The sequence below is a fragment of the Spinacia oleracea genome, chromosome 4 (genome assembly GCF_020520425.1).
Source record: "Spinacia oleracea cultivar Varoflay chromosome 4, BTI_SOV_V1, whole genome shotgun sequence".
Lineage (NCBI taxonomy): Eukaryota > Viridiplantae > Streptophyta > Magnoliopsida > Caryophyllales > Amaranthaceae > Spinacia > Spinacia oleracea.
In genome coordinates, this window is record NC_079490.1 from 85,607,800 (window position 1) to 85,679,888 (window position 72,089).

Here is a 72,089-nt window from a genome sequence, read left to right on the forward strand (position 1 = left end):
ATGGGTTGGAGACCATGAGTTATTGCGTGGGAAATTAAAATATTGATTTCTATGTTCCAAAGATACAGCTGGAAAGTCTTCCACATATCTGTGAACTGCTTGGATAAGTAAATCCAAACAAAGCATCACTAGCAACCTAAACAGTTGAAGTAAAAGTACTTATTGCCTAAGAAGCAATAAAATAGAGTTGTTTATATTAATGAGTTCTTCATTGAACTTGGGAAGATCACATGTCTGTTGACTTAATGGTTCTTCATTGCAAAATGCGTAGAACCACTAATGTAGCAAGAAAGACTAGATCACAAAATAAACATACTCAAAAGATCTTATCATCATATCTCGAAGAACATTCGATGAAAAGGATATTAAGATTGGCAAAGCATGATAACTAAACCTATGCAACAAGTGAGAAGCAACACTCACGTTGTAGCACTGGAAATCAAGCATAGCTTTGAATTCCATGAACTGTTTTAAAGATGGGTTTGAAGCCCATGGTTGTAAAACAATGGGGTTGAACATTTATCATATATGAAATTTATTTTCATATTCCATTTAATCTTGGTTTAGTATTAAATGATGAGTCCCTTCAATTTGACGATATATTCAAGATAGACGGTCAGGACCAGTCCTGTGACTAAGAAATGTCTATCAAGTGAACTTGAATGTCAAAAGTTGAAAATGGTCCCTGGTCGGAGTTTTCTATAAAGATGGACGCATAGAAAACATTAGACGACTAGAATGCAAGATGACTAGTAGTTCTGTTTCTTAAACTATGTGGACATGGCAATGTTGTAATCATTTGCATAGATACTTACTTTGGGAAGACTAGTATCGGACAGACCTATGAAACTTTACTGTAAGAGATGAAAATCTGTCATAAGTGAATTTCATTAAAATTATTAGACACTAAATCCTCAATACCTCAGTGATTTGGGATTACTTGTTTGAGAACTGGTTACTTTGACGTTGACCAACCGTCGCACCGTAAAAGGAGGCTATAAAGGCAACACTCAGGTAATCACCTATCAAACGAAGTCTAATCTCAAGATCGCAAGATTGGGGTTATCCTCCCATAAATCGGGATGAGATGCTTAAAAGTTGTATAAGGCCACTCGGAGAGCTAGAAACTGTAAAATGCATGGCCGTGCTTGGATGAATCATAGGCTATGATTATCTGTTTATTTGATCAGTTGAACTCTGAAACCGAGAAACACCTCTGGACATAATAAGGATGACAACTCTTACCTTATGTTCAAGAGCAAGCATCGAGCGACAAAGGAATTAGGTAATGCACAACTTGTCCCTAAGGACAAGTGGGAGACTGAAGGAAATAGTTCCCTTGGTCCAAGTATGCATATAATATTAAGTCTAATAAATGCGGTTCAGTATTAATTAACAAGTTAATAATTCAGTGAGATCAAGTGAGCTGAATGTCTAGCTAGAGGCCGCTTCAGTTCAAGTGGAATTAGTTATATTAATCCACAGCTTACTCTTGACTGAACCTGTAGGGTCACACAAATAGTACGTAAACGGATCAAGTATTTAATGGCATTAAATACTCCATCTATGGATATTCGGAATCGATGGATCTTGGTTTCAGTGGGAGCTGAGATCGTCACAAGCAAGAAATGAATACTCCGGAATCGATGATATTGCCGGAAACGGAAATATGGATCTTATCGGAAATATAAATATTATCCAAGTCTTAGATGTTGCCGGAAACGGAAACATGGTACGTATTGGAAAATATTATTGGAAATGGAAATATTGCCGGAACCGGAAATATTGCCGGAAACGGAAATATTGTCTGAATCGGAAATATTATCGGAATCGGAAAATAATTCCGGAAACGGAAATATTAAATATTTGTTCGAAACGGAAATTAATTACGGAATCGGAAATGTTAAATATTGGTTGTATCGGAAATGAAATCCGGAATCGGGAAATTAATCGGAAGCGCGTCGTACGAATTAGCATCGGACGAGCTTGCTAGACGAAGGCCCAGCACGAAGCCAGGCCCACGTCCAGCAAGAGACACGCGCGCCACAACGCACCAGCCAAGGCTGCGCCAGGCCCACCGCAAGGCAGGCCCAGCGCGCGCCAAGGCTGCGGCAGCGTGTGGGCTTCGTGGCAGTGGGTTGCGAGTGCTCGTGGGCTGCGCGCGCGCGCGCATGGCGCCCCTCGTGGGCTGCTGTGCGTGCGTGTGTGTTTGTGTTCACATACGAAACCTAAAGCGTATAGGATTTGTTTAAATGATTAAATTCCTAATCCTAAAAGATAAATTAATTAAATAAGAATTCTACTAGGATTCTAATTTAATTAATTCGTATCCTAGTAAGATTCCAATTTTCTTTCCATACCCCTATAAATATGTGGCCTGGGTTCACAATTTATAACGAGTTTTGAAGTATTCAAAGTGATTTTGAGAGCAAAAATTCAGTCACATTCTTGCCCATAATTGCCGAAAATTATAGTACCTTAAGGGCGATTCTAGTTGGTCAATCTTAAGGCGGATCCGGACTTGCTGTGGACTATCTACGGAGGGACGACACTTGGAGTCCTAAAGACTTGTTCTTGTTCGGTTCGGGCGCAGCTAGGGAGGGCACGCTACAAAGTGTATGCATCTGAATTATGCTAAATGATTATGTGTAAATAATATGTTTCCTGGCTTTATGGTTTTTCCGCATGATTTATGTTTATTCATATGTATCATAACCTAACACTTAGTAATGTCATGTCCAACCAATATTAAAGTTAGCATTTTTATTTTATTCAGGAGAAGGGATATGGCTAACCAAGAGATTTCTGAAGTGGTTAGACAACTAGCCGAGGTAGTTCGAGACCTAGCTCAAACTAGAGCCAACCCAGTGCATGATCCAGCTGGGGAAATGTTTAAGAAAATAGCTCAAAGCAAGCCCCCACTGTATAGCGGAGAGATTGAACCAAGTGTGCTTGAAAACTGGTTGAGAGAGTTTGATAAGCTTATTGTAGTTGTGAATTGACCCGAAAACCTTAGGGTAAAAGTGTTGTGTACTACCTGAGAGGTGAAGCTGATTTATGGTGGCAACGATGTGAGAATACCCTTAGAGCCACACCTAACTTTGGGTGGGAAGCATTGAAAACTTCACTAAGGAACAAGTTTCACCCACGTTATCTGAAGAAGCAAAAGGCGCAGGAGTTCATTGAACTCAAACTGGAGGGTCTGTCTGTGACAGAATACTATTCTAAGTTTATAGAGCTGTCTAGGTTTGCACCTGAAGTGGTGGCAACGGAAGAGCTTAGGGCTCAAAGATTTGAGAATGGTTTGACCATGGACTTACAATTGTTGTTGTCTGGAGAGACCTTTACCTCATTAGACATCCTGTACGGAAAAGCTGCTCACCTGTATGGGTTACAACAAAGGAAGAATGGAGGTACTGAAAAGAGAAAGGATGGTGGAAACTCGAATCAAGGGAATAACCATCAGAATAAGGGGAATTTTATGAAGCAAAAAGGGAATGGGAACTTCCAGTTTAGGGCTAACAATGGTGGTAACCGCAACAACCAAGGTGGTGGAAGTCAGTCTGGAAGGAATGGAGTACGGACCTACGACTGTAGGCGCTGTAACATGAATCACCCTGGAAAGGATTGTGATGGAAACTTAGTGACTTGTAGATTCTGTCAGAAGTTAGGCCACAGGGAGTATGAATGCTATTCTAAGAATGGAAAGCCTAACCAAGGTAAACACCAAGGCAATAATCGGAATAATCAGAACCGGAATGGGGGAAATGGAGGTGGAAACCAAAGGAGTTACCAAGGGGGTAACAATGGCAATAGCAATGGCAATCACCATAACCATGGGAAGCCTGGAGGAAACCAACAGCAGAATGGGAACCGAAACAGCAATGGGAACACCAATGGAGGTGGCTATAACAAAGGAGTTGCCTAAGGAAAGTTGAATGTGATATCTAGGCAAGAAGCGGAAACTTCCTCCGACGTCATAGCGGGTACTTTTTCTATTAATTCCGTTTTAGTTAAAGTTCTATTTGATTCTCGTGCGACTTATTCTTTTATATCAGTAGATGCTTTGGGGAAACTAGGGTTGCAAGAGCCTAAAACAATTGAAGTACCTATAGTCATACCTACTGGTAGTATAGTGAAGTGTACCAAAATCCATAGAAATGTGCCTTTGACCATAGCCAAGACCGTGTTCATATCTAACCTAATTGAGTTTCAGTTAGGAGAGCTAGATGTAATTCTAGGAATGGACTGGTTGGCCATGTTCAAAGCCAAAATTGATTGTGAGAAGCAGAAGGTTCACTTGAGGTCTAGCCTAGGCAAAGTAGTGTCATATCGTCGTTTTGGTAAGCCTAAGAACATAGGGATTATCACGGCAATGGAACTCGTGAAGCTAGTCGGTAAAGGGAACCCAGTCTTCTTATGCAATGTGAGAAACCTAGAGAATGTGATCAAAGATCAACCTGAGGATATTGCAGTAGTAAATGAATTCCTCGATGTGTTTCCGGAAGAGATCCCGGGGATGCCTCCCAATCGACCTATTGACTTTACCATAGATTTAGTGCCTGGAACCGCGCCTATTTCAAAAGCACCTTATCGAATGGCTCCAGCAGAAATGAATGAGTTAAAAGGCCAATTGGAGGATTTATTGGAGAAAGGTTAAATTAGGCCAAGTGCATCGCGTTGGGGAGCACTAGTGTTGTTTGTAAAGAAAAAGGATGGAAGTATGAGGCTTTGTATAGACTACAGGGAGCTCAATAAGGTCACAATCAAGAATAAGTATCCTTTACCTAGGATAGAAGACCTATTTGACCAACTGAAAGGAGCAGGAATCTTTTCAAAGATCGATTTGCGTTCGGGTTATCATCAATTGAGAATCGCTAATCAAGACATACAAAAAACCGCATTCAGGACTAGATACAGACATTATGAGTTCACTGTTATGCCTTTTGGGTTAACCAATACACCTGCAATATTCATGGACTTAATGAATTGTGTATTCCATGCCTATTTGGACAAATTTGTAGTGGTTTTCATAGATGACATCCTAGTGTATTCAAAAAGTGAAAAGGATCACGCTGAACACTTGAGATCTGTGTTGAGTACTTTGAGAGATAACCAGTTGTATTCCAAGTTCTAAAAGTGTGAGTTTTGGTTGGAAAGAGTTGCATTTTGGGACATTTTGTATCTAAAGAAGGAGTGGTAGTTGACCCTGCTAAGATCAAAGCTGTTAGTGAATGGCCTACACCCAAGAGTGTGACTGACATTAGAAGTTTTCTGGGATTAGCTGGCTACTATAGACGCTTTATGCAAGACTTCTCTAGGATAGCTAAGCCCATGACTACCTTGATGAAGAAGGAAGCAAAGTTTGAATGTAGTAACCAGTGTGAGGAAGCATTCTAAGCCTTGAAGACGCGATTGACAACCACGCCGGTGTTAACCTTGCCAGATGAGAGTGGTACATACGATGTGTATAGTGATGCCTCTAAGAATGGTTTAGGGTGTGTATTGATGCAGAACGGGAAGGTTATTGCGTATGCGTCAAGGCAGTTGAAGCCATATGAATCCAATTACCCTACCCATGATTTAGAGCTAGCTTCTATAGTGTTTGCATTGAAGATATGGAGACACTATTTGTATGGTGTGAAGTGTAGGATATTTACGGATCATAAGTACATCTTCACACAGAAGGATCTGAATATGCGCCAACGAAGGTTGTTGGAGTTAATTAAGGACTATGATTTGGATATCCAGTACCATGAAGTAAAAGCCAATGTAGTTGCGGATGCCTTGAGTAGGAAATCAAGTTATAGTGTTAATGCGTTAGTAGTTGCTAACGAGCTGTGTAAGGACATGTAGCGTTTGAACCTTGAAATAGTGAGTGGTGAAAGCCTTGAGGGAATGATGAATGCCTTAACCATACAACCGCCAATATTTGATGAGATTAGAGAGAATCAAGCTGGTGATGTAAAGTTGGAGCGAACCAAGGAAAAGATTTCGCAAGGTAAGGAGTTAGAATTCCGAATCCATGATGATGGAAGTTTGAGGTACAAAGGCAGGTGGTGCGTGCCTGAAAAGTGTGGAGAATTAAAGGAGAAATTGATGAAAGAAGGGCATAATACGCCATATTCTGTGCACCCAGGTGGTGACAAGTTGTATAAAGACTTGAAAAAGGTCTATTGGTGGCCAAGGATGAAGAACGAAGTGGCTGAATTTGTGGCTAGATGCCTGACTTGTCAGAAAGTTAAAATAGAGCACAGGAGACCTCAAGGAAAGGTCCAACCTTTAGAGATTCCAACCTGGGAATGGGACTGTATTGCTATGGACTTCGTCACTTGTTTGCCTAAGTCAAAGACCGGAAATGATACATTTTGGGTGGTGGTAGATAGGTTGACCAAGTCAGCACTGTTTATACCAATGAAGGAGACCTGGAAAATGGAACAACTTTCTAAAGCTTACATTAAGAATGTTGTGAGGTTATATGGAGTTCCTAAGGATATCGTATCAGATAGGGATTCAAGGTTTCTTTCGAATTTCTAGAAAAGTGTGTAGACGAGCTTTGGTGCGACATTGAAAATGAGTACAGCCTTCCACTCAGCCACAAATGGACAAGCTGAGAGAACTATCCAAACCCTTGAGGACATGCTTCGGGCATGCATTATTGATTTCCATGGAAGTTGGGAAGATAGCCTGGATTTGATTGAGTTTTCCTATAACAATAGCTATCATGCTAGTATTGGAATGGCACCATTTGAGGCTTTGTATGGACGAAAGTGAAGAAGTCCACTTTGCTGGAATGACATTAGTGAAACCGTAGTGTTGGGACCTCAAATGATAGAGGACACCATGAACCAAATCCGAACCATCCAATCCAAGATTCAAGCGGCGCAGGATTGCCAAAAGAGTTATGCAGACTTGAAATGTAGGGATGAAGAGTTCAATATAGGTGATAAGGTGTTGCTCAAAGTGTCACCAATGAAAGGTGTTATGAGATTTGGAAAGAAAGGGAAGTTAAGCCCCAAGTACATAGGTCCATATGAAATCTTAAAAAGAATTGGAAAGGTAGCTTATAGACTAGCCTTGCTTATGGACTTGCATAGAGTGCATAATGTGTTCCACATATCTCATTTAAGGAAATATATCCCAGATAAATCGCATGTGTTGCAACCGGAGACCATAGAGTTAGACCAAAGTTTAACCTTTGAGGAAAGACCTGTCAAAATCCTTGATAGCAAAGTGCGTAGTACGCGTACTAAAGATGTGAAAATTGTCAAAGTGTTGTGGTCTAATCAAGAATCTGAGGAAGCAACTTGGGAAGCGGAGGACGAAATGAGAAAGAAATATCCCGAGCTTTTTCCTAAGGTTAGTTGAGTTACGGGGTCGTAACTCGTGTCTTTTAAGGGGGGTAGAGTGCGGTAGAATTTCGCGCTTTTACCTTGTTTTCCCCTATTTTATGCTCAATTTAGTGCTTTCGATTGAATTTGCGCTTATTATTGTCCTGTTTAATCATGTAAAGAGTACAGCAACTTAAATTTTTGCAAGTGAATGCATTAAAAGTCTCAAAAAAAAAAGTCTCAAGTTTTGAGTTAAATTTTGATTTCCGAACCCAAGTTTCCGGACGAAACTTCTTTTAAGGAGGGTAGACTGTAATACCTCGTATTTTTATAATATTTATAAGTATATTTTATTATATTTATTTAGCATTTTACAATTTTTGGAATTTAATTCCCATTTAAATATTATTTAAATGTATTTTATTTAATTAGAATATTTATTATTTTAATTAATTACGAAACGAATTTATTTCTTGAGTCGGGAAATTAAATGGGTTGCAAGTAATTTTAACGGTTTCGAATTTTAAATGAAAAGTCCAATTCTTTTTATTAAACGAGTCCAATCAAAAGAATTTAATTCAAGTCATAAGCTAGCCCAATCATTTAATTCCCTAAGCCCAATTCTATTTTCCTAAGCCTAGCCCATTGAAAATAGGGAGCCTATAAATAGGACTCCTCATCATTAAATGAACCCCTAAAATTTCATAAGGCCTCTTTTGCTTTGCTTGCCCCTCACTCCAACTCCCTCTCTCTTTGCTCGACACCCGCACGCCCACGGCCTCGTGCCCTCGTGCCCTCGTGCTCGCCCACACTCTCGCCCACACTCCCTCGCCTCTCCTCTCTTTCCCGCAGCCCGCAGCGAGCACTCGTGCCCTGCGCTGCTGATGTGCCCTGCTGTTGCTTCGTGTGCTCTCGCACACCCTTGCCTCGTCTCCCTTGCTCGGGTGCTCAGCGCACACCCCTGCTCGTCCCTCTCTCTCGCACCCTGCGCCCAGCCCCGCGCGCGCTGCCCTCTCGCTGTCTCTTGTTCGTCGCCCTTGCTGTGCGCGCACACACACGGACGTGTGTGTGTGTGTTGTTCGTGTTCGTTATTCAATTCTTTTTTCACCCAATCACCCTAATTTGTGATTGTTTCGTGCTATCAGCCGGATTGGTATAATTCTCTTCTTCCTTACCTATTCTATTTCAATTTCGTATTTAAATTATAATATTATTATAGTTTTGAGTAATTAAAATGCTGGGAATCGGTTATGAATACCGTGCTTTGAGGATTTTCGTGTTGCGATTCATTAGGGTTGTTTTAATTATTAAAGGATGAATTTTCAGATTTTTTTATTTAATAAAGGATTGATTTTTATGATGTTAAATTGGTTTTATTGGGATTTTCAAGTTAGGGTTTTAATCTAGACCTAATGAGTCAATTGATTAGCATAATTAGGTGATGATTTTAATTATGATAATCAATTATATTTTCAGATTTGAATAAAGGCTTAAAGTGTTGATTTTTATTGATTTTAAAGGCGGAAAAAGTATGTTTTTGTACTAGGGATTGGTTTTACAAATTGATGGGGAGTAGAATAATATAGTAGGTTGGTAGATCGAAATCATGTGGCTTGGGATGATCGAGAGAGTTGCATGCTTTCGTATTTTGAACTATTTAATTATGTTTTAATTATGTTTGAAATTGTTGGACTTTTTATACTTCGGTTTTTGGGTCGTCATGGTTCCAAATTGTAAGAGGCCTCGATATTTATTAATTATGTTTTTAAAAGTCAGTTGACTTTAAATTCCGCTGCATAATTCTGGTACTAGCCTTAACCGTTATCACGGTGGCGGTAATACTTTAGTAATTCCTTTATTTTAAGTTGGAAAATGGTTTTATAAAAGCAAGGAATTATTAGGGTGTTGCATCGTTGCCCCCGGGGCTAGCCCGAATGTAGAACACATCCGTTTGGGCAAAAATAGACTAAGTCCCAACACGAAAAGTTGAGCAAAAGTGGGCAACAAGTCACTGTGAGCCACTGTTCTGGATGCAGGCAGTGGCGTTGGGCGCAGGGGCTGCGCCTGGCGCCAGTGCTGGCATCCAGTACTTAAGAAGATCAGTGGCTTGCTGCTCGAAATCTGCTCGCATTTTCGAAATTGAAATTAGTAAAATCCCCAGTGGAGTCGCCAGAATTGTAGGGGGTTTTTTTTTTTTGTATATGCCACTTGTTTCCCGTTCTACAAGAGGGGCGGTTCTTTAGAAAACCATTGTATTTTTGTACCTCGAAGGAGTGACCACCAAACATTGTTTAAAGTCTCGTTTGGAAAGACCGCAAGTGACTCTTTTTTGGATAAGGCTTTGAATCCTCGAAACGGATGGGTGAGATACGGGCATGGGAACGAAATGCTTATTCAGCGAGTTTTAAAAATATTCAAGTACGTTGGCACAACATTTTCAAAAATATACCCTAGATTAGACTATGTGGGTTTGAATTTAGAGCAAATAGAATCTCTAATTGTATGGTCGTCACTTTGCTTTAAAGATTAATTTAAAGGAACCTAAGGCCGGTTTGTCCAAGAAATTATCTTTGTTAAGCGTGGTGTAACCTTGTGTAGACACCTACTTTTGTCCCCATTCCCGAAAGGGAAGGTTCGATGATGAGAACATAAATCTCCACTTGACAACGCATCTCCTATAAAGTAACGAATCTCAATCCCCTTTTCATTTCACCCGAAACCTGCTATTTATGGAAACCTGCTAAAAATAGTGACTGCCGTAATGGGTAGTTGTTAAAAGTGGCAAGTCATAAAAGATAGAAACCTGTCAGAATTAGGTGTTGCACTCCAACATAAATCCTAAATGAGATAGAAATTGCGAGAGAATCCTATTCCTAATACGATTCTAAAATAAGAGTTACGTATTAATTAAAATCCTAACGAGCCTAGAGTTCGTAACGGGCCCAGACGCATTCCGTCATAAAATTAATACGCACTAAAAGACTCGATTAAGTCTCATATACTCCAGATTCTAAGAGTCCGAATCTGACAAAGAAACGGCCCAAACATCAATTTCAACGCCCAGCCTTGGGCGCTGAAATTGCCTGGATCCTATTTTCAACGCCCAGAGCTGGGCGCCGAAATCTTCAGCGCCCAGCCCTGGGCGCTGATATTACCTGGGACGTGTTCTTTCCTAATTCCTCGTGGATTAGAGTTCTACAATTCTATCTTTCCACGAACTCTTTTCTATAAATAGGGCCCTAAGTTCGACGTGAAAAGAACACAACACACAATTATTATTCCTAGTATTGACTCTAAACCCCTAAGCCTAAGCCTCACGCTGCAAAACTGATCACGCGTTCTGTCGTAATCGATCCAAACATCGAACATAACGTATCCTGTCCTATAATTTGAGATTCGTTAAATAAAAGGAGAAATAGCAAAGTCAAAGTGGTTAGTTTTCTGAGAACCGTGACGCACCTCTCAAGGGTGCGTCGTAATGTGTCCCTCTTCCATGGTTTAATTGCTTTCCTTGCCCTTTTATGAACTGTTAAACTAATTAAATCTGATTGTTCTATCACGCCTAATAAAGATAATATGTTGGGAAATTGGATTATCATGCTAGGTCCCTTAAAACAATCTAAATCAGATAATCGAGTTCGATCTAGTACTATATGTTGCATATTGTTAAAATCAACTCAGATTAGTTTAATAGTTAACGCATGTCCCTTCAATTATTTATGCTGAGCTAGTAAGGATATCCTGCCTCTGGAGTTATCGAAGAGCGAGTACTCCTCTCGGTAGTTACAGTCCCCCGAACCCTCAATCTCTACCTTGCGGGTGTATGTTGAGAGATCCCCACACCAGGGATCACAAGGGAACCTACGGCCGTCGTGGTCAAACATAATTGCACTCCCTTTATGTCACGATAACCGGGTTTTGTCAGTTTTTCTCATTGTCGTTAAAAACTGAATGGCGACTCCTATATTACTAGTCAATTGGGTGTAAACTCACAGGAAATCCAATTACACTTGATTTGACAAAAAGAAACGTCACACCCACGAGGGACAAGGTCACGCATTAGCCTCGTGCTTTTTCGACCCCCTCACAGTCGCGACCAGCCAGGGGCGCTGAAAATGCTGCCTGGCCATTTGGTCAGGCACAGCAGCCTCAGTGCCCGCGCATAAAAAATACGTAGCAAAAAAAAACTTTTCGAAAAAAATTGCTGTGAGGGCGTATGAAAAGGCACTCGATTCTAAAAGCGACTTGTAAAAAATAAAATAACTCTTTGTGTCGTTGTTAGGCCTCCTATGACGACAATGTTCGGCTCCAAAACCGAGCACGCTAATTGAAATAACCTTGAATGTCACATGGGCAAAGTATTCAAAAAATAATGTTCAAATGAAGTTTTCAAGAAAAATAATGTTCGAATAAAAATAAATAAATCCGAGTCTAGACTAGGCTGTGCCAAAGTACAATCTAAATCCTAAGTCTTAGTTGTCTTATCCATAGAATCGGCCCTAATGCTTGGTGTCGTTCTGCAAGTTAAAAGGTTAAACCATATTGAGTCTCCCTTCCTAACATTTAAATCAATAACCACCCATATGTAATTGTCATCCCTTGCTAAGAGTCTACGGCCTCAATATTCTCTCTCACCAATAAAAAGAATATATTATAGTACTTGCAAAATGGAAGCAGTCACATTCTGAAAATCATTCCCCCATAGTCGCACAACCCCCAAAGTGAACCTAAGGTGTCAATACCATTAGCAAAAATTAATGGCCTCAAGGCTTATGATCACATTGGGTCACGACTATCATAGTCCTCTCGAGCCACTCGTTCCTTTAAATACTCCTAAGTACGGACTAAAATTTTTTCCATGAATGCAATATGACCAACCATGAAAATACCCAAATCGGCATACCATAAGGCTACCATTGGGGTAAAGCACTACACACTAAGAGGGAAGCCGCACTAATGATTCTAGTCTTGCAAAAAAAATTTCGATCTCCCCAACTAACTACCTTGCCAACATTAAGCAAAATGGCGCTTGACAAACGAACACCCAAGGGTTAAAATCTAAAGTGTCAACCAAACGAAAGTTATGGTTCAATAAGTCTAAACCTGAAAGCTGCTTGGTCAAGTATTATAGGCTTACGCCACGTCATTATTTTGAGTCTAGGCCACCTCCTTGTATTCATACACGGGTTATAATCAGAAAGATTAATGAAAGTTCGAGTCTAAATCACAACTTCCAGTTAAATCCCAGAAACTGGAGTCTAAAAAGAAACAAAAAAATTTTTTTTTCGATGTAATTCTTTCGTTAAATTTCAATAAGGTAAAAATAACATTTTGAATCTACGCTATTTGCACATTTTAAGAAACGACTAAATACGCTTGCAAAGTAAGACAATTTAAAGGTCCACCCTAGGCCTACTAAAATTAAAGGTCCACCCTAGGCCCACTAAAGTTAAAGGTCCACTATAGGCCTACCAAACGAGGCTCACTCAGTCTCGCCTCGTGACTCAAAGACCACAACCATCTACCTTTTAGCCCAAATAAAAATTTTATGTTGGGGAGAAATCCCAAGAAAAAAGAGAAAATAGAAAGAGAAAAGGGAGAGCGAAGAGAGCAACCATGAAATACTTAGCCCGTACCTCCGAAATTGCGAAATTTACCCAAGTAAACGAAGGAAAAGAATTGAGTCAACCAATCCAAATCATGTCAAAAAAACTACATAAAGTTCTACGATGTCTACCCTTTCCAATCCTTATGTTCTTAGACGCCTTCGCTCTGGGGCCCCTGTTCAGCTCATTTAACCCATCCATGTTCTCACCGCCATAACCCAAGAAACCATTAACTCGACTCTTGTTCTTGAACTTGTTATCAACTGCAAACCACGTACGGCCATTGACACGTGCGTCATACCCATTATTTCCAAAACCTGCTCTTACACCACCATTAGCGTAATGACCATATAACTTGTTTGGATACATCCTGTTGATATACCCTTGACCCGTCCCCATGCTACTCATTGGCCTTGGTTGATGTAAAATCATGACACTAGCACGAGGCTGCAAATCGTGAGACCTAGCAGATGTAATCCTCATGCTTGACTAATACCTATACAAATTATCCTATCTCATTCGACCCGTCTTTCAAACCGTCTTGAGTCACGAATAAAAAAGAAGACAAATAAAAAGTACATTCTACACTCAACGTAAGAAAAAAAATAAAAAATAAAATAAAAAAGGAACTTTGCAAAGCGCCTCTAAAGTTAGTCTAAAAAGAAAAAGAAGCATTTAGCGCACCAAAAAAGATCCGCAGAGAAATAATTTTCAGCGCCCACAGCTGGGCGCCGAAATCTTTAACGCCCCAGCCTGGGCGCCGAATCTCTCTGCTCGCAAAATTTTGTCCAGAAGTGCTCGTCATTTTATCCGCACATACACGGAAAAATAACGAACACTTGGAGAGGTACATCACGTATTCAGATATACGTACCACCAAAAAATACATGTACTCGAAAAAAATAAAACAAATTTTTGGCTTACGGCAAAGCGGAAGATTAAAATAAAAATAAACTTCACTTATCTCATCCTATTTCAAACATTACGATTCCACCTCAGAACGTACTTATTTAAAAATCAGCATTCTAAGAAACCATTTTCTAGGCTAAGAACTACGCAAGACCTGATTCCAAATTAAATCTATTTAAGGCGGATACGTAGGCAATCTATGATTCGGTCCAACCAATTTGCAAAAATATTAAAGCCTATAGAATAACAAGCATAAAGAATAGAGTCCTTTATTGAAATTTAATTACTTGCAATCCAAGTCGAAAGAAAAATTTAAGTCAAAGGAAGAATCCAAGTCATCAAGATGCCAAAATTAATGAGCACACATCGAAAAATAATAAAGGGCACGTACCCTTGCTAGAAGGAGCACTCACACTCCTAGGCACTTAGCCAAGACTCAAAAGATCGCTTTGCCTCAATTGAATGGGGGCTAGAGCAAGCGTCCATGACCTCTAAAGTACTCGACTTGACCTTCCCTAAAGCGAACTAACTCACTTAAAGACCTTCTTTCACCACTAGACATAGTCGTTAACTTAAAGACCTTCTTTCACCACTAGACACAGTCATAATCGCCAACAAGTAGTAAAGGCAGTAAGCTTGAAATAAAGAGGATTGTCCTACGGCATCGCCCCATCGTTCCTTCGAACTCAGGGCACCCGTTAATGGTAATTCAAATGCTTGCGAATCCCCTTTGAAAAAAAAATCAGACATTGTCAATAGGACTTGGCACTTAACCAAGGCTCACCCTACTCAGACATATGACACGGGCATCTAAAATCGAAACCTGAAAGCATCATTAATGAGAAGACATAATAGCAATTGGGAGCTAAAAGTTGAAATGAAAGAGCTAGGGAAAGAACTAAGTATACCTTGACCTTTTGTACAGACATACACCAAGTAAATCTAAGTCAATTTGAAAGCGGTTTATATTGCCGCAATTCTGGAAATGATGGCCCTAAAAAACCTAAAGCATGTGCCACACGGGCACAAGTAATATCTTGACGCCTGCACCCTGGCTTCCAGCAAATCCTTAGACAGCATTCCAAAAATCGTAACAGTATTTTGATTCACTCATGTAATCCTGTACGAACCCTTCTATAAGTCAACTTACTTAGGACACCTCGGATTGTACACAGTAGGACTCGGATTTCAAATAATTTTCAAAGACTTCTTCGAACATAATAAAGTGTCATTGGTTTGAGCTAAGTATGTGTTTATCTCGATATTGCAAGTGAGTCAAAAAGAATTTTAAATATGATTATGGGTAAAGAAAGGCACCTAGCTTTTGGTCAAGGCACACTTCAACATGTGACTACCTTGACCATGGCAATGTCGCACAATACGACATTTACAAGAGAAGTAGCAAATCACTACTCGAACGTACCTCGGACTAAACGAGTCTGGTTCAAACTATTCATGATCCGTGTCACCATGAATGCATAAAAACGTATGCCAAGAATTATAGCACCAAGCCAATCCCGTAGCTACAATTGGGGGCTTGAGAAAAACACTCTAAAAATGCTCGAGATCATGATTTTATTGCAAATTCTCGACGCTAATGCTATACACACGTCATAGGGGCATAATTCTAAGCTTTAATCGTGTAAAACGAACCATAGAATGGCTACAACCCCTCCCAAATCCTAAGCACTACTTAGAGTATATAAAGTCACCCCACTAACAAGGGTAACTGAAAATCGCGAGTCACCAAAACTCCGATCAAACTACTGCACATAACGCTCGCCCTACAAGCGCCCGTTACATAGTCTACCTCGTTCCAAAGCAAAAGCGAAAGCCAAAATCAAGGATAAGAACTGTCAAAATATACCCAGAAATCATTTTCCACGCCCAGAGCTGGGCGCCTATATCTTTAACGCCCCAGCCTGGGCGCTGAATCTTTCTGCTAGCCAAGTTTTGCCCAGATATAAAAATAAGAAAGAAACACATATGAATCCTCGCATCGAACGAAGTAATAAGCCGTGCAAACCCACGCAGAAGGTGCTACACTTGTTCAAGCACCTGAACGAGACGTGATGAAGTACTCCAATGCAAAAAATAATAATGATATCCCAACACGTGGAGGAATGTTCTAAGACAGGCTGTTAGGCCACACAAGCCTACGTCGCACCATAAGTTCAACCATCCCACGGTACAAGTCTAAAAAAAAGAGTAAGGCATATTGCACTAATGCGGACACGACTAAGAGTAAGAGGCAAAGACTACTTATCGCCCAAATTCAAAATGCAAGCCCCACGACTTCTACATTAAGGATTAAAGGTAGCAAAACATTACCGATAGCTCGCACCTACACGAGCGGAACCCCAAGGCATATTTCTCGAAAGAACCTACAAAAATCGTACGCCAAAAGGAAGCATCCCAACATGCATACTTGGGGGCTCCAAGCTACGAAACAACCATAGCAAAATAAAAAAAAAATCTCGAAGCAAATGTTTGAACAATCGAAAGGGCACGATGTTTGAGCCCACCTCGTGAATGGGCCTGAACCCTATCAAGCTTCTAAGCAAACTATTCAAAATCAGTCATTGCTCAAAAAAAAAATGATTCAAACAAACTGATTAATGGACCGCACACAACGGCCATTCTATGAATGCTCGTTCGCACATACATATCATCTTTTCTAAGTATCGAACATTTACGGACGCGTTCAAAAGAAAAAAAAAGAAAACGAACGAACAAGAGGCCAACTGTGTCATCAAGAAACCTCGCCAGAAATTATTATCAGCTCCCAGCGCTGGGCGCCGAAACCTTTAACGCCCAGGCATGGGCGCCGAAAATGATCCCAGACCCAAAAAAAAAACGGCTCTGACTTCTATAGGGCCCTGCCATGTTCATTCGACTTGAAAATTGCCGATTTCTTTACTAAAAGTCGCACCTCACGGCTTTGTTAAGAGTAGCACACCACTACAAAGATCGCTCGCACTTACGAGCACAATCCCAAACACGATCAAGGACATTACAGAATGCATATCCCCAAGGAACCTCTTCAACAAGAAATGACCGTCAAGCACGAATGCTTGGGGGCTCGAAAGAAAATATATACTTCAAAAGAGAATATGCAAAGTTAAAAATAATAATCCCAGACTACGCTGTACGAAATCCCATGTTTGGATAATCTCAAAAGATAAAACCAGATTACGACCTCAAGACAAAGGTCGCCGTTGATACTTATACATAGTCCCCTAATCAAGGACCCAGGTAGTGGCAAAATTGAGCCGTAAAGACTAGCTCAAAACCATGAAAAGATGATGACCACAAGACAAATTTCCCGTCTAAGCACGTTGTCGACTCACATTCAAGTTGCAACTAAATCCGAGCATCCCTCGAAAGAATTCGCTCCTACAAGAATGAATAAAAAGAAATTCTCAAGAGAAATCACAAGAAAAAAATGAAATAGAGACTTGTCCACCTCAATCAGGCAAGACCGCGGCACGCGAATCCCAAATCAAAAAGACGAATTCAGGTTCGCTCACCTCCAGCGAGCGGGGCGTCCACCCTTAGCGGACAGGGCTCGCCCACCTTCAGCGGGTGGGGTCTGCGTCACTAACCGCGCAGGTCCTTAGTTTTCGAAAAATAAAATCTTCAAATTCAAAACGGCTCGCCATCTTTAGCCGGCGGGATCTACGTCACAAACCGCGTAGGTCCTTATTTTCAAAAAAAAAAAACACCAACAAACAAAATTCAAAATAGGTTCGTCCACTTCTATCGGACGGGGTGTCCACCCATAGCGGACAGGTTCACCATCTTCAGCCGGCGGGGTCTACTTCACAAATCGCGTAGGTCCTTATTTTCAAATTTCAAAACAGATTCGTCCACTTCTATCGGACGGGGTATCCACCCTTAGCGGACAGGCTCGCCATCTTTAGTCGGCGGGGTCTGCGCCACTAACCGCGCAGGTCCTTAGTCGCTGCAGCGATAACTTTTTCTGGTTTTCCCTTTTTCAAAAAATTAAAGGACTGTTTTTCCCTTTTTCCGAAAATTAAAGGATTGGTTTTCCGTTTTTCCAAAAAAGAGCGATGTGCTGGATTTTCCTTCGTTTTACGTCCTATAAAAACAAAGGGGTTTTCTCGTTTAGCTAGCCCTGAAAATGAGAATCTTTAAAAACAATTTTACCTCGTGGTTGGGCTTGGCCAGGCCCAATTACACTTTATAGGTTTGATTTCGAAAACATCTGTAGCTACTCCGAATGACAAAATGAGGGAGTTTCTACGCATCTTTAGATACTTCCAATGACAAGGTGAGGGAGTTTCTATACTATCCGTTGACAAATCCCAATGACACGTGAGGGATATGTCGACACTTCAAGTGATGACCCTTAAGTCAAATGTTATCACTCGGGGGCTCGTGAGACCCTCGCAAAAGTAGGTCACCATGACTTGTGTGACGCACTCCGTCTAGTACTTTGACCATCGTCTTACTCCAAGACTCAGTCAAAGTGGGGGCTGACTGTAGACACCTACTTTTGTCCCCATTCCCGAAAGGGAAGGTTCGATGATGAGAACATAAATCTCCACTTGACAACGCATCTCCTATAAAGTAACGAATCTCAATCCCCTTTTCATTTCACCCGAAATATGCTATTTATGGAAACCTGCTAAAAATAGTGACTGCCGTAATGGGTAGTTGTTAAAAGTGGCAAGTCATAAAAGATAGAAACCTGTCAGAATTAGGTGTTGCACTCCAACATAAATCCTAAATGAGATAGAAATGGCGAGAGAATCCTATTCCTAATACGATTCGAAAATAAGAGTTACATATTAATTAAAATCCTAACGAGCCTAGAGTTCGTAACGGGCCCAGACGCATTCCGTCATAAAATTAATACGCACTAAAAGACTCGATTAAGTCTCATATACTCCGGATTCTAAGAGTCCGAATCTGACAAAGAAACGGCCCAAACATCAATTTCAACGCCCAGCCTTGGGCACTGAAATTGCCTGGATCCTATTTTCAACGCCCAGCCCTGGGCGCTGATATTACCTGGGACGTGTTCTTTCCTAATTCCTCGTGGATTAGAGTTCTACAATTCTATCTTTCCACGAACTCTTTTCTATAAATAGGGCCCTAAGTTCGACGTGAAAAGAACACAACACACAATTATTATTCCTAGTATTGACTCTAAACCCCTAAGCCTAAGCCTCACGCTGCAAAACTGATCACGCGTTCTGTCGTAATCGATCCAAACATCGAACATAACGTATCCTGTCCTATAATTTGAGATTCGTTAAATAAAAGGAGAAATAGCAAAGTCAAAGTGGTTAGTTTTCTGAGAACCGTGACGCACCTCTCAAGGGTGCGTCGTAATGTGTCCCTCTTCCATGGTTTAATTGCTTTCCTCGCCCTTTTATGAACTGTTAAACTAATTAAATCTGATTGTTCTATCACGCCTAATAAAGATAATATGTTGGGAAATTGGATTATCATGCTAGGTCCCTTAAAACAATCTAAATCAGATAATCGAGTTCGATCTAGTACTATATGTTGCATATTGTTAAAATCAACTCAGATTAGTTTAATAGTTAACGCATGTCCCTTCAATTATTTATGCTGAGCTAGTAAGGATATCCTGCCTCTGGAGTTATCGAAGAGCGAGTACTCCTCTCAGTAGTTACAGTCCCCCGAACCCTCAATCTCTACCTTGTGGGTGTATGTTGAGAGATCCCCACACCAGGGATCACAAGGGAACCTACGGCCGTCGTGGTCAAACATAATTGCACTCCCTTTATGTCACGATAACCGGGTTTTGTCAGTTTTTCTCATTGTCGTTAAAAACTGAATGGCGACTCCTATATTACTAGTCAATTAAGTGTAAACTCACAGGAAATCCAATTACACTTGATTTGACAAAAAGAAACGTCACACCCACGAGGGACAAGGTCACGCATTAGCCTCGTGCTTTTTCGACCCCCTCACAGTCGCGACCAGCCAGGGGCGCTGAAAATGCTGCCTGGCCATTTGGTCAGGCACAACAGCCTCGGTGCCCGCGCATAAAAAATACGTAGCAAAAAAAAACTTTTCGAAAAAAATTGCTGTGAGGGCGTATGAAAAGGCACTCGATTCTAAAAGCGACTTGTAAAAAATAAAATAACTCTTTGTGTCGTTGTTAGGCCTCCTACGACGACAATGTTCGGCTCCAAAACCGAGCACGCTAATTGAAATAACCTTGAATGTCACATGGGCAAAGTATTCAAAAAATAATGTTCAAATGAAGTTTTCAAGAAAAATAATGTTCGAATAAAAATAAATAAATCCGAGTCTAGACTAGGCTGTGCCAAAGTACAATCTAAATCCTAAGTCTTAGTTGTCTTATCCATAGAATCGACCCTAATGCTTGGTGTCGTTCTGCAAGTTAAAAGGTTAAACCATATTGAGTCTCCCTTCCTAACATTTAAATCAATAAGCACCCATATGTAATTGTCATCCCTTGCTAAGAGTCTACGGCCTCAATATTCTCTCTCACCAATAAAAAGAATATATTATAGTACTTGCAAAATGGAAGCAGTCACATTCTGAAAATCATTCCCCCATAGTCGCACAACCCCCAAAGTGAACCTAAGGTGTCAATACCATTAGCAAAAATTAATGGCCTCAAGGCTTATGATCACATTGGGTCACGACTATCATAGTCCTCTCGAGCCACTCGTTCCTTTAAATACTCCTAAGTACGGACTAAAAAATTTTCCATGAATGCAATATGACCAACCATGAAAATACCCAAATCGGCATACCATAAGGCTACCATTGGGGTAAAGCACTACACACTAAGAGGGAAGCCGCACTAATGATTCTAGTCTTGCAAAAAAAATTTCGATCTCCCCAACTAACTACCTTTCCAACATTAAGCAAAATGGCGCTTGACAAACGAACACCCAAGGGTTAAAATCTAAAGTGTCAACCAAACGAAAGTTATGGTTCAATAAGTCTAAACCTGAAAGCTGCTTGGTCAAGTATTATAGGCTTACGCCACGTCATTATTTTGAGTCTAGGCCACCTCCTTGTATTCATACACGGGTTATAATCAGAAAGATTAATGAAAGTTTGAGTCTAAATCACAACTTCCAGTTAAATCCCAGAAACTGGAGTCTAAAAAGAAACAAAAAAATTTATTTTCGATGTAATTCTTTCGTTAAATTTCAATAAGGTAAAAATAACATTTTGAATCTACGCTATTTGCACATTTTAAGAAACGACTAAATACGCTTGCAAAGTAAGACAATTTAAAGGTCCACCCTAGGCCTACTAAAATTAAAGGTCCACCCTAGGCCCACTAAAGTTAAAGGTCCACTATAGGCCTACCAAACGAGGCTCACTCAGTCTCGCCTCGTGACTCAAAGACCACAACCATCTACCTTTTAGCCCAAATAAAAATTTTATGTTGGGGAGAAATCCCAAGCAAAAAGAGAAAATAGAAAGAGAAAAGGGAGAGCGAAGAGAGCAAGCCATGAAATACTTAGCCCGTACCTCCCAAAGTGCGAAATTTACCCAAGTAAACGAAGGAAAAGAATTGAGTCAACCAATCCAAATCATGTCAAAAAAACTACATAAAGTTCTACGATGTCTACCCTTTCCAATCCTTATGTTCTTAGACACCTTCGCTCTGGGGCCCCTGTTCAGCTCATTTAACCCATCCATGTTCTCACCGCCATAACCCAAGAAACCATTAACTCGACTCTTGTTCTTGAACTTGTTATCAACTGCAAACCACGTACGGCCATTGACACGTGCGTCATACCCATTATTTCCAAAACCTGCTCTTACACCACCATTAGCGTAATGACCATATAACTTGTTTGGATACATCCTGTTGATATACCCTTGACCCGTCCCCATGCTACTCATTGGCCTTGGTTGATGTAAAATCATGACACTAGCACGAGGCTGCAAATCGTGAGACCTAGCAGATGTAATCCTCATGCTTGACTAATACCTATACAAATTATCCTATCTCATTCGACCCGTCTTTCAAACCGTCTTGAGTCACGAATAAAAAAGAAGACAAATAAAAAGTACATTCTACACTCAACGTAAGAAAAAAAATAAAAAATAAAATAAAAAAGGAACTTTGCAAAGCGCCTCTAAAGTTAGTCTAAAAAGAAAAAGAAGCATTTAGCGCACCAAAAAAGATCCGCAGAGAAATAATTTTCAGCGCCCACAGCTGGGCGCCGAAATCTTTAACGCCCCAGCCTGGGCGCCGAATCTCTCTGCTCGCAAAATTTTGTCCAGAAGTGCTCGTCATTTTATCCGCACATACACGGAAAAATAACGAACACTTGGAGAGGTACATCACGTATTCAGATATACGTACCACCAAAAAATACATGTACTCGAAAAAAATAAAACAAATTTTTGGCTTACGGCAAAGCGGAAGATTAAAATAAAAATAAACTTCACTTATCTCATCCTATTTCAAACATTACGATTCCACCTCAGAACGTACTTATTTAAAAATCAGCATTCTAAGAAACCATTTTCTAGGCTAAGAACTACGCAAGACCTGATTCCAAATTAAATCTATTTAAGGCGGATACGTAGGCAATCTATGATTCGGTCCAACCAATTTGCAAAAATATTAAAGCCTATAGAATAACAAGCATAAAGAATAGAGTCCTTTATTGAAATTTAATTACTTGCAATCCAAGTCGAAAGAAAAATTTAAGTCAAAGGAAGAATCCAAGTCATCAAGATGCCAAAATTAATGAGCACACATCGAAAAATAATAAAGGGCACGTACCCTTGCTAGAAGGAGCACTCACACTCCTAGGCACTTAGCCAAGACTCAAAAGATCGCTTTGCCTCAATTGAATGGGGGCTAGAGCAAGCGTCCATGACCTCTAAAGTACTCGACTTGACCTTCCCTAAAGCGAACTAACTCACTTAAAGACCTTCTTTCACCACTAGACATAGTCGTTAACTTAAAGACCTTCTTTCACCACTAGACACAGTCATAATCGCCAACAAGTAGTAAAGGCAGTAAGCTTGCAATAAAGAGGATTGTCCTACGGCATCGCCCCATCGTTCCTTCGAACTCAGGACACCCGTTAATGGTAATTCAAATGCTTGCGAATCCCCTTTGAAAAAAAAAATCAGACATTGTCAATAGGACTTGGCACTTAACCAAGGCTCACCCTACTCAGACATATGACACGGGCATCTAAAATCGAAATCTGAAAGCATCATTAATGAGAAGACATAATAGCAATTGGGAGCTAAAAGTTGAAATGAAAGAGCTAGGGAAAGAACTAAGTATACCTTGACCTTTTGTACAGACATACACCAAGTAAATCTAAGTCAATTTGAAAGCGGTTTATATTTCCGCAATTCTGGAAATGATGGCCCTAAAAAACCTAAAGCATGTGCCACACGGGCACAAGTAATATATTGACGCCTGCACCCTGGCTTCCAGCAAATCCTTAGACAGCATTCCAAAAATCGTAACAGTATTTTGATTCACTCATGTAATCCTGTACGAACCCTTCTATAAGTCAACTTACTTAGGACACCTCGGATTGTACACAGTAGGACTCGGATTTCAAATAATTTTCAAAGACTTCTTCGAACATAATAAAGTGTCATTGGTTTGAGCTAAGTATGTGTTTATCTCGATATTGCAAGTGAGTCAAAAAGACTTTTAAATATGATTATGGGTAAAGAAAGGCACCTAGCTTTTGGTCAAGGCACACTTCAACATGTGACTACCTTGACCATGGCAATGTCGCACAATACGACATTTACAAGAGAAGTAGCAAATCACTACTTGAACGTACCTCGCACTAAACGAGTCTGGTTCAAACTATTCATGATCCGTGTCACCATGAATGCATAAAACGTATGCCAAGCATTATAGCACCAAGCCAATCCCGTAGCTACAATTGGGGGCTTGAGAAAAACACTCTAAAAATGCTCGAGATGATGATTTTATCGCAAATTCTCGATGCTAATGCTATACACACGTCATAGGGGCATAATCCTAAGCTTTAATTGTGTAAAACGAACCTTAGAATGGCTACAACCCCTCCCAAATCCTAAGCACTACTTAGAGTATATAAAGTCACCCCACTAACAAGGGTAACTGAAAAGCGCGAGTCACCAAAACTCCGATCAAACTACTGCACTTAACGCTCGCCCTACAAGCGCCCGTTACACAGTCTACCTCGTTCCAAAGCAAAAGCGAAAGACAAAATCAAGGATAAAAACTGTCAAAATATACCCAGAAATCATTTTCCACGCCCAGAGCTGGGCGCCTATATCTTTAACGCCCCAGCCTGGGCGCTGAATCTTTCTGCTAGCCAAGTTTTTCCCAGATATAAAAATAAGAAAGAAACACTTATGAATCCTCGCATCGAACGAAGTAATAAGCCGTGCAAACCCACGTAGAAGGTGCTACACTTGTCCAAGCACCTGAACGAGACGTGATGAAGTACTCCAATGCAAAAAATAATAATGATATCCCAACACCTGGAGGAATGTTCTAAGACACGCTGTTAGGCCACACAAGCCTACGTCGCACCATAAGTTCAACCATCCCACGGTACAAGTCTAAAAAAAAGAGTAAGGCATATTGCACTAATGCGGACACGACTAAGAGTAAGAGGCAAAGACTACTTATCGCCCAAATTCAAAATGCAAGCCCCACGACTTCTACATTAAGGATTAAAGGTAGCAAAACATTACCGATAGCTCGCACCTACACGAGCGGAACCCCAAGGCATATTTCTCGAAAGAACCTACAAAAATCGTATGCCAAAAGGAAGCATCCCAACATGCATACTTGGGGGCTCCAAGCTACGAAACAACCATAGCAAAATAAAAAAAAAAATCTCGAAGCAAATGTTTGAACAATCGAAAGGGCACGATGTTTGAGCCCACCTCGTGAATGGGCCTGAACCCTATCAAGCTTCTAAGTAAACTATTCAAAATAAGTCATTGCTCAAAAAAAAAAAAATGATTCAAACAAACTGATTAATGGACCGCACACAACGGCCATTCTATGAACGCTCGTTCGCACATACATATCATCTTTTCTAAGTATCGAACATTTACGAACGCGTTCAAAAGAAAAAAAAAAAGAAAACGAACGAACAAGAGGCCAACTGTGTCATCAAGAAACCTCGCCAGAAATTATTATCAGCTCCCAACGCTGGGCGCCGAAACCTTTAACGCCCAGGCATGGGCGCCGAAAATGATCCCAGACCCAAAAAAAAGGCTCTGACTTCTATAGGGCCCTGCCATGTTCATTCGACTTGAAAATTGTCGATTTCTTTACTGAAAGTCGCACCTCACGGCTTTGTTAAGAGTAGCACACCACTACAAAGATCGCTCGCACTTACGAGCACAATCCCAAACACGATCAAGGACATTACAGAATGCATATCCCCAAGGAACCTCTTCAACAAGAAATGACCGTCAAGCACGAATGCTTGGGGGCTCGAAAGAAAATATATACTTCACAAGAGAATATGCAAAGTTAAAAATAATATTCCCAGACTACGCTGTACGAAATCCCGTGTTTGGATAATCTCAAAAGATAAAACCAGATTACGACCTCAAGACAAAGGTCGCCGTTGATACTTATACATAGTCCCCTAATCAAGGACCCAGGTAGTGGAAAAATTGAGCCGTAAAGACTAGCTCAAAAACCATGAAAAGATGATGACCACAAGACAAATGGCGGGGTCTGCGTCACTAACCGCGCAGGTCCTCAGTTTTCGAAAAATAAAATCTTCAAATTCAAAACAGGCTCGCCATCTTTAGCCGGCGGGGTCTACGTCACAAACCGCGTAGGTCCTTATTTTCAAAAAAAAAAAAAACACCAACAAACAAAATTCAAAATAGGTTCGTCCACTTCTATCGGACGGGGTGTCCACCCATAGCGGACAGGTTCGCCATCTTCAGCCGGCGGGGTCTACGTCACAAATCGCTTAGGTCCTTATTTTCAAATTTCAAAACAGATTCGTCCACTTCTATCGGACGGGGTGTCCACCCTTAGCGGACAGGCTAGCCATCTTTAGCCGGCGGGGTCTGCGCCACTAACCGCGCAGGTCCTTAGTTGCTGCAGTGATAACTTTTTCTGGTTTTCCCTTTTTCCAAAAATTAAAGGACTGGTTTTCCCTTTTTCCAAAAATTAAAGGACTAGTTTTCCCTTTTTCCGAAAATTAAAGGATTGGTTTTCCGTTTTTCCAAAAAAGAGCGATGTGCTGGATTTTACTTCGTTTTACGTCCTATAAAAACAAGGGGGTTTTCTCGTTTAGCTAGCCCCGAAAATGAGAATCTTTAAAAACATTTAGCTTGGCCAGGCCCAATTACACTTTATAGCTTTGATTTCTAAAACATCTGTAGCTACTCCCAATGACAAAGTGAGGGAGTTTCTGCGCACCTTTACATCCTTCCAATGACAAAGTGAGGAAGTTTCTATACTATCCGTTGACAAATCCCAATGACACGTGAGGGATATGTCGACACTTCAAGTGATGACCCTTAAGTCAAATGTTATCACTCGGGGGCTCGTGAGACCCTCGCCAAAATAGGTCACCATGGCTTGTGCGACGCACTCCGTCTAATACTTTGACCATCGTCTTACTCCAAGACTCAGTCAAAGTGGGGGCTAACTGTAGACACCTACTTTTGTCCCCATTCCCGAAAGGGAAGGTTCGATGATGAGAACATAAATCTCCACTTGACAATGCATCTCCTATAAAGTAACGAATCTCAATCCCCTTTTCATTTCACCCGAAACATGCTATTTATGGAAACCTGCTAAAAATAGTGACTGCCGTAATGGGTAGTTGTTAAAAGTGGCAAGTCATAAAAGATAGAAACCTGTCAGAATTAGGTGTTACACTCCAACATAAATCCTAAATGAGATAGAAATTGCGAGAGAATCCTATTCCTAATACGATTCGAAAATAAGCGTTACGTATTAATTAAAATCCTAACGAGCCTAGAGTTCGTAACGGGCCCAGACGCATTCCGTCATAAAATTAATACGCACTAAAAGACTCGATTAAGTCTCATGCACTCCGGATTCTAAGAGTCCGAATCTGACAAAGAAACGGCTCAAACATCAATTTCAACGCCCAGCCCTGGGCGCTGAAATTGCCTGGATCCTATTTTCAACGCCCAGAGCTGGGCGATGAAATCTTCGGCGCCCAGCCCTGGGCGCTGAAATTACCTGGGACGTGTTCTTTCCTAATTCCTCGTGAATTAGAGTTCTACAATTCTATCTTTCCACGAACTCTTTTCTATAAATAGGGCCCTAAGTTCGACGTGAAAAGAACACAACACACAATTATTATTCTGAGTATTGACTCTAAACCCCTAAGCCTAAGTCTCACGCTGCAAAACTGATCACGCGTTCTGTCGCAATCGATCCAAACATCGAACAGAACGTATCCTGTCCTATAATTTGAGATTCGTTAAATAAAAGGAGAAATAGAAAAGTCAAAGTGGTTAGTTTTCTGAGAACCGTGACGCACCTCTCAAGGGTGCGTCGTAATGTGTCCCTCTTCCATGGTTTAGTTGCTTTCCTCGCCCTTTTATGAACTGTTAAACTAATTAAATCTGATTGTTCTATCACGCCTAATAAAGATAATATGTTGGGAAATCGGATTATCATGCTAGGTCCCTTAAAACAATCTAAATCAGATAATCGCGTTCGATCTAGTACTATATGTTGCATATTGTTAAAATCAACTCAGATTAGTTTAATAGTTAACGCATGTCCCTTCAATTATTTATGCTGAGCTAGTAAGGATATCCTGCCTCTGGAGTTATCGAATAGCGAGTACTCCTCTCGGTAGTTACAGTCCCCCGAACCCTCAATCTCTACCTTGCGGGTGTATGTTGAGAGATCCCCACACCAGGGATCACAAGGGAACCTACGGCCATCGTGGTCAAACATAATTGCACTCCCTTTATGTCACGATAACTGGGTTTTGTCAGTTTTTCTCATTGTCATTAAAAACTGAATGGCGACTCCTATATTACTAGTCAATTGGGTGTAAACTCACAGGAAATCCAATTACACTTGATTTGACAAAAATAAACATCACACCCACGAGGGACAAGGTCACGCATTAGCCTCGTGCTTTTTCGACCCCCTCACACCTTGTATTTTGTTATATTTAGCATGTGCGGTGATCAAAGTAATAAAGAAATTTCTTAGTGTTAGATATCATTTTAAAACAAGGAATTTCTTTTGTTCTAGTACATATCTTGTTCTTTTGGCAACTTCAAAACAAAAGAAAACAATTAACTTCACTCATTTTCTAGATTTTTGGCCTAGATAATGAGGCTTAGTAAAAAATTAAAACTACCCCTAGAGACTTTCAAAATACAAAAGTAATTAAAGAAAGATATAATATCAAGGATATTTTTCATGATGTTGAGGATCCCTTGTTTGCAGTACTCGGATTTCGTAGAGATTATAGAGCATACCATATTCCTATTATCGGCGAGGATCTCGATTCGTGATTATGTCGGAATCTCTTCCTTCAAAGCCATCAACATGGCTATAACTTCCATTTGTAAAGGAGCATTTTCCCTGACACAACTACTTCCTTGAAACTTGACATCATTGTCTTCCAACAAATATCAACCTACTCTTGCTCGTCATTTGTTTTTAGCACCTGATCATGATACCCCAATTTCCAATTTCCAAGTCTCATATGTCAATATTTTTATAGGAGGAGGGCCATTGCGGTCTCTGATAGACCAAAAGGACACTATAGGGTTAATAAGAGATTTGTGGGTTATATGTTGAGATATCTAGTGCTCTATGGCCAAACATCTTGCAACATTTTCCTTAATTAATCTGATAGTAGATGAGGGGTTATGATGGGCATTTCTGAGCATGATTTCATTCATGTGTGCCCAAATTCTCCACAGGATAGCAAACAACACCTATATTTTTGGATGCTGGTCATCATCGCTTTTCCAGAAGAGGCGCATATAGTGTCTTATCCATTTCCCAATTGAAATCCTTGCTTGACTAACTCGTACGTGCCAGAGCCCATGATTTCACAATCCTTAAACAAATGTTCCAATTATTACTTTATTTCTCCATTGTAAATTTTGCTAGAGTCGTCTCTATCAACGGCTCGTCATTTGAGGCTGGTACTCGAAGGCAATTCTTTATCAATTAATTTTTCAACCAAAAAGTAACCAAGAACTGGGATCCTTTGTTTCTACAACTTTTTCCATAAATTAATAATCTCTCTTGCCCGATACTCTAAATCTTGAAGAAAATAATAGCCTTGTCTTCGAATTATATTGTTCCACATGATTACATCTTCTACCACATTATTATTTTTGTGAACTGCCGTAAGTTGTCGTGTTGATTCCGTATCTAACAAGGTCTAAATTAAGATTAATTTACATCACCCTTCTTTATTGACAAGGTTCTAAACCAAAGAACATTATGAGACCGTTTCCGATTTTTTGGTAATCCTTGTATATATCCGAAGCCTAAATATATCTCTCAATACACGTTTGTAGTCATCTCCTACTCCCATTCTGACTCCCTCTTTCATTCGTACTGAAGCTCGCACAAGGTTGCGGGTAGCTCCATGAAGATTGATGAAGAAGGCTCTCCCTCTGCACTCATTCTATAGGTGTTGTAAAATATTTTCCAACTAGAACTCTGATGAGCGACATTTATGTCGCTCTTAGCTTAGGATTTTAGTTTATTTTATTAGCATTTTATTATTATTTTTTCTTAGTTTTATCGTTTTAAGTTCGTTTATTGCATTTTTGCATTTATCGTAACATTTTCTCGTCTTACGTATATTTTAGTCGTTTTTGCTCTAAATATGCCTTTTGTGCGCATTCTCATCGCGAAAGAGTCATTTTGAGTATTAGGGTGTTAATATTGTGTCATTATGCTTGTAGACGAGTTATATGTTTTACGATTTGCAAAAATGTTAAACAGAAATATTTTGATTTTCGATTATTAATAAATGCTCTACGATTTTCATTGATTTTGCTAGGTGAAGCAATCTACTTAGGCTGCCTACAAAGTGCACGAATGACAGCCCGCCCTTCAGCATTGTCACAAGCGGCCACATCATGGCACAACAAAAAGCAGCCACAGCGTGGCACAACAACAAGAAGTGCAGCAAGAGCACAGACTAGGCAGTATAGCAGCCAAGTGCACGAACAGAACAGCCATAGCTGTGCACTCACATCAATGCACGAGCTGCCACTGCAGCAGCCTTGTGCTCACCTTTAAGCCATCATACAACAGCCCTACAGCAACACGAGCATGGCAATTGCCCAGGCAGAACACGCAGCAGACCCAGGCAGGACAACAACCAAGTGTAGACACCTACTTTTGTCCCCATTCCCGAAAGGGAAGGTTCGATGATGAAAGCGTAAATCTCCACTTGAAAACGCATCTCCTATAAAATAACGAATCTCAATTCCCCTTTTCATTTCACCCGAAACCTGCTATTTATGGAAACCTGCTAAAAATAGTAACTGCCATAATGGGTAGTTGTTAAAAGTGGCAAGTCATAAAAGATAGAAACCTGTCAGAATTAGGTGTTGCACTCCAACATAAATCCTAAATGAGATAGAAATTGTGAGAGAATCCTATTCCTAATATGATTCGAAAGTAGGAGTTACGTATTAATTAAAATCCTAACGAGCCTAGAGTTCGGAACGGGCTCAGATGCATCCCGTCACAAGGTTAATACGCACTAAAAGACTCAATTAAATCTCAAATACTCCGAATTCTAGGAATCCGAATCTGACTAAGTAAAACAGCCCAGATCCTATTTTCAACGCCTGGCTCTGGGCGCCGAAATCTTCGGCGCCCAGGCCTGGGCGCTGAAAATACCTGGTACGTGTTTTTTCCTAATTCCTCGTGGATTAGAGTTCTGCAATTCTATCTTTCCACGAACTCTTTTCTATAAATAGGGCCTTAAGTTCGACGTGAAAACAACAACACACAATTATATTTCTGAGTATTGACTCTAAACCCCTAAGCCTAAGCCTCACGCTGCAAAACTGATCACGCGTTCTGTCGCAATCGATCCATAAATCGAACAGAACGTATCCCCTCCCAAAATTTGAGATTCGTTAAATAAAAGGAGAAATAGCAAAGTCAAAGCGGTTAGTTTTCTGAGAACCGTGACGCACCTCTCAAGGGTGCGTCGTAATGTGTCCCTTTTCCATGGTTTAATTGCTTTCCTCGCCCTTTTATGAACTGTTAAACTAACTAAAATCTTATTGTTCGATCACGCTTAATAAATATGATATTTTTGGGAAATTGGATTATCATGCTAGGTCCCTTAAAACAATCTAAATCAGATAATCGCGCTCGATCTAGTACTATATGTTGCATATTGTTAAAATCAACTCAGATTAGTTTAATAGTTAACGCATGTCCCTTCAATTATTTATGCTGAGCTAGTAAGGATATCCTGCCTCTGGAGTTATCGAAGAGCGAGTACTCCTCTCGGTAGTTACAGTCCCCTAAACCCTCAATCTCTACCCTGCGGGTGTACGTTGAGCGATCCCCACCACCAGGGATCACAAGGGAACCTACGGCCGTCGTGGTCAAACATAATTGCACTCCCTTTATGTCACGATAACCGGGTTTTGTCAGTTTTTCTCATTGTCGTTAAAAACTGAATGGCGACTCCTATATTACTAGTCAATTGGGTGTAAACTCACAGGAAATCCAATTACACTTGATTTGACAAAAAGAAGCGTCACACCCACGAGGGACGAGGTCACGCATTAGCCTCGTGCTTTTTCGACCCCCTCACAGTGGCGACTCCGCTGGGGGTAGTGAAGGAAATACTCGTGCTAGTAGGTAATCAAAATAGCCGAGGGGTGAAACGATCCTACCCCGCGTTTATTTCCCCATCAAGTTGGGACGACCTGAAAATCAGCATATTAATGTGAACGGGCAGAACCACATAACGAATCTTGGCTCCCTTGGTGTTTCATCTTGGGAGTTGGGACTAAGGATACCCATTGCCAATCGGGGGGTGCATACGCTTCGAATGTTGTCCACTCGGCACTTTCGCTAGTAGTACACTCGTCCCAAACCCAATTGCTCTCCCATTAGGTCCCTCTCGCCTGCATGCCCCCTTGGCTTGCACTTGCGGGTTGGCCTCTTGAGCGAAATTCGTCTGTTGAAGACACTACCTCGACTGGGGCATGTGTTGGATCTGCGATAGAAGCGGTACCAAGCCAGGCGCAAATAACTACCCATAGAAGCCTATCATAAACTACATGACATGTTATTATTGCCTCATGATGGAATGTTACTTATGTGTAGCGAAATATATGATTGTGTGTGACAAACTATCCTAGAAAAACCAACGACCTTAAAAATTGCCCAAACAATCGTAAACCAATTTGCCAAAGAGTTATACCGAAATACGTGTTCCGCAAACCCGAACGATCGCCACAAAAATAAGCGACGCTCGGGATGGCCTGTAACGAATCCCACAAACGCTGCACGACGCGTAAAGGACGTTATTAGGCAAGCACGCAAAATCGAAGTCGCATAAACAAAAGTAGACGCAAACAGAAAACAAGAACCAGCCAGGGACGCATTTTCAACGCCCCTGGCTGGGCGCCAGAATTTCTCACGCCCTACGCCCTACGCTGGGCGCTGAAGTTGCTGCTTGGCCTTCTGGTCAGGCGCAGCAGCCTCGGTGCCCGCGCAAAAGGAAAATACGTAGCACAAAAAAAAAACGTCCGTAATAAGAATTGCTACGAGGGCGTAAGAAAAGCACTCGATTCTAAAAGCGACTCATAAAAAAAGAATAACTCTTTGCGTCGTTGTTAGGCCTCCTACGACGAAAATGCTCGGCACCAAAACCGAACATGCTAATAATTATGAATGTCACATGGGCAAGTGTTTCGAAAATCCAAAGAATGACCAAAAGAAAGAACTAAAAAGTGTACCAACAAAAGAAAGAGTGAAAAACCAATAGAGAGAGTCGAAGTCTAGACTAAGTAATACTTGAAACTTTGGGACCTAAACTTTAGCTTATCTTATGCATAGGACTGGTCCTGCCACTTGGTGCCGATCAGGAAATCAACGGTTAGTGCGTCTCGAAGATACATCGCCAACACCAGGTTTAGTAACTCCAAGCTCCGTCCGTCATCCCTCATTTCAAGGATCTCCGCTTCCCCAACCTCGATTCGCACCCTCAAACATGTCCATCGAAGAATTGCAAGACCAGATGGCTCAAATGACCCAACTCATGGGCCAACTGAAAATGGAAAACGAAGTCTTAGCGGCTGCACAAGCCAAAAATGACCTCGATAACGAGAAGAGGATTGAAAAAATGGTCCTACAGCAAACCATGGGAAGCAAGTACTTCTCCCTCGATCCTGAACCTTTTCCTGGCAAACTACAAGAAAAGTTTAGTTCATCTGACTTACCAAAGTTTAAAGCCACGGACAATCCCCGTGATCATCTATTGAGCTTTGTGAATGCCATGAACCTGAAAGGCGTGGACAAGTCCATGTATTTACCTGCCTTTCCTTTGTCCTTGAAACCTGTGCCGCTGAAATGGTACTATCACCAGGACCCTAAGCTCTTCCCCACTTGGGAAGACTTTGTCAATGTCTTCATCAAGCACTAGTAGAAAAAACCCTTATTGCAGCGGGCTTTTAGACCCCTGTTGCAGCGTACATCGTATGCTGCAACTGGGGGGCCTGCAACAAGTCTGAACTTGTTGCAGCGTACAATGTTCGCTGCAAAAAGTGATTTGTTGCAGCGGGCTTTTAGATGTACGCTGCAACAAGTGCCAAAAAATTGGCAAAATTTTGGACTTGTTGCAGCGTACATATAAAAGCCCGCTGCAACAGACCCAACTTTTTGCAGCGTACATTTATTTGTACGCTGCAACAAGTCTGAATTACTCAATTTTTTGCAGCGTACATTTATTTGTACGCTGCAACAAGTCTGAATTTTTGCGAAATTTTTTTCCCTTGTTGCAGCGTACAACATATATGTACGCTGCAAAAAAGCACTTTTGGCGGGAAAATTCTAATTTTGTTTAGGGATACCTAGAGTGCCTTGCACCAAATATAGAAACCTGTCAAAACAATAATAGAATAACGCAACCTGTATAACAAATATAAAAACAACAACTGGAGTTTTGTATACTATATATCCCAAAACCAAAGTGCACATATTACATTTAAATATATGTTCCAATTTCAACATAAACATACATTTTAATATAAAATTTATTCTATAACAACTAAACCAACTCGATCAAGCGCGCTAAAGCCAATAATAAATACTTGTTGGTAAAAAACTTAGCCCATTGCTCACGAACCACATCAAATTCCTCGCATAAGGCGCAATCCTCGGAGTGTAGACCTTTACAAAAACAGAAATTTAAATTAAACATTAGATTAAATACAAATTAAATATCACATTTTAACATTCAAGAAACTAATGACAATGTCCTAATAGTCTAAAATGAGTCCTTAAGTTCTTTAGTTCAAAGTTGGGAGCGAAAATGTCATTTTAGCCTAAATATGACCTATAACGACCCAATGAGCCTATAGGTGCATAAATAGATTGGAACGAGTCTTAGATCGTTAAAATTATGCATATTAAACATGTAATAAGTTTTAAATGAGTCCTTATGTTCTTTATTTTAAAGTTGGGAGCGAAAATGCCTTATTTTAGCCTAGATATGACCTATAACGATCAAACAAGCATTAAATGGGTATAAGTAGATTAGAATAAGTCCTAGAAACTCAAAACTAAGCTTATTAATCATATAATAATTTAAAAATGAGTCCTTAGGTTCTTAAGTTCAAAGTTGGGAGCGAAAATGTCATTTTAGCCTAAATATGACCTAAAACGACACAATGAGCCTTAAATATGCATAAATGGATTGGAACGAGTCTTATAAAGTTAAAATTATGCATATTAAACATGTATTAAGTTTAAAATGCGTGCTTAGGTTCTTTATTTTAAAGTTAGGAGCGAAAATGCCTCATTTTAGCCTAAATATGACCTATAACGATAAAACAAGCATTAAATGTGCATAAATAGATTAGAATAAGTCTTAGAAACTTAAAACTAAGCATATTTATCATATAATAAGTTTAAAATGAGTCATTAGGTTCTTAAGTTCAAAGTTGGGAGCGAAAATAGCACTTTAGCCTAAATATGACCTATAACGACACAATGAGCCTTAAATATGCATAAATGGATTGGAATGAGTTCTAGAAAGTCAAAACTAAGCATATAAAAAATTGATTTCCTCAGGAAATTCTACATAATATACATTGATTTCTGTGATTAAACATTTCTATGCTACACAACCCAATTAAAAGGGAAAAGAAAGCGTACCGATAATACAATTAATACATTTAACAAAGAGTCAAAGACTAATCATCCAGTGATTACACCAGCCAAAACATCACTCTTACCTCGAGCAAAAATTGTGTAAACTAAACGAATTGCATCCAGCCAACCATCCAAAGATTCCCACGAGTCAGCTACCTAAGATGTCCAGTGAGAGAACAGCAGCGTTATAAGGCCAAATTTCCAGTTATCGTCATAACAAATTGAGAAACAATCAAGGACCGCTATGGAAAGAGCCGGCTACCCTTGTGAATGTTAAGCTTATGCATTTAGTTTGTTTCGTAATATATGTAATGGTCTATAAGGACCTTAATTTTTTGTTTAGTTTGTAAAACTTTTTCATTTCAGTAAATTTAACCCTATGTCAAAATAAAAAAATAAAAAGACATTGAGGAAAAAGAATCATTGAGATGTATGGAAAATGCAGATATAAAAGGTAAAAGAAGTTGCTAACCAAGTATACAGGTCCGTGTATTGTGTCAATGAAGAGTCCAGCCCCAGGTGGTAAAGTAAGATCAGCAGATGCTGACACTGAAACAATGTCAGGGATGTCAACTTTGACGGCTCTATTTTTTATATTTGGCCCATCTACTTGCTTGCTAGAAAGACTCTGCCGTGATGTCTTTTGTTCGGATACAATCTGCATTAGAAAGGGGTGGTTCAGTAAGAAACATTACTTTCAACCATCCATCAGATTGCACAATGGTCAAATATCTCAACATATCTCCATAATCTATACCATTATCCAACTGCCTGAGTCAAGATGAATGTCATGTCTCCACATATAATTGAGAAAATCTCAAGAGATATCTATCTTAGTTACACACAGCAATAGATAGGTCCCCATAAATTTTAGAAAACCAATTAAAGAAACTACCATATAACAAGAACTTGATAGCTCTCCATCGCAAGTATCCATAGGTGAAAATTCCAACTAAAGTAACTTTCAGATGCTAAATCAACCCCAAGGATGAAACGAGTACAATACAGTATCCTTGCAAGTTTCTCAAGTCAAGATAGAGAAAGGGAGAAAGAGAGGCATTGCTAACTTCACTGCAAGACGTTGGAAAACAAAGACAAACAACAATCAATATAATTTGGGAAATTCTACATGGTGGTCTACTGGTTTGGAAAATTTTACATGGTGGAAAATAAATAAATTAAAGGGACCCAAAAAAATTATTGTTCTGCAAAAACGATCTATTTATAGAAGTTAAATTGTTGAATATAAACGAGGTTGGACTGGGGAAGCTGTTGCTGGAGAGGCCAAGCCGATTTCTCCGAGTCAGCTTTGTCAGATCCATGAGAAGAAGAAGAAAAAGACATCTCGATTCTTTTGATGTTGCCAAGTTTGCATTTGAATTGGTTGGCTGGTTCGCTGAACAGATTGGCTGGGGAATAGCTCGTTGATAGCTAAACTGGCTTGCCAGCGGAGACGTGGGCTGCGTGTGGTTGTTGCCTTGTTGGTGAAGATGGAGAGAAGAAGTGGTGAGATTGGGTGGTAGAGTGGTGGGTGCGGTGGTGGGGTCAGGTAGCGCGATGGGGTTGGACTGGTCGGTGGGGTCAGGTGGTGGCGTGGGGTGGTTAGGTTGGTTTGGATGGTGGGTGGTGGTGGGAGACTTGGAGTGAGGTGTATTAACTAGAGGGTAGGTTAGTAATTATATTTAGGGTCAGAAATATGGTAAATTAGTGGTGGGTTAGCCATAACTTTAGTTGATAACGACACTTAGTGTATTAAGCCATTACCAAGAAAATGAAACTTTTTAGTTTCCACCATGTAGAATTTCCCAAACGAAGAGGTCAGGATGTAGAACTTCCCATATAGTTTTCATCAAAGAAATGTATTTGTTACTATATGAAAAGATATCACATGGAAAGATGTTTAGAAAAATAGGATTATTTAGCTAAACAATGCTCTAAACGCAATGCAACTGAGCCATGGAAAGCACAACACCTGAAGTGTCTGATTAAATATTGCCTGTCTAACATCCTGGAGTGTCTGATTAAATATTCACTTTCCTTCCCAAGCCAGGAGATAGTGAAATTACCTGATAAAGACCCTCATGGTTAAGGACAAATTGTGTCCGCTTCCAATCACTATGGGGGCCTATTGGATTTCCTGGAGGTGGAGCCGTCAGATATCCCACTTTAAGATAGGGCAAAGGAAGCTGAAAAATAGATAAGAGAGATTTAGAACAAATCATGACTTAACACACTGCAAAAGGAGAAGCCTTGTGTTAACGTCAGGGAGCAACACAAACCACTATATATGAAAATGCATAAAGGTGCATGTTTTGTCTGCAAGAACATTTCCTCTTTCCCCCCCCCCCCCCCCCTCCCCCCCTCCCCGCCCTCTTCCTTGAAACACTGGATTATCTCCAGAAGCAACTAGAGTAACTAGAGTAGAGAACTAAATCAAACAAATATCAATTGAACCATAATTTCTGTCCCTAAAAGGTCAAGCTTCGGAAACAGAATTTTAAGGAACGTCTCTACTATATTCCTTGATATGTTTTCACTTGACATTCATGAAAGGTGAAAGTTGATCAAAGCTCTGGGAGTGTCCTTAAACATACACAAAGTACTTGATAATTTGATTCGGGTAAAGCCGTAAAGGGATTACCTATTGAGGGGTGGGGAGAGGGTCAAACTAGCATTGAGGATAACTAAATGGAAAGTAGAATGTGGTTTTTACAGTCACGTAAAATGCTGAAATGTAACTAGAACTATGTACACTTTCTGTTGATTTTATGTAAAGCACTCTTACCATAGAACGGACTAGCCTCAGTGCACTGCGGTAGACCTACAAGTTTAAAAGCAAAACCAAAAAAACTGTCAAAATTACAACTCAACAAGAAACCTCGTCAGAGAAAACAGATATGATGCAACTGTTTGCAATAGGAATACATTGGCCTAGCATAATGATTTTGCGTTATAATTTTTCCTTGCATTTCTCCAATAATATTCTGAGCTTGAAAGTTGTATCAGGATGAAAAATACAAAGCGCAAGAGCCCAATAGGTCCAATTTCAAGAGACAAAAAAACACCCACCAAGAATTCTACCAAAGCAGATTTAGGAAGGTTGAGGTGTATACAAGCCTACCCGCATCAATGTTTCGTGAGGACCGCTGAAGAGGCAGGGAGGGTGAAGATGAGAAACCAGAATTGCAGAGAGCTTACCGAGTAATTTGGCTTCAATGCGTGAGCAGCTGCAATATAGACAGCGCACTGACTATACAAGTCATTGGGCGAAATATCATTATGGCTGACTGATCCCCCGATTCTTAGCAAGTCCTCGGCTAAGCCATACTGCAAAACCAAAATATACATAACTCACCTTATCATCCGATCTCAGTGACCGTGTAACCCTTCAATACAACACAATATCCAGATGATAATAATAAAAGAAAGAAGAAAGCACTGGACAAGCATTGCTAAAACAGAAAAGAATAATTGAGGACTAACCAAAACAGTTCCGAGGTTGTAAATAGCCCTATGAAAGTCAAACTGCAACTGAATTGCTGCACGGAACTGCATCAAGGTATATTACAGAGAATCAAATAATAGTGAAGATTCAATAATATTCATAATTTCGTATGTAACCCACACCTAAAATCATTTAGTTATCTTGGGTTTATCAAGTAATATGTTTGCACCTTACTAATTGCCGTCTTAACAATGTTATGCTTTTCCTTAGCAGGGACTATCGCACTGAGTTCCTGTATCACAAAACAGGGAATGGTAAAGCCAAAGTCTGAGAGCATTGTACTGCCACTAACTTTCTAGTGTAAAAAAAATGCATCTCAGCCTTTCCTTTCTGCATTTCTCACTGTATAGATGAGAAATATTACCTGCAGTGCAAGTCCCCAGTTGTTAAGCGCCTGGAAAGGAACAATGAGATTGTTACAATGACAAAAATGAACAGAAATCTAAAGAATTGTAGTAAAAAGATAAAATAGCCAAATACAAAAAGAAAAAAACCTGGGGACTATTCCAATTCAACTGCACAGCTTTTCCGTAGTAATCTGTGGCCTGAAAGGAAGATAATTAGGTCATAAGGTCTACTTAAATAATACAAAGCAAAAGCCTAAATATTCTACTTTCATCATTTCATAATGAGTTAATATTTCCAAACACCCATAATTTGTAAGAAAATAGCATCAATTGTGTTCTTGGTACATCCAACAATAAGTGAACGTCAAATGAACAACTCAGAGAAAAGGTCACCACTTTGCTTCAGAGATTTATGATCAATACAGCTTCTGGAAATGATAGGATGAAAATACAACAAGACCATAAAAAATGAAGGTAAAGAATTATAACATGAAAAATCACATTTCAATAGTACGTACAATGCAATTAACAACAGTCAACCCACCTCCCCTGCTCCACCCCACCACGACCGCCACCACCACCACCACCATTCTCTAATTCCAACACCGCCCCATCTTTATCTATGAATAAACCCTAAAAAACGAATTGAACAAACCCTAAAAACGAATTGAACAAACGAATTGAACCGTAAAAACGAATTGAACAAAAGAATAGAACAAACCCTAAAACGAATTGAACAAACAAATTGAACAAAACCTAAAACGAAGCACAGAACTCAAAAAAATGAATTGAACAAAACGGCATCTGCAGAGGAGGCGAGAAAAGAGACCCACCGGCGACTGGCGAGGAGGCCAGAACCACCGACGACTCGACGAGGAAGCTAGATTGATGACGCAGGAATGGTTTTTTTTTTGAGGGGGGCGACGCAGGGAAAGCTATGGGGAAGAAGAAGGGAGTTGAGCGCGCGCGAGAGCTGAAGTTTTGAGATGCTTAATTTGTTCTGAATTACTCCGTAGTATAATATTGCAGCGAATTTTTTTATCCGGGTTATTGCAGGGGGCTTTTAAATGTACGCTGCAATAAAACGGGCTATTGCAGGGGGCTTTTAAAATGTACGCTGCAACAAACACTTTTGCAGGGAACAATTAAATTGTACGCTGCAACAACCATTTAAATGGTTTGACCCGCGTTGACCAACTAGTTGTTGAAGCGTATTAATACATGTACGCTGCAACAAGGGGGCTGCAACAGGGGTTTTTTCTACTAGTGAAGCAATACTCGTCGAACATAGATTTTCAAGTCACCATGCGCGAGCTGGAAGTTCTCTTCCAAAAGAAAAATGAGGGTTTCACAACCTACTTTGCTAGATGGAGGGATCAGGCGGCCCAGCTAATCATTAGGCCTCCCGAAATAGAATTGGTCCAAAAATTCATTGACAACCTGGACCCGGCCTACAAACAACACCTTAGGTACCTGGGACTTGACACTTTCAAAAGAGTTTATGGCGTGGGAATAAAAATCGAGGATGATCTCGCAAAAACAATACAAAGTAAACCCGCATACAAAAGCAACACCTACAACAGGGGAAACACGTCCCAAGCCCAAGAAGTCCATGCCGTAGAGGAGACTCCCGCCCGAAGAAGCCCTGGAAGATGGGTCCGAGACCGAAAGTTTGCCCCACTCGGGTCGACTTTGGTACAAGCCTTTGAAAGACTAACCAATCAAGGAAAGTTGAGACCTATAGGCCCCACCCGTGACCCTCCTGTCAAGAGCAAATATTGGGTCGAAGGTACTTATTGCAAGTTCCATCAAGGAAATGGGCATGACACCGAAAACTGCTGGAACCTAAAAAATACAATCTAGGACATGATAGAGGACGAAGTAATACCTCTCCCTAACGTTGGCAAACCCAACAACAACAAGAGCCCACTCGGCTCTTGTCACATCTCTCTCGACCAACCAGAAAATGAGAACTTTGACCCTACGGTGTACATTACGCCTCAAGGTGCACTACTCGCTGTAGTCCCTATGGATCGAATCGAGAGAGAAGTGTGCGGTGTGTGGGATGATGATGCTGAAGATATTTACCTATCTCAAGTGTCGGGCCAGGACCTCTTTACTGAAACTTGGCCCGGGCATGCTCTCATTGACACCACCCCACAGGAGCCCGAGGTCGACAACCTCACCCGATCCGGAAGAATATACCAACCGGATATTCGCCCACCTCCTATGGACGATATCCCAGTTAGGCAAACTCCTGAGAATGGACGGCACACCACCGTCGCGGAAGTCATTGAAAATCCTCTCTTGAAACAACTAAAAAGAACTAAAGCCGAAATTACCATCTGGGATGTGTACTTCAAAGGAACATCGCAAAAAGCTTATTCGCTCACTCGACCTCATCTCAGTACCTACAGATATCACACCTGACTCATTGGTTAGCCATGTCACGAGAGATGCCGGGGAAATGGCCATAGTTTTCACTGACAAAGACTTGCCCAAAGAAGGGGGTGCCCACAATAAAGCCCTCTATCTAGTAGTTGGATGCAAAGGACAAAACATCCCCCCTAGCGCTCGTAGATAATGGTTCGGCGGTTAATGTCTGCCCATTGCGAACCGCCCATTGCTTGGGGCTAGGAAACGATGACTTACAAACCTCCACGCAAGGGGTACGAGCTTATGATAACTCCCGAAGGCCTGTGTTGGGAAAAATCAACCTTACCATACAAACCGGGCCTGTGGCACGCACCACGGAGTTTCAAATAATTGACATCAAGCCCACTTTCAACCTCCTCTTGGGGCGACCTTAGCTCCATGACTTAGGAGGTGTGGCTTCTACCTTGCACCAAATGGTTAAACTTAACCATAACGGGGTAATACTAGAAATCCGCGCCCCTCCTCTCGACGTCAGTTGTACTATGGTTGGAACGGCCGAAACTGCAGACGACCTTTACGGGTTTCAAATGGAAGAAACCATCCAGTTCATCGAAGATTATGATCCAGCATTCCTAGACCCGCACGCATCCCGAGTCATCCCTAGAATGCTGTTAAGGTTATTTCCCTGGAACCCCATTGGGCATAAGGAAGAAGGAATGCACATTCCATCCTTTACCCAACAAATCTACTCCCTTTGGCTTAGGCTATGAACCAACGGAGGAAGATATTGCTGACCGCCTGTCTGGGCTACGCCTTAACAAGGCCAAACAAACCACCCTCCTTCCCCCATATCAAAGAACCCTTAACGGGATGTTCGTTCGAGAAGGAGAAGGACACCCATGCTGTGATTTCCCTGAACCCTTCGTTCAGGATGGCTTGCTAAAACCAGGATTTGAAATCTTCCATGACTGCCACACCTTGGATGAGGCACCCCACCTCACCAAGACTAAAACAGCTGAAATATTGGATGACGAGGCTCTATGGACATTGTTTAACGAATCGAGCCCTATGGAGGACGAGACTGTGACGACTACCCTAGCTTTACAAGATGAAGGTTTCGATCCAACCCGGTTAATCGCTCCTGCATCAACACTAGAAGAGATCGAGAACGGATGGGTGAAGACATATCAGTGGGTCAATGCAAAAGGAATAGAATTCAAGATGAGTACCGGTGAAGGACCAAAGTTTTACGAGACTAAACCCAAGGCTTGAGCCACATAGAGCACCGTAGTAAAAAGCGCCTAGTAGTTCTTTAGATTGGTAGAAAAATAATAAAGACATTAGATGGTCCTAAGACCCCTTAGAATATAGGTCAAGTTTGTTTCAGTGTGTTTTCCTTACTTTCCAAATTAATAAAGGCGTAATATTTCTCTTAAAATTTTATTCTAACACTAAGTAAACACCAAATGTACTTGCAAAATACAAAAATAAAGAGGCGGCCCACTCTAGGCCCAACAAACGAGGCCCATTCGGTCTTGAAATAGTGCCATGGGAACCAGTTCCCGAAAACCCACAAAATAAACCACACCATCCCCATCATATCTCCAAAACATAAGGGTCTAACCCGTGCAACCCAAAGAAACCAAAAAAAATCAAATCCAAACAATGCAAATGTTACCAAAAAAAACAAATTCATAAAACATAATTCCATCATACCCTTCACTAACAACGCGCACCTCAACCCACTCAAAAGCCTACACAAAGATCTTCATATCTTCCACACCCTAAATCCATTTTTAAAGCCGTTTCGAGTCACGGATATAAAAAAATAATCCGGACAAAAATGTATCTCACGCTAACAGTCAAAAAAGCCTCTGAAATAGCCTCAAAATCAATTTTTATACAAGTAAAAAAGCATAGCACTAAAACGAAAAAAAAGAAATAAATGCAAGAACACGTGAAGCAAAGCGTCAAAAACGACCGCCCAAATCATTTTTAGCGCCCAGGGCTGGGCACCGAAATCTTTGACGCCCCAGCCTGGGCGTTGAAACTCTCTGCCTGCCTAAATTTGTTTTTAGAAGTGCTCGTCATTTTATCCGCACATAACGGAAAAATAACGAACACTTGGGGGGTACAGCACGTATCCAAATAGGCTCACCAAAAAAATATAGCCATACAATAAGTAGTCGAATTTCATTTTTTACGCGACTTACGGCAAACAAAAAAACGGCAGACGAAAATAATGATAATACTTCACTCATTTGACCGATTAAGTAATATGCTACCACCCTAGGGCATATCTATTAAAATCTGGCATCCTAGAACTTATTCTAGCCAGAACTACGCGCGACCTGATTCTGACAAGATACGTAGGCAATCCTTACCAAGGATTCGGTCCAATAAAAAAAAAACATACATAAATTGTGCAAAAAGTGTTAGACATTTAAAAATATAAAAAAGGAGGAGAAACAAAAAAATGAAAATGAAAAAAATGAAATACGCCTTTATTGAAAAATAATAAGGAAAACAAAGTGCTAAGAAATGAAAAAACAAACACAACTGAAATAAATAAAGGGCACCTACACCCTAGCAAGAACTACACTACTCTAGTTCTTCCGGATCATCAAATAAAGTCTTGTAGAGAGCAATGCTCGCAGGATCCACCCCCACAGTCTTCTGCACTGCCCCAATATCAATCTCCATAAGAACCGGCTCCTGGACACTAACTTCCAAAGATGCCAAGGCTTCAGAAACATCCTCAGTTATAGCCCGCTCAGCCTCAAGGGCTCAGACAATGGTGGGAGAAGGATTATTATCATCAACTAGACTAGTCACTGTTTCTACAGGCGGCTGAGCCTTCCTAACCCATACATTGTTCCGGCGACGATCTTCGCGAGAGCTTGCATTTCTTTTAACAACTGCAGGCCCCTTCATGTTAGGCATCCTTTTAGGCCTGAAACTGGAACGGGGAGGAACTTCCTTTCGCTTTCGATCCGGACGAGCTTTCACAGTCTTAATACCATGGGTACGAGGTTTGGCAGAATCAGGACCCTCATACTTAACACGAATATGAGGTATCAAAAGCTCATCCGGCTCCCGATTTCGAGCCTCGGTCCTCACAGCTTTATCATCGGAGCTCATCCACAACTTGTAGTTTTCAGAAAGACCCACAAAGCCATTTGTAGTTACGGCCCAACGCGGGAGACCATCATAATACTTAGCCCACGCTAGAACCCGTGCTTGTGAAAAGGCCGCTACCTTAGGTGGTACCGTATCAGAAAAGGGGATAGTCTGCCTTAAACCGTATTGACGCATGACTCGGTAAGGGAAAATATAAATGGGCCGAGATAGCCCCAACAAAGAAACATAAACCGATACGTCAGAACCCCCCGTCATAGTAGTCAAACCCCACCACGGTACCACCCACTTAATAGAACATATGCCATAAGTAAAAAAAGGAGGCCCATTCGGCCTCGTCCTGGCCTCGGTGCAAATATTTTCGGTTACCCAAGGCTATAGGGCGATAATGTTTAGGATCGGCAGGAGCTTCCAAGAGCCTAAGCCGTTCCACGAGCCAAATCTGCAAAAAACGGGTACGATCAAAAAATAATAATAAAAAGAAAACGGTTCCTGGGTTGCAGTTTCAACGCCTAGGACCAGGCGCCGAAAATTCCAGCGCCCAGCCCTGCGCGCTGAAACTCAGCCCCAAGGCAGGACGGATAAAAAAAATATATGCAAAAAAAAACGTATACGTGCGCAAAAAAAAAATCGATTACCTGCAGTAATAGGGGGCTTCCCTTAAAATATTCAGATTTGGCGTCCTTCTTCAGCTCATCCGCACTCAGCAAAGTCTCGGCAACAACCAACGGCATAATAGAATAGCAACTTTCCATCTGGCTAATCAAGGGGATCAACCTTATGTCACCGAACTCACCATTGTTATTCGACAGCAAATAATGATTCAACAAGCAAAATACAAGGGCTCGAATATTCAATTTATGTTCGGTCATATTCTTACTAGGCCTAAAGTGGTGTTATACAAGTTTTGCCAAATTAACCTCATCACCTACAACAACTTCAGCAAGCATGTTAGCATCTAGTCCTAGGAAAGCCCCTATGGTTGTTTTAATATCTTCAATAGTGCCAGGAGTGGCAGGGGTAGCATTAGTAGGATAACTAAGGATCGCAGCAAATTCATCTGGCAAAGGACATATTTCGTTACCCCGAAAGACAAAAACATGATGATCGGAATCCCAAAAGCTTAGGGCTGCGTGCAGAAAATTATAGTCAATGTTAATTTGTTGTAAGCCTAAAAGTGCCTCTAAGTGGTATTCTTTCAACAAAGCCTTTTCTGTAGGATTAAGGGCCCGTAGCCAACGCCTAACAGCCCGTTGGAGTGAGAAAGTGGGAATCGACATGACGAAATCAAGGAGTAATTAAAACACAGCAAAGAAAGAAGGAAATTGAGAGTGATGGAAAATAGGGACGTATCTAGCCTCTATATATAGCTGAACACATCAAGTGACATCCTGATCCCATTCGGAAACGCGTTAAGAAATCCGAAAGTCAAAATTCGCCAGGAAAGGACTTTCAGCGCCCGAAGCTGGGCGCCGAAAAAATTAACGCCCAGCCTTGGGCGCCGAAAATGCAGCCCAAGGCCTAGATTTCACAAAACGCGGAACAGGAAAAGACTTAAAACCGCGTTGCTAGACACGAGGCCCTATGTACAATTAAGATCAAGCCCAAAAGCACCTTTAAGCTCCCAAATAGCAAAAATGAAAGGTAAAACTTGGTCGAAACTTAGACTTGTCTCCAGGAACATATATGTACACTTTTGAAAACAAATTTGAAACATCAAGGTCATTCTTCGAAACACCAAAAAATGCTGTTAAGTCGTTGGTTTCTCGAATAAAAAAAATGTTTGTCTGTCAAAAGATTAATCCGGGCCAAGCTAAACCGGATGATATTAAACCTTGTCGCCCGAAGACTGAAGTCGCACCCCATGACTTCGCCAAAATAGCACACCACTATGAAAGGTCGCTCGCACATACGAGCTCGACCCCAAACATGATTAAAAGACGTTATGAAGTATGCGAAAAATGACCACCAAAGCCCGAGTGCTTGGGGGCTCGCGAAAAGTATGCTCCAACAAAAAAGGCGCGCAATCAAAATCACATTCCCGGACTGCGCTATACGCCGTCCCATGTTTGGATGATCTCAAAAGAACAGGTTCAACCTCAGAAAAGGGTCGTCATTGACACTTGTACATTGTCCTCTGATCAAAGACCACGTGGTGGCAAAAATCGAGCCATAAAGACTAGCTCAAAACCACGAAAGCAGATGGTCGCAAGACAAAAGGTCCGTCTGAACTCGTTGTCAACCCACGTTCAGGTTACAACTAAATTCGAGCATCCCTCGAAAGAATTCGCTCTTGCAAGAATGAACAAAAGAAATTCTCAAATCACGATGAAAAAATAGGAAACTTGCCCATCTCAATTGGCAAAGATCACGTCACGAACCACGCGAGTTCCAAAACAAAAAACGAATTCAGGGACGTCCACCCTCAGCGGACAGGGTTCGCCCACCCTCAGCGGGCGGGGTCTGCGTCACTAGCCGCGCAGGTCCTCAGTTTTACAAAAATGAAATTTTCAAAATTCAAAATGAAACAGGCTCGCCATCTTCAGCCGGCGGGGTCTACGGCACAAAGCACGTAGGTCCTCATTTTTCAAAAAATAAACACAAAACAAATTTCAAAATAGATTCGTCCACTTCTATCGGACGGGGTGTCTGAAGGAAATAATGCCCTTGGTCCAAGTATGCATTCAATGATAAGTCTAATAAATGCGGTCCAGTATTAATTAACAAGTTAATAATTCAGTGAGATCAAGTGAGCTGAATGCCTAGCTAGAGGCCGCTTCAGTTCAAGTGGAATTAATGATATTAATCCACAGCTTACTCTTGACTGAACCCGTAGGGTCACACAAATAGTACGTAAACGGATCAAGTATTTAATGGCATTAAATACTCCAACTATGGATATTCGGAATCGACGGATCTTGGTTTCAGTGGGAGCTGAGATCGTCACAGGCAAGAAATGAATACTCCGGAAACGATGATATTGTCGGAAACGGAAATATGGATTGTATCGGAAATATAAATATTATCCAAGTCGTAGATGTTGCCGGAAACGAAAACATGGTACGTATCGGAAAATATTATCGGAAATAGAAATATTGCTGGAATCGGAAATATTGCCGGAAACGAAAATATTGTCTGAATCGGAAATATTATCGCAGTCAGAAAATAATTCCGGAAACGGAAATATTAAATATTTGTTCGAAACGGAAATTAATTCCGGTTCGAAAATATTAATTATTGTTCGTATCGGAAATAAATTCCGGAATCGGGAATTTAATCGGAAGCGTATCGTACGAATAAGCATCGGACGAGGCCTGCCGGACGAGGGCCCAGCACGAAGCCAGGCCATCGCCCAGCAAGCCAAGCGCGCCACACGAACAGCCAAGGCCACGCCAGGCCCATCGCAAGGCCAGGCCCAGCAGGCCGTGGCAGCACGCACAGCGCGCGCAGCTGCGAGCAGTGGGCTGCGAGCATTGCTGCAGCTCGCGTGGGCTTGTAGCTCGCGTGGGCCGTGCGGCCGTGTGGGCTGTGCGCGGGCATGGCCTGCACACTTGCGGGTCATGCTCGCGTAAGTGTTTGTGTTCGCATACGAAACCTAAAACGTGCAGAATTCGTTTAATGATTAAATTCCTAATTCTATTTGATAAATTAATTAAATAAGAGTTTTATTATAATTCTAATTTAATTAATTCGTATCCTAATAGGATTCCAATTCTCTTTCCATACCCCTATAAATATGTGGCCTGGGTTCACAATTTATAACGAGTTATTCAAGTATTGAAAGTGAGTTTTTGAGAGAAAAATTCAGTCACACATCTTGCTCAAAAGTGCCGAAACTTTATAGTACCTTAGGGGCGATTCTAGTTGGTCAATCTTAAGGCGGATCCGGACGTGCTGTGGACTATCTACGGAGGGACGACACTTGGAGTCCTAAAGACTTGTTCTTGTTCGGTTCGGGCGCAGCTAGGGAAGGCACGCAACAAAGAGTATGCATCTAAATTATGCTATATGATTATGTGTAAATAATATGTATTCCTGGCTTAATGGTTGTTTCCGCATGATTTATGAATTGTCATATGTATCATAACCTAACAGTGGTATCACGAGCCTCTTATTATTTTCATAATCTAAATTGCATAAACATGGTTAAATATTACAAATTTGCAAGAATTAAAAGGGGTGATTAATATTCGTAATTGTTAATTAATTGCAAATTGCGTTTATTTAATTATACGTACGGAGTTTTTCGGCAGTTTCTTCGTTACTCATCCAAATCGAGTGATTTTTGTATCAATTCCGCATGTAAAAGGCATTCTAAAATTTTGTCATTAATTTATTAATTTGTCATTAATTTATTAATTTGTCATTAATTTATTAATTTGTCATTAATTTATTAATTTGTCATTAATTTTAAATATAAATTTTTTAAATTTTATGCGATTCGTTCATATAACTTGCACGCACAAAGCAATGGACGCTACGTGTTACCCTTAAGGGGTGTTGTATAGTGCGGGCATGCGACGACGAGCAAGGGAGCTCGTCGCCCGTGCGGCACGAATGCAATGAGCAAGGGCATGGTGCACGAGCACAAGGCAGCAGCCCTGCCTTGTGTCGTGGGCCACGAGCTATGGACGAATGAGGCATGGGCGAAGGCAAGGCACGGCAGTCGCGTGTGGGCAGCAAGCGAGCTGCGCCACAACGCGCACTGCCTCGCGCAAGCGCGCGCAGCCTCGCGCGCAGCGAGCGCAAGCTCGCGTGTCACGAGCGCTGCGCCCAGCGAGCAATTGCTCGCGCACAGCGAGCGATGGCTCGCGCACAGCGAGCGATGGCTCGCGTGCATCGAGCGCTGGAACGCGCGCAGCAAGCGCTGGCGAGCGCGCACAGCGAGCGATTGCTCGCGTGCATCGAGCGCTGGCGCGCGCGCAGCGAGCACCAACTTGTGCGATGGCTTGCGATGGGTAGATGCAGCAGCTATGCGACGAGCGCATGGGCTGCGCGCACATGGCCAGCGATGGCTGTGTGCGTGTGGCCCATGGGCGTGCGATGCGTAGGGTGTTTGCGTTGCGATTAGATCGTTTTGAATGTTTAATTTGAAATTTTCAGTTTACGTAATTTTAATTAATTTTAAAATTAATAATTTAAATTATTTTCTTGGATTTTAATTTTGAATATTGTAATTATAATAAATTTTATTTATTCTAATTATTTTACTAAAATTAAAATCATGAATTAATTTAAATACGACTGAAATCAAATTAAAATTTTTGGATTCAATTATAAATTTATATGGGCTTTAAATTTTAATTAAATTTGTATGTTTCCGGTTAGACTTGAAATACATTTTTATGTTTAAAATTAGTAAAGCATATGAATTTATTGGTTTAAGTGGGAGCGCTTTTTAGTCATAAACTCTTGATTAGGTCTACGAATCCTTAAGGTTAAAACAACTTGATTAGAATTAATAAGGACTGAATAATTGGTAGATTATTGGTGCCCTTGATTAATTGCTGCAAATGTTTACGTGATGCATAATGTGTTTTACTAACCAGCTATGTGGGCCATTCATGATAATGAATGGGTGAATGGTATATATTGTATATGTACTGTTTTGCAGGTTATGAAGTGACTAGTATGGCCCAAATAGGATAGAAATATGGTATGCGTACCATCAAATAGGATAGAAATATGGTATGCGTACCACCATTAATTTGAATGTAATTGGTCTAAAGTACCAAAGTTGTTTTTCAATTCAAATATGGTATGCGTACCATCAAATAGTTGTAATTAGTTTTAATTATAGCTTATCCTATTTGAAGAAAATGGTGCCTCCCACGGAGATTTTCAAGACGGACTTTGAAGTCAAAGCTTCAAGATGAAGTCGGGCCATACTAGATCACATTTATCTTATGCATGCTTTAAGTTATTTATTGCTTTAAATATGTCTTAATTATGCATAAGATTGTGGCTTGATTATGTTGCATGATTAAGGATTTTAGTTCACTTAAAATCTAACCAACATAGTATGAGCCTTAAGTTCCAAACTTAAAAATTGAGTTAAAAGGTGCCATGCCAAAATATACACTTGCTTGGATATCCTTTACATCAATCTAGTAATAGTTTTCGCTCAGCGAGGTGTTACTTATTGGTCCTAAAGGGGCAAGGTACACAAATAATTGTGAGTACATGTTAGTTTTGGTGAAACTCAACGATATAAGTAAGGAGTCCTTTTATGTCGTGGCAAAATCGATAGGTTTACCTAATAAGTTCTTAGACGTACCTATCAACCAAGAATAGTTTCTAGACTATTAGCAAAAGGCTTTTGCTTACCTAAGATGTTTTAGGATTAAGTCGACAAACTGTGCTTAGTTCTTCAATGATTTTAGGATCTTGGAATCATTTTATTCACACCTGCCGGAACACATAACTTGAAAAAAAATGCTTAATAAACATTGAATTATGCATGTATGCTAGAATTTAAGTTTATTAAGAAAAACTGTGAATGGTTATTTATTTGTTTATTCTTTTCAATTGTAGTTTTTAATATGGCAAACAACAATTCATTCAACATTCGATCAATTCTCGAAAAGGAGAAGTTGAACGGGAAAAACTTCCTTGACTGGCAAAGGAACTTGCAAATAGTTCTTATGTAGGAAGAAAAGGAGTATGTCCTAGATGAGGCGATGCCCGAAGCCGCAGGCGACGGGGTCACTCAGGCAGCCCTCAATCGTTGGATTGATGCCAACAAGGATGTGAAATGTCTAATGCTCGCCACCATGAGTGCGGATCTGCAGAAAACGTTCATCAACTCAGATGCTTTCACAATCATCAGTGAGTTGAAGAACATGTTCCAAGATCTGGCTCGAGTCGAAAGATTCGAGACTCATAGGCAAATTCTTGAGACCAAGCTTAAGAAAGGCGAGCCCGTAAGTCCACATGTTCTCAAAATGATTGGACTCATTGAGAATATGAGTCGGCTGGATCAGCAATTTTCTCAGGAAATGGCTATAGACACCATCCTCCATTCTCTTCATAGCGGGTATGATCAGTTCAAACTGAACTACAATATGAATAGTCTGGACAAAACGCTCACTGAGCTTCACGGTATGCTGAAGACCGCTGAAAAGACGCCTAAAAGTGATAAGCAGGATGTGCTTATGGTGCGTGGGGGCAAGTTCAAGAAATCTGGAAAGAAGAGGAATGCTAAGAAAGGTGGCAACAAGGCCAGCCCAACTAAGCAAACTGGCGCCAAATCTGTAAAGAGGAAGGTCAGTCAACCCACTTCTGAATCCGAATGCTTCTACTGCAAGAAGAAGGGGCATTGGAAGAGAGATTGCTTGAAGCTAAAGGAAGATCAGAAGAACGGAACAGTCGTTCCATCTTCAGGTATTTTCGTTATAGACTGTATACTTGCTAATTCAACTTCTTGGGTATTAGATACAGGTTGTGGCACACACTTATGTTCCAATCCACAGGGACTAAGAAGAAGTAGAAAGTTAAGCAAGGGTGAAGTCGACCTACGAGTGGGAAATGGAGCACGGATTGCTGCATTAGCTGTAGGAACTTACTTTTTGTCATTGCCCTCCGGGCTAGTTTTGGAACTGGAAGAATGTTTCCATGTTCCAAGTCTTACTAAAAACATCATTTCAGTTCCTTGCTTAGATGCTAAGGGATTTTCCTTTTTAATAAAAGACAATAGTTGTTCGTTTTATTTTAAAGAGATGTTTTATGGATCTGCTAGATTAGTCAATGGACTTTATTTATTAGATCACGACAAACAAGTATATAACATAAATACCAAAAAGGCCAAAAAGGATGATTCAGATCTCACCTATCTGTGGCATTGTCGATTAGGCCATATAAACTTGAAGCGCTTAGAAAGACTTCAAAAGGAAGGAATTCTAGAACCATTTGACTTAGAGGATTATGGTAAATGCGAATCATGTTTACTTGGCAAAATGACAAAGCAACCTTTCTCTAAAGTTGGAGAAAGAGCAAATGAACTATTGGGTTTAATCCATACAGATGTATGTGGACCAATGAGTACAAATGCTAGAGGTGGTTTCAGCTACTTTATCACTTTCACTGATGACTTCAGTAGATATGGTTATGTCTACCTAATGAAGCATAAGTCTGAATCCTTTGACAAATTCAAGGAATTTCAGAGTGAAGTAGAGAATCAATTAGGCAAGAAGATTAAGGCACTGCGGTCTGATAGAGGCGGTGAATATCTGAGCTATGAATTTGATGACCATCTGAAAGAATGTGGAATTCTATCAGAATTGACTCCTCCTGGAACACCACAATGGAACGGTGTGTCGGAACGGAGGAACAGAACCTTGCTAGACATGGTCAGGTCAATGATGGGTCAGGCCGAACTTCCATTAGAATTTTGGGGACATGCACTAAATACAGCTGCACTCACTATAAATAGAGCTCCGTCTAAAGCTGTCAAAAAGACTCCATACGAATTATGGTTTGGAAAGCCTCCAAATGTGTCTTTTCTTAAGATTTGGGGATGTGAAGTATACGTCAAACGATTAATTTCAGACAAACTTCATCCAAAATCTGACAAATGTATCCTTGTGGGCTATCCAAAGGAAACAAAGGGGTATTACTTCTACAATACATCTGAGAACAAGGTGTTTGTTGCTCGAGATGGTGTCATTTTGGAGAAAGATCACATTTCCAAAATGACAAGTGGGAGCAAAGTAGACCTCGAAGAAATTCCAGTCGAACAACAAACTCTAGAGAATGCTCAAGATGACATTCAGGATGAAACTCAGAGATCTTTAGAAGAATCTGGTGAGAATCATGGTCAATCTAGAAATGTTACCCCGCGTAGATCGCAAAGATATAGATCTCAACCGGAAAGGTACTTAGGTATTTTGACGAACGAGAGCTATGACGTTCTATTACTTGAAAGTGATGAACCTGCGACTTACGAACAAGCTATGACGAGCCCTAGCTCCAAGCAATGGCAAGAAGCCATGCAATCTGAATTAGACTCCATGTCTGAAAACCAAGTATGGGATTTGGTCGATTTGCCAGATGGCTACCAAGCCATTGGAAGCAAATGGGTTTTCAAACTGAAAAAGGACAAGGATGGGAAACTTGAAGTTTTCAAAGCTAGATTGGTTGCAAAAGGTTACAGGCAAGTCCACGGTGTGGATTACGATGAAACCTTTTCACCAGTTGCAATGCTAAAGTCTATTCGGATAATGTTAGCAATCGCTGCATATTACGATTACGAAATATGGCAGATGGATGTCAAAACTGCTTTCTTAAACGGCGTTTTAACAGAAACTGTGTTTATGACACAGCATGAAGGTTTTGAGGATCCAAAGAATGCTAAAAAGGTATGCAAGCTAAAGAAGTCAATCTACGGATTGAAGCAGGCATCCAGGAGCTGGAATATACGTTTTGATGAAGCAGTCAGTGACTTTGGTTTCATCAAGAACGCGGACGAATCTTGTGTATACAAGAAGGTCAGTGGGAGCAAAATTGCTTTCCTAGTATTATATGTCGACGACATATTACTTATCGGAAATGACATTCCTATGTTGAACTCTGTCAAGATTTGGCTTGGGAAATGTTTTTCGATGAAAGATCTAGGAGAAGCACAGTACATATTGGGCATCAAGATTTACAGAGATAGATCTAAAAAGATGATTGGACTTAGTCAAAGCACTTATATCAATAAGGTGCTTGATAGGTTCAAGATGGCGGACTCCAAGCGAGCCTACCTACCCATGTCTCATGGAATGACTCTAAGCAAGAATCAGTGCCCAAAAACACTTGATGAGCGTAGACGAATGAATGGGATTCCATATGCATCATTGATTGGTTCAATAATGTATGCTATGATATGTACACGCCCGGATGTTGCGTACGCACTCAGTGCTACGAGCAGATACCAGTCAGACCCAGGAGAGGCGCATTGGACTGCTGCCAAGAACATTCTGAAGTACCTGAAAAGGCACAAAGATGACTTCCTGGTCTATGGTGGAGATGATGAATTAATTGTTAAAGGCTATACGGACGCAAGTTTCCAAACCGACAAAGATGATTTCAGATCACAGTCTGGGTTTGTCTTCTGCCTCAACGGAGGAGCAGTAAGCTGGAAAAGTGCTAAGCAAAGCACCATTGCGGATTCTACGACTGAAGCGGAGTACATTGCTGCACATGAAGCAGCAAAGGAAGCTATATGGCTAAGGAAGTTCATAGGTGAACTTGGTGTAGTCCCCTCCATTAAAGGACCAATAGCCCTGTATTGTGATAATAACGGAGCTATTGCACAGGCAAAGGAGCCTAGACACCACCAGAGAGTCAAGCATGTACTTCGTAGATTTCACCTTCTACGAGAGTTCGTTGAAAGAAAAGAAGTCGAGATAAGCAAAATTGGTACTGATGACAACATATCAGATCCATTAACTAAACCTCTGCCGCAGGCGAAGCACAACTCGCACACTGCAGCTATGGGAATCAAGCATATTGGAGAATGGCTTTAATGTCTCTGTTTAATGTTTTAAAGTTTTAGAGTTTAAATCTTTGTAAAACATTATTGGTTAATCATTCACAATAAATGAAAAGAATTCATTTTTCCATTTAATTTGTGGTTTATTAAATGATGAGTCCCTTCAATTTGACGATATATTCAAGATAGACTGTCAGGACCAGTCCTGTGACTAAGAAATGTCTATCAAGTGAACTTGAATGTCAAAGGTTGAAAATGGTCCCTAGTCGGAGTTTTCTATAAAATTGGACGCATAGAAAACGTTAGACGATTAGAATGCAAGATGACTAGTAGTTCTGTTTCTTGAACTATGTGGACATGGCAATGTCATAATCATTTGCATAGATACTTACTTTGGGAAGACTAGTATCGGACAAGACCTATGAAACTTTACTTTAAGAGATGAAAATCTGTCATAAGTAAATTTCATTAAAATTATTAGACACTAAATCCTCAATACCTGAGTGATTTGAGATTACTTGTTTGAGAACTGGTTGCTTTGACGTTGACCAACCGTCGCACCGTAAAAGGAGGCTATAAAGGCAACGCTCAGGTAATCACCTATCAAACGAAGTCTAATCTCAAGATCGCAAGATTAGGATTGTCCTCCCATAAATCGGGATGAGATGCTTAAAAGTTGTACAAGGCCACTCGGAGAGCTAGAAACTGTGAAATGCATGGCCGTGCTCGGATGAATCATAGGCTATGATTATCTGTTTATTTGATCAGTTGAACTCTGAAACCGAGGAACACCTCTGGACATAATAAGGATGACAACTCTTACCTTATGTTCAAGAGCAAGCATCGAGCGACAAAGGAATTAGGAAATGCACACTTGTCCCTAAGGTAGGGACAAGTGGGAGACTGGAGGAAATAATGCCCTTGGTCCAAGTATGCATTCAATGTTAAGTCTAATAAATGCGGTTCAGTATTAATTAACAAGTTAATAATTCAGTGAGATCAAGTGAGCTGAATGCCTAGCTAGAGGCCGCTTCAGTTCAAGTGGAATTAATGATATTAATCCACAGCTTACTCTTGACTGAACCCGTAGGGTCACACAAATAGTACGTAAACGGATCAAGTATTTAATGGCATTAAATACTCCAACTATGGATATTCGGAATCGACGGATCTTGGTTTCAGTGGGAGCTGAGATCGTCACAGGCAAGAAATGAATACTCCGGAAACGATGATATTGCCGGAAACGGAAATATGGATCGTATCGGAAATATAAATATTATCCAAGTCGTAGATGTTGCCGGAAACGGAAACATGGTACGTATCGGAAAATATTATCGGAAATAGAAATATTGCCGGAATCGGAAATATTGCCGGAAACGGAAATATTGTCTGAATCGGAAATATTATCGGAGTCGGAAAATAATTCCGGAAACGGAAATATTAAATATTTGTTCGAAACGGAAATTAATTCCGGAATCGAAAATATTAATTATTGTTCGTATCGGAAATAAATTCCGGAATCGGGAATTTAATCGGAAGCGTATCGTACGAATAAGCATCGGACGAGGCCTGCCGGACGAGGGCCCAGCACGAAGCCAGGCCATCGCCCAGCAAGCCAAGCGCGCCACACGAACAGCCAAGGCCACGCCAGGCCCAGCGCAAGGCCAGGCCCAGCAGGCCGTGGCAGCACGCACAGCGCGCGCAGCTGCGAGCAGTGGGCTGCGAGCATTGCTGCAGCTCGCGTGGGCTTGTAGCTCGCGTGGGCCGTGCGGCCGTGTGGGCTGTGCGCGGGCATGGCCTGCACGCTTGCGGGTCATGCTCGCGTAAGTGTTTGTGTTCGCATACGAAACCTAAAACGTGCAGAATTCGTTTAATGATTAAATTCCTAATTCTATTTGATAAATTAATTAAATAAGAGTTTTATTATAATTCTAATTTAATTAATTCGTATCCTAATAGGATTCCAGTTCTCTTTCCATACCCCTATAAATATGTGGCCTGGGTTCACAATTTATAACGAGTTATTCAAGTATTCAAAGTGAGTTTTTGAGAGAAAAATTCAGTCACACATCTTGCTCAAAAGTGCCGAAAATTTATAGTACCTTAGGGGCGATTCTAGTTGGTCAATCTTAAGGCGGATCCGGACGTGCTGTGGACTATCTACGGAGGGAGGACACTTGGAGTCCTAAAGACTTGTTCTTGTTCGGTTCGGGCGCAGCTAGGGAAGGCACGCAACAAAGAGTATGCATCTAAATTATGCTATATGATTATGTGTAAATAATATGTATTCCTGGCTTAATGGTTGTTTCCGCATGAGTTATGAATTGTCATATGTATCATAACCTAACAGTGTCCACCCTTAGCGGACAGGTTCGCCATCTTTAGCCGGCGGGGTCTACGTCACAAGCCGCGTAGGTCCTTATTTTCAAAATTTAAAAAATAGATTCGTCCACTTCTATCGGACGGGGTGTCCACCCTTAGCGGACAGGCTCGCCATCTTTAGCCGGCGGGGTCTGCGTCACTAACCGCGCAGGTCCTTAGTCGCTGCAGCGATAACTTTTTCTGGTTTTCTGTTTTTCCAAAAAAGAACGATGTGAGTAGCTTTCCCTTTTTCCAAAGATTGGTTTTCCGTTTTTTCCAAAAAAGAGCGATGTGCTGGATTTTCCTTCGTTTTACGTCCCATAAAAACAAGGGGGTTTTCTCGTTTAGATAACCCTGAAAATGAGAATCTTTAAAAAAAAATTTACCTCGTGATTGGGCTTGGCCAGGCCCAATTACACTTTATAGCTTTGATTTCGAAAACATCTGTAGCTACTCCCAATGACAAAGTGAGGGAGTTTCTGCGCACCTTTAGATCCTTCCAATGACAAAGTGAGGAAGTTTCTATACTATCCGTTGACAAATCCCAATGACACGTGAGGGATATGTCGACACTTCAAGTGATGACCCTTAAGTCAAATGTTATCACTCGGGGGCTCGTGAGACCCTCGCCAAAACAGGTCACCATGGCTTGTGCGACGCACTCCGTCTAATACTTTGACCATCGTCTTACTCCAAGACTCAGTCAAAGTGGGGGCTAACTGTAGACACCTACTTTTGTCCCCATTCCCGAAAGGGAAGGTTCGATGATGAAAGCGTAAATCTCCACTTGACAACGCATCTCCTATAAAATAACGAATCTCAATTCCCCTTTTCAATTCACCCGAAACCTGCAATTTATAGAAACCTGCTATTTATGGAAACCTGCTAAAAATAGTAACTGCCGTAATGGGTAGTTGTTAAAAGTGGCAAGTCATAAAAGATAGAAACCTGTCAGAATTAGGTGTTGCACTCCAACATAAATCCTAAATGAGATAGAAATTGCGAGAGAATCCTATTCTTAATATGATTCGAAAGTAGGAGTTACGTATTAATTAAAATCCTAACGAGCCTAGAGTTCGTAACGGGCCCAGATGCATCCCATAACAAGGTTAATACGCACTAAAAGACTCAATTAAATCTCAAATACTCCGGATTCTAGGAATTCGAATCTGACTAAGAAAAACAGCCCAGATCCTATTTTCAACGCCTGGCTCTGGGCGCCGAAATCTTCGACGCCCAGGCCTGGGCGCTGAAAATACCTGGTACGTGTTTTTTCCTAATTCCTCGTGGATTAGAGTTCTGCAATTCAATCTTTCCACGAACTCTTTTCTATGAATAGGGCCTTAAGTTCGACGTGAAAACAACAACACACAATTATATTTCTGAGTATTGACTCTAAACCCCTAAGCATAAGCCTCACGCTGCAAAACTGATCACGCGTTCTGTCGCAATCGATCCATAAATCGAACAGAACGTATCCCGTCCCAAAATTTGAGATTCGCTAAATAAAAGGAGAAATAGCAAAGTCAAAGTGGTTAGTTTTCTGAGAACCGTGACGCACCTCTCAAGGGTGCGTCGTAATGTGTCCCTTTTCCATGGTTTAATTGCTTTCCTCGCCCTTTTATGAACTGTTAAACTGGATTATCATGCTAGGTCCCTTAAAACAATCTAAATCAGATAATCGTGCTCGATCTAGTACTATATGTTGCATATTGTTAAAATCAACTCAGATTAGTTTAATAGTTAACGCATGTCCCTCAATTATTTATGCTGAGCTAGTAAGGATATCCTGCCTCTGGATTTATCGAAGAGCGAGTACTCCTCTCGGTAGTTACAGTCCCCCGAACCCTCAATCTCTACCCTGTGGGTGTACGTTGAGCGATCCCCACCACCAGGGATCACAAGGGAACCTACGGCCGTCGTGGTCAAACATAATTGCACTCCCTTTATGTCACGATAACCGGGTTTTGTCAGTTTTTCTCATTGTCGTTAAAAACTGAATGGCGACTCCTATATTACTAGTCAATTGGGTGTAAACTCACAGGAAATCCAATTACACTTGATTTGACAAAAAGAAGCGTCACACCCACGAGGGACGAGGTCACGCATTAGCCTCGTGCTTTTTCGACTCCCTCACACCAAGCATGACTGCCACACGTGCAGAACCAGTTGATGTGCCTGTGTGATCGAATGGTTGTTCATGTGCGACCGAATAGCTGTACCTGTGCTATCGAATTGCCTTGCCAGTGCGGTCGAACAAACTGCAATTTGCAGACAGAATGGCCTGAATTTGGTAAACGACCAAATGTGATTTCAGATTCGACCGCACAGATTTTGTGCGACCAAACACACCCCTTGTGCGACCAAACACGGCTGCGGGGCTGATGCTATAAAAATGAAATTGCAGCATTGTAAACATAGTTTTTATTACGTAATTAGTTTCTAGTTTACATATTTTAGGATTAGCTTAGAATTCTAGAGAGAGAATTAGTTTAGGGCTTAGATTAGTGATTAGGATCAGGATTCTTAGCTTCAAATTCTTGATTCTTAGTTGAATTTTATCATCAATTTTCAGATTTCTTTTCTCTTCCATTTGAGTTTTGTTCTTCAATTTTTCTCTTCAGGTTTGATGCAATTTCTTCAATTCAAGGTATAATTATTCTTTTCTTTTTGATTTTTTCTTTAATTCTTTAATTGCTTCATTAATTTCGTTTATGCCTTGATTTCATGCTTGAATTCTAGAATTAGTTTCATGTTTTGAATTTCATTGATTTTTCCCCAATTTTTGAGGTTTGAATTTTCTGAGTTTTCTTGATTCAATTAGTTTCATTAATTCAAATAGTTTCATGATTAGGATTAATGTAAGTTTAATGTTGATGTTAATTGAGTAGTTTTAGTCTAGAGGTTAGGGTTGAAGCCTTGACATTGAATTTGGGGAATTTTAGGGAAATTCATGATTGATGTTTGTGATTAAATGTGATTTGGTGATAGGACATCCATGACTAATTGAGTAGTAGTTGCAAATTCTATTTGATTGGGATTTGATTGGAATGCATAGGCTAGGTTTGGCAAGGCATTGTGAGCCTAACTTGTGTAAGTGAATAGTGGTGCCTATTATATGCAAGTTTATTTAGTCTAGGATTAGGCAAAAGCTCTTCCGTAGATTAGACACTTCGCATGCCCCATCCGAGAGGTGGCGGGTTCGTCATTTGATTCTATTCCCCTTGTGCTAAGTCGTTGCATATTCATGAATGTTTTGACCTTGTTCTTCCTTTGATTCGATTTCCATAGCCGATTCCCGAAATCTCTAGAATTTCTTTATTTGTTTGCTTTTCTTGCTTAGATTAGATTAATTCAAAAACTCAATTTCCATCCGAACTAGCTTGTGAACGCATAGATTGAATAGTCAAACATATCCATTCCTATGGGACGATCCCTATGCTTGCCGCTATAATCCATATAGCTGGTTAGTTTAGTGGTTTATAAATTTTGTTTGGTGAGGTGATTTTCTATTCAACGACGGAAAAACACCCTATCAAAATGGCGCCGTTGCCGGGGAATGGCATCATTGTTTGATTTTTCATTCTAGTTCTCTAGACTAGTTCATTTTTCATTTTCTTTTTCTTTGAAAACCAAAAAAATGGCAAATTCCTTTGTTTCTCAAAATGACGAATCGATTACACTTGATGATCTTCTCTTTCTCTATGATAATTTCCTAAGATCTTTGAATTTTGAATCTCCAAAATCAATGTTGGAGAGGCTCCTTTTCATAAAATATCTTGAAATTCAAGAAGAGAAAAGAATAGATTCTAGTTTGAATTTATTTGAGGTCATGTCCCAACAAGTTATAAAAGGCTTTTTGGGAATTTCTAACCTAATGCAAGAGTCTATTAAGGAAGTTTCATGGAGAAGAGATGAGTTTGAGGCTACATTGCCACCTATGATGCATGACATTGAGGAGTTGATTATTGGAGAATTTGTCCCTACTCGTTCCTCTTTGAGTGAATGCCTTGATGATGGTGATGAAAATCTATTTGCTCCTTTTTGCCTTGAAGTGCTTAAATCGATTCAAATTGAGGAAAAAGCGTGAATGTGCCAGCCAAAAACTTTTAAAAGTGAACGAAGGATCTTATGTTGAGATTTCTTGTTCTCTTTGTGATGTGAGTGAAATTGTTTGTTAATCTCTTGTTCCCACTCCCTTCCCTCATTCCCCATTCCGAAAGAAGAAACTCAACATTTATCCTTCATTTCCTATTTCTTTTCCCTTTTTGTCCCAACTCCCGCCGCTTGAGGAATCTTTTTCCTCTATTGATCCTAATGATTCTCCTTACCCAAAGGAGCATGAAGAAGGGAGTATTTCTTTTGCTTTTCATTTTGATTTTTCTTATTTTTGGTTCCCCACCCCTTGTAGGCATAGAGTTGCATTCTACTTTGTGCTTGCTTCTCTTTTGAATCTTGCCCACTTGTTACTATTGGATATGTTTTCCATTGCATATGACAAACTATTGCGATCGTTGTCGGGGTATTTACTAGAGGTAAGAGGCGTCAAGCTAATAACGTAAAAAGAGCGCTTCTCGGGAGGCAACCCGTGGGTGTTGGCCACTTGGCCCATGTATACTAATTTTTCTTGATTTTTGAAGGTTTTTGTGGCTCAAGATTTCTTGATGTGGAAATCTTTGCATCCATCTTTGCCATGTCCGGCTATTCTTATTGGTGAGTTTGTTCGTTATTACTGTTCTTGCGGGACGTGCTCCCACGACATTTCCGGTAATATCATTCTAACTCTCTTGCATTCTTTGGGGTCGGGAATTTTTCATATGGGGCATTGGTTGGATGGGTAGTTGTGCCCCTCCTAGTTTCGTTTTAGGCCTTGAGGACATGGCCTAATTCAAGCTTGGGGGAAGATTCTATTGTTTGCTACTTTGATCTCCGTGTGATGGATTGCTTGATTTTGTGAATATTTTGGATTTTGTGCATATTTCTTGATTAGTTTCATTGATTTTGTGAATATTTTCTTTATTTTCCTTTTCTTTTTACTTCATTTTCTTTTCCTTATTTTCTTTCTCTTTTCTCTTTCTTTCTTTTTTCTTTTCGATCTTTGTCAACGCAAGTTTTTCTAGGTTTCTTAGGCAATATTCTTGATTTGGGCAAATAAAATTGGAACTTGTAGGCTAGAATGCTTTTATTCCTAATTGGTAGATGTTTGCACAGTTTTTAATGTCTTGGGTCGAATTTAGGATTTAGGTGTTAAGAAAGTTGGTTGAACTTTGGGTAGCATGCGTCTTGAACCCTTGGCTTGTGGTAAGATGGTGTCGATCTCTCTAGTGACTTGAAACCGGAGAGAGTGGTATTTGCTCCCATTGGTGAGGATCATGTTCACATTATCCCAAACACATTGTTTTCATATATTGAGTGGCATGGATCCTTGGCATTGACTTTCTTATCTCCCGAATTTGACTATTTCCTTCCCGAGACCGTGACCGAACTACTTTAGGGCACGATAGAGGCATTTCTTTCGGTGACTATATTTTCTTTTTAGCTTAGGACTTTGTTTTCTATTTTTCTCATATATTTTTGTTTGCATTTTCCCCCTTGCTAGCAATTTGAGCCTTGCCCCTTCATTTCTTATAAGCACATTATAAGCCTATTAGCCTTTGTTTTATTTTCACCCTTAGAAGTGATAGTGAAGCTTGATGGTTTAGAATGATTATGCAAGTTGAGGAATGATTAAAATTGGTATGAATGGCAAAGTTTGGGAATTATGTTGTATATAGTGAATAAATGATGCATATGCAAAAACAGAAAGGAAAGTTGTGAAAAAGCCAAAAATAGAGAAAAACAAGGCATGAGAAAAGTTTCAATTGAAACACAAAAAAAGACAAAATCAAGTCAAGAAAAGTTCAAAAAGAGTTTTAGTTTAGATTTGTTGTTGAATAAGCTTGGGGGTACCCCAAATAAGTGGTACGAGTTTGTTTTGGTTCGATTTGCTTGAGTTGAGTTCATTGATTGCGCTTCACTTTAGGTATGAGCACCAATTACCAAATTTGTTCCACACCTTACCCCTAGCCTACGTTACACCCTAAAAAGTCCTCTTGACCCTTTTGAGTTGAGTCTATGTCGGTGGAGGGAGGATTTGGTCAAATTTATGGAATGAGATTGTCGTGCTAAGATGTCGAGTAATCTTCTCTTCTCCCTTGCAAATCTTGTTTTCCGGCGCCTTCGCGGCGTCTCGAGACGCTATTCTCAAGGGTGGATAGGATCTAGAGATTTGACGTGGCATGCTCGGTTGAAGGGGAATTGACTAATGTTTGCCCTTAGTTCTCTTTGCTTGGCCCTTGAATCTTTCACTCGACTTAGGACATTGGTTAGCGTGCATTTGTTTATTTAGTTAGTAATATTAGCATTCTTTTGTGCTCGTTCCATAATAAAGGCCCATTTCTTGAGTTTTGTAGTTTCATTTTTCGTTTTCTTTCTTTTCTATTTTCTTTTCCTTTCTTTTTCTTTTCTTTATTTTTCTTGGTTTGTTTTTCATTTTAGGTCTTGCCTTGATTCAAATTTTTGGAAGAGTTATGGGTGTTTCTCTTTGGAAACCTTTGCGAGATCCCACTCGCCCTCATGAGCGATTGTGGGGTTCAAAGAGCTTGTTGCATGCGCTTAAATGCAACCGCGATTCCTACGAAAGTGAGTTAGTGTGCATTCTTGTAGTTCTTATTTTCGTAATTTTGATTTTTAATAAATAAGCTCATTCTCCTCCCCGTTTCTCATTCTAGCTTTGCTTGAGGACAAGCAAAGGGTTAGCTTGGGGGTGTTTGATGAGCGACATTTATGTCGCTCTTAGCTTAGGATTTTAGTTCATTTTATTAGAATTTTATTATTATTTTTGCTTAGTTTTAACGTTTTTAGTTCGTTTATTGCATTTTTGCATTTATCGTAACATTTTCTCGTCTTGCGTATATTTTAGTCGTTTTTGCTCTAAATATGCCTTTTGTGCGCATTCTCATCGCGTAAGAGTCATTTTGAGTATTAGCGTGTTAATATTGTGTCATTATTCTTGTAGACGAGTTATATGTTTTACAATTTGCAACAAATGTTAAACGGATTAATATTTTGATTTTCGATTATTAATTAATGCTCTACGATTTTCATTGATTTTGCTAGGTGAAGCAATCTACTTAGGCTGCCTACAAAGTGCATGAATGACAGCCCGCCCTTCAGCACTGTCACAAGCGGACACAGCATGTCACAACAACAAGCAGCCACATCGTGGCACAACAATAAGCAGTGCAGCAAGAGCACAGACCAGGCAGTATAGCAGCAGAGTGCACGAACAAAACAGCCATAGCTGTGCACTCACCGCAATGCACGAGCTGCCACTGCAGCAACCTTGTGCTCATCTTTAAGCCATCATACAGCAGGCCTACAGCAACACAATCATGGCAATAGTCCAGGTAGAACACGCAGCAGACCCAGGCAGGACAGCAGCCAAGCAGTACAGCCACACACGCAGAACCAGCTGATGTGCCTGTGCGATCGAATGGTTGTTCATGTGCGACCAAATAGTTGTACCTGTGCAATCGAATTGCCTTGCCTGTGCGGTCGAACAAACTGCAATTTGCAGACAGAATGGCCTGAATTTGGTAAACGACCGAATGTGATTTCAGATTCGACCGCACATATTTTGTGCGACCAAACACACCCCTTGTGCGAACAAACACGGCTGCGGTGCTGATGCTATAAAAATGAAAATCGCAGAATTGTAAACATAGTTAGTATTACGTAATTAGTTTCTAGTTTTCATATTTTAGGCTTAGCTTAGAATTCTAGAGAGAGAATTAGTTTAGGGCTTAGATTAGTGATTAGGATTAGGATTCTTAGCTTCAAATTCTTGATTCTTAGTTGAATTTTATCATCAATTTTCAGATTTCTTTTCTCTTTCATTTGAGTTTTGTTCTTCAATTTTGCTCTTCAAGTTTGATGCAATTTCTTCAATTCAAGGTATAATTATTCTTTTCTTTTTGATTTATTCTTTAATTCTTTAATTGCTTCATAAATTTCGTTTATGCTTTGATTTAATGCTTGAATTCTAGAATTAGTTTCATGTTTTGAATTTCATTGATTTCCCCCCAATTTTTGAGGTTTGAATTTTCTGAATTTTCTTGATTCAATTAGTTTCTTTAATTCAATTAGTTTCATGATTAGGATTAATGTAAGTTTAATGTTGATGTTAATTATGCTAATTGAGTAGTTTTAGTCTAGAGGTTAAGGTTGAAGCCTTGGCATTGAATTTGGGGAATTTTAGGGAAATTCATGATTGATGTTGTGATTAAATGTGATTTGGTGATAGGACATCCATGACTAATTGAGTAGTCGTTGCAAATGCTATTTGATTAGGATTTGATTGGAATGCATAGGCTAGGTTTGTCAAAACATTGTGAGCCTAACTTGTGTAAGTGAATAGTGGTGCCTATTATATGCAAGTTTGTTTAGTCTAGGATTAGGTGAAAGCTCTTCCGTATATTAGACGCTTCACGTGCCCCATCGGAGAGGTGGCGGGTTCGTCATTTAATTCTATTCCCCTTGTGCTAAGTCGTTGCATATTCATGAATGTTTTGACCTTGTTCTTCCTTTGATTCGATTTCCATAGCCGATTCCCGAAATCTGTAGAATTTCTTTATTTGTTTGCTTTTCTTGCTTTGATTAGATTAATTCAAAAACTCAATTTCCATCCGAACTAGCTTGTGAACGCATAGATTGAATAGTCAAACATATCCATTCCTATGGGACGATCCCTATGCTTGCCGCTATAGTCCATATAGCCGGTTAGTTTAGTGGTTTATAAATTTTGTTTGGTGAGATGATTTTCTATTCAACGACGGAAAAACACCTTATCAAACTCTGAAAACTAGGAGCCGAGGATTATGCTTAATATACCCGATGTTGAGATGTTGAATTTTTAAGCTCGGTTTCTTCCTCTGTGATTATGTTTTCAAGCACCCTTTTACTCACCCAATAGAACGATCATTTCTTCATTGTTGTGCTCCAAAAGAGCTAGTAAAGAGAGATATGATTTTTTAAAGTTTATAAACACTTCAGTTATAAGAGCATGGGATGTTATTTCTACACTGATACTTTGACGAGATAGGTTGTTAAATTTCTATGACGATTTTTTTTGGACTATTTTCTCATGTAAAAACTAAGAAGTCAAACTTGCTTGAAGACCTTCCATCGAAATGGGAACCCTAGATATGTACCCAAGGATGTTTGGTTCTTCGCCCCTAAGAGTTTTCTCATAAATCAGACAAAGGTTAATGGAGTATCGGGGGAGAAGATAAAAAAGGATTTTTGAAGGCTCACCGCTTCACCAGAAAAAAACCTAAATTCATCAAAAGTTTCTCTTAATTTCACACAAGTGTTGGGGGAGGTTTGAAGAAGAAAAGGGTGTCATTCGCAAAAAAGTGGTGGTTGATCCGAGGAGTAGGTCTTTGTAACACCCTCCTTTTTAAATCTATTTTTTTACTAAATACTAGAGAGCTACTAGAATATTATCGCCGTTGCGTTAACGGCTGAGGCTTGTACTAGAATTACGCAGCGGAACTACTAACCAAATTTTAAAATCCAACATAATTAAATAAAGACATCCTTACAATTTGGAACTATTAATAGCTCTAATTAAATTCAAAACATATACTTAAAACCAAATTAAATAATTTTAAAAAATTTAAACCACATTATTAAATCATAGATTAAAGATAATGCATTATAATAAAAGCTCTCAACATCCCAATCCCAAATGTTGACATTACCTTACTTGCGAGTAATCAACATTACCTTATATGTGAGTAACCTTTCTCTAATAACCCTGTGTTACTGCTCACCAAAATTGCAAGTGCAAATATGGGTCGTCACTGTTTATTAAGGAATAGATCATGACTAAAGAACAAACAAAGCACATTATAGATGCCTACATTTGACCCCTTGTCCCGAAGCGAAAAGTTCGATGATGAAACTATAACCCACTTTTCCAGCGCTCTCCTAACCAAGAGAACAAGCATCCTACAGCTGACTAGAGTGGTCATTGAAACAAGATTTGTATTTATAGTAATTGCCAAAAGTAGTATCTCCTATGTGTAGACACCTAACTTGTGTCTTCTCTTAGGGCCGATGATGAAACCATTATCCCAGTTTCAAAGGTTGGGGCAATTCCGAGTGGAACCCCCAATTGTTAATGTACAATGAATTTATTCCAAGTCCAATTGTCCAATATCCAGTTCCCATGTCCGTTCCCATCTCAAAACTTGGTACAAAGTTAAAATTCGAAAATACAATTCCGAAATCCGATACAAACTCTCCAAACGGATACCACCATTGGTCTCCAAATCCTATTTCCAAAGTAATCCAAATTCGGGCGCCGACCCACAAAACCGAGCATCCCGGGCTCCGACCCATAAAACCGAGTTCAAATTGTACAAAAATTCGAAAGCAACGCATTCGAGTCGTCAAAAATCCAATCCTTATTCTCCAAGAAAAGCATCTTTTGCTAAAATCCAAAAGTACAATCATACAAATTGTCAACCGCCTAAAAAGGACGACGTCATTGTCCTTCATTTGGCAGCTAGCGTTGTGCCAGGCGCTACAGGCCTCTTGCGCCAGGTGCAGGCTAGTTTGGCGTTTTCAAACCATTTTCCTATTAAAAAAACCCCATTTTTTACACAAAATCAGGGAGGAGAAAATCATAAAACAGTAACCATAACGTCGTAATGCACGAATTGCTCCTCAAAATACAAATCTCTCCAAAATTCAATCTTCCCAAAATCTACAATTTCTAAATACTTAAGCAATTGGGAAAGACTTTGGAAGCATCACCTAGGAAAACTAGGTAATCTGAGTCCCTAAATCTCATTATATCTAATTTCTATGCTTTAATCTTCAAGATTTTTAAATAATCCAATGATGTTTAGTGGGTTCATAACTTATGTAAACTAGGATTTGTACAAAAGGAGTAACCTTTAAGGGGTTTCATACTTAAATCCCCCTTAAATGGTCTTCCATACTCCATTTTCAAGTTTCAAGTTTCAATCTTTAAGCTTTATTTTCAATAAAACATGATTAGTAAGTTGAGGCTTTCATACTTGAAAGTGTTTCTTACAACAATCATCCTACAAATCTTCAAAGAACCTCAACTTTATAAAAGTTCAATGATGTTTGATGAAGTTCAAACCCTTCTTCAAACTAGAACTCATGAACCATTAAGTTTCATATTCAAAATTCAATTTCAACATTCAAGTGCAATGATGTTTAACTGAGAGCAAATAAACTAGAACCAATTTCAAGTCATGGAGCATATTAAAGATGCGCCTTTTAGCATAAAAGTTCTAATTTTAAGAGTTTAGCCTCCTAATTTAACATTCAAGTTCAATATTCAAGTTCTATATTCAAGTTCAATATTCAAGCTTTATTTCAATATTCAAATACAAAATCGATGATCACTTTTAAAGACCAAACTCATTTAAAAGTTATATTTTTTCCAAGTTGAATCCATGAGGAGCCAAGTCATTCTTGAACAAGTTTTTCTCGTTTGGATTTCCAACATCATTCATACAAGTTCTATAATTGCAATTTCTATTATTTAAGGTTTATGCTTACTATATTGCTTATTTTAATATTTAATATCACACCTTCAAATTCCGCAGCTTTCAATTTCACACCTATATTTATGTATTCAACTTAGTTTACACCTAGTCCTTTCTAGGTGGTGATGTATAATCTTTACATTCTCGCACTCTATTTTCTATTGTGATGCTTTGCTCTATTTATTATTGCTTTAATCACCCAACATGTTAAATCAACAATCTACAAGTTCTAATCACGCTTAACAAAGATAATTTTTTGACAACCGGACTAGGTTCCCTCTGAAGGAAATATGTCCTTCACACAAGGTGCATTTAGTCTAATACCAAGGTTCAGATTAATTGTGAACAATTAATTCAGTGAGATCAAGTGATGGAACAGCTAGCTGGAGAAATGCTTCAGATCAGTGAGTTCTAATCAATATTAAGATCACAACTTACTCTTGACTGAACCTACAAGGTCACACCAATGGCATGTAACAGATAACCGGATTAAATGAATCGGAAATTCATTAAATAGCTTTTTTGGAATTAGTTTTGGAAATCATATTATACGATACGACCTTGCATCGGAATCGTATATCGTATCGCGAATATTCGTAAGCTGGGCGAAACGAATAATCGTATCGTACGACGGTGATTCGTTGGATACGATACGATAAATAATAGCCGTAAGGTATTAGTCGCGAATACGAAGAGCATCAGAGCTTCCGGCCCGTCGAGCCGAGCGCGCAAGGCCCAACGAGCCAGCGAGCTCGCGAGCAAGCGAGCAAGCCATCCCGTGGGGCATGGCAGCGCGCGCGCTAACGCGCAGCAACACAACAGCGAGCCAGCGAGGACCATGGCACATGCTGCTCGGCTGCGCGCTGTGGGCTTCGGCCTACACGGTGGGCTGTGCGCGGGGAGTGTCCGTGTGTGTTGTGTGTCCGGTCAAGGTCTCTTAGTCTTGGCCGTTACACTAAATATAATATTTAGGTTAAATATATTTTAGAAACACACTCTACACAATTAGTTTTCCAATACCCTAAACCTAATTCTAAATATTACGTTCTTCAGTTTTCTCTCTGTGAAAACTGTTCATCCCAAAAAGCAAAAACCTTGTACTTTGTCTAAGCTACAATAATCAAGGCGGATCTGAACGTGTCGGTGAAACAAGTAGAGGAACGACAAGTGGAGTTCTTTGTTCGTGTTCGTTGACACATTATTTGGGAGAACACGCTTCGAATGTAAGTTTGCTTAATATGTGCTTTATACATGTTTCGCACATGTTATGTATGTTTAACTGTATTCCCCTACAATGGTATCACGATCCTTATATATTCAAAGCATGTTTTAGCATGAATTTTATTGTTTTTGTTGTGGTCGAATTTTTGGGAATTTTTTTTGATTTTTCGGAATTTTTTATGAATTATTGGATTAATTGTGTAATAGGTTCTGAAATCAAAAAGATTCTGTTTTTCGACTTTTCTGACCCTAATCTGATTGAAAAAGATTTTCTAAGATCTACTCATGTGAACGGAATTGCAAAAACAGGCCTCGAAGTTGTGTTTTTTGGGCGTTTTTGTTTATTTTCGAATGAAAATTAATAAATTCGGAAGGTTTTTCAATTAAGTGGTTGATCTAAACTATCGGAATTGATTGAAATTTTGACACAATGTTTTTGGGTATTTTATAGAATTATGGTAAAAATTTCAGCCGTTTTCGATAAGTATAAACCCTAATTTTGCTTTCCCCAAATTCGTAAATTTTAGATCGCTAATTGATTTTTTAAATAATTTGGATCTAATAATTTGGTTCACTGGGAAAGGGAATATGATTTTATGGTCAGTGGGAAATTTTAAAAATTATTGGATTAAAATTTTGAATGGTTTCGTTAATTTTAATTAACACTTAAACCAAATTGATTAAAATCTGAAATTTACATGTTTAGAACGATTTAAAGTTTTAGATTTGATTATTCAAAAGTTCAAATTTCAGTTGAAATCGTTCTTTCTTAAAATTTGAATAATGTTAGCCTTGATTTAATAATTTTAACGAAATCGGATTGTTCTTAAATTAATTAAAAAACAAGATTCGTTAATTTTCAAAAATAAATATCGTAACATTTTTTTAAAAAATAACTTAATGCAAAAGTTCGTGAAATTAATTTTTTTTTGTTTTTAATTAAGTTGGTCCGTAGGCACGAACCACAGGCACGAACTTGAGGTGGGGTCGACGTGTGGCTCGACGAGCCACGCGGGCTGCCGTGCCAGTGCCGAGCCACAGCAACGCGGGCAGCAGCAGCGTGCTGCGTGCCGCGCACGCTGGGCGAGGAAGGCGCGAGAAAGGCAGGGCCTTGGCTTGCGATGGCTGCGAGCAAGCAAGGCACCTCGCCTTGCGTTGCGCAGCGACGAGCACACAGGGGGAGCAGCATGCTGCGGGTACGTGTGCGCGACTGCGAGGTGCATGGGCCTTGCTCGTGTGCCTCGTAGGCCACACCGTGCGATGCTTGGACTGGGCGCAAGCCTAGCCCGCGCATGCACACGAACAATTATTTTTTTTGTTTTTGGTTGGGCTTGATTTTTATGTTTGCATTAATTTGGGCTAACGGGATAATTAAGAATTATTTCATTTACTTGGGCCGGGCAGCGAGTTATAATTTAATATTTAAATAATTAATTATCCGGAATAAATATTGGTTTGAGTGGGAGCCACTAAATGAAATTAAAAATGAAATTATTATTTTAATTATTTTCGTAGGTCGCATTATTTTAATTAAATTCAATTTTAATTCGAATTAAGTCTAAGGATTAATAATTTGGAAATTAATTAATCTTTTAGGACGCGTTTATTTGAACGTGAATTTTAATTAACTCACGTAAATGCTTGCATAATTAACATGGGCCATTCATTTTAGCATAGGAATGGGTGAATGCATAGAATATATATTTTATGTAATGCACGTACTCCAAGTGACTAGTATGGCCATTTTAGGATAGTTAAATACGGTATGCGAACCGTTCTATCTTTGAATGTAAAGTT

General features: G+C 40.2%; 1 protein-coding gene across 1 annotated transcript; it reads right to left on the reverse strand.

The window, feature by feature from the left end:
• Positions 1 to 34,073: 34,073 nt before the first annotated feature.
• LOC110796390 (protein HLB1-like) lies at positions 34,074 to 39,682 on the reverse strand. Its single transcript, XM_056841934.1, has 11 exons — positions 39,611 to 39,682; positions 39,240 to 39,290; positions 39,110 to 39,139; positions 38,915 to 38,977; positions 38,724 to 38,789; positions 38,439 to 38,567; positions 38,026 to 38,061; positions 37,307 to 37,426; positions 35,713 to 35,898; positions 35,324 to 35,396; positions 34,074 to 34,256 (listed from the first exon to the last, which is right to left on the reverse strand). Exons 1-11 carry the CDS (start codon positions 39,680 to 39,682, stop codon positions 34,135 to 34,137), a joined length of 948 nt encoding a protein of 315 aa, XP_056697912.1. The 3' UTR covers positions 34,074 to 34,134.
• Positions 39,683 to 72,089: the final 32,407 nt, after the last annotated feature.

What these genes read in the sequence shown, in the direction of transcription:
- LOC110796390 (XM_056841934.1), bottom strand. Translation starts at nt 39,682, where the DNA reads ATGGTGGTGGTGGTGGTGGCGGTCGTGGTGGGGTGGAGCAGGGGAGGT. An exon ending in TGAATTGGAATAGTCCCCAG is followed by an intron (nt 39,140 to 39,239) that starts GTTTTTTTCTTT and finishes GTTCCTTTCCAG; the next exon opens with GCGCTTAACAACTGGGGACT. An exon ending in ACCATGAGGGTCTTTATCAG is followed by an intron (nt 35,899 to 37,306) that starts GTAATTTCACTA and finishes TTTCTAATGCAG; the next exon opens with ATTGTATCCGAACAAAAGAC.